Source organism: Prinia subflava, chromosome 1 (assembly GCF_021018805.1).
Source record: "Prinia subflava isolate CZ2003 ecotype Zambia chromosome 1, Cam_Psub_1.2, whole genome shotgun sequence".
NCBI classification, from domain to species: domain Eukaryota; kingdom Metazoa; phylum Chordata; class Aves; order Passeriformes; family Cisticolidae; genus Prinia; species Prinia subflava.
Genome location: NC_086247.1, coordinates 4,942,810 through 5,014,898, shown reverse-complemented (window position 1 = coordinate 5,014,898; position 72,089 = coordinate 4,942,810).

Here is a 72,089-nt window from a genome sequence, read left to right as displayed (position 1 = left end):
TGAGGACAACCTCAGGAGTCACACTATGTGGCTGAGAGTATTGTGCAAATCCTCCCTGAACTCTGCCAGGTTTGGTGCTGTGACCAAGGGCCCTGGGGAGCCTGTTCCAGTGTTCAAACACCCTCTGGGGGAAGAACATTTTCTTAATATCCAACAGCTTCAGGCCATTCCCTCGGGTCCTGTCCCTGTCACCACAGAGCAGAGATCAGTGCCTGCCCCTCCTCTTCCCCTCAGGAGGAAGCTGTAACTGCAATGAGGTCTCCCCTCAGTCCCCTCCAGGCAGAACAGACCAAGTGTCCTCAGTCACTCCTCATGTGGCTTCACCTCCAGACCCTTCACCATCTTTATTACCCTCCTTTGGACACTCTCTAATAAGTTTAATATCTTTTTTCATCATGGTGCCCAAAAACACACACACTATTCAAGGTGAGGCTGCCCCAGCTCAGAGTAGAACAGAACAATCCCCTCCCTTGCCCAGCTGGTGATGCTGTTCCTGATGCCCCCAGGACAGAGATGTCCCTCCTGGCTTCCAGGGCACTGCTGACTCACGTTCAACCTGCCATCAACCAGGACCTCCAGGTCCTGTCCCACAGTTGATTTCCAGCCTCTCATTCCCCAGTCTGTCTGTACATCCAGGGCTGCCCATCCCAGCTGCAGATTCTGGCACTTGCCCTTGTTGAACTTAATTGGTTGGTGATTGCCCATCTCTTTGATTTTTCAAGTTTTCTCTGTTAAATGGGAAAGAAATGCCCAGAAATTCTGGTTTTCATTTCTCTCAGAGGTCACCTGCCTCATCCTTTTTTCTTCCCCTCAATAGATTGAAAACTCTGCTGCTGCCCAAGAAGGGGATCTGATATTAAATGGTGGTGAGCAACATGAATGCTTGAAGCAGCTTCATTCTTTCTACCTGCCTGAAAATATCTGCTGCCAGACCCAGACACAATCCCAGCTGAGAGTTCAAGGCCTCCTCAAAAGGAAAAATAACACAGGGAAATATCACCCCTGTTTGCAACTATCTGAAAAGGGCTGCTGCTTTCCAGAGGGAAAAAGGGGTAGGAACAGTTTAAAAGAGGAAGATTGCTCCATCAATGCTTCTTGCCCTGAGATTTGATTCGATCAGACCCCAACCCCAGCTTTCAATGACCTCTGCTTGCTTTCCTACATAACAATTCCTATTATTCCCCCACCCCTTCTGTTCTGAACATGAATTCCTTCAAAATTGGTGTGGAGAGCTGTACACAGTGTTTTTAGACAGTATTTCACCAGCTTTAAGTCATAGGGTTTGCATCTATGATGAATTAATCCCCTCTTCTGACTAATATGTCTTATCATGTGTTTGCCTTTCTATGGCCACACCAAATTGTTGATTTGTAGCCCAGCTTTACTAGTCAGAGCATTTTTCCCTTCAACAGGCACTCTTACTGTCTAATTCCTTGCTTTCTTGCTCCTACCTCTCACTTTTTCTCCTTAAAATCCATACTCTATCTATAAACGCAGCTCCAAAGGTGAACCTGAAGCAAACCAGCCATGCTCAAAGCAAGTGCATTTCTATATTTAGCAGCAAACATTTCGGTTGTGCTGCTGCAGAGTCTTTTTGAAGAGCTGCACCTTCAAAGAGGTCTTCACAGAGCCACTGAGCCAGAAAGCATTGAAGGGGTGTTGTCTACAACTCTGCGTTGCCAAGCTTTTAATTCTTAAGCTTATAGCTGGAGGCAGAGCACAGGGACATTTGCATGGTTATATCTGTTTCTTTGCTTCCTAGAAATTGAAAATAAGGAACACAGGGTGAAAAATTAATGCCAGAACTAAAAAAAAACCCTGTGCATGCCTGTAATAGCACTCTCTCTTTCCCATATATATATATTTTAAATATGCACCAAGACACATTTCATGTCCATTGCCAGGACTCCTAGCTTTTAACACCCATTTGAGTCTTCTTTTCCCCAAATAGATGTGAATATCTATATTCATCCTACATATAGCAATATAACCGTGTTCAATTGAATTCTGCTTACTTAAAACTGCTCCTGACTCTTCTGCTGGTGAGACATTATATTCACTCCTGACTATCTCACTGAAAGTGCCAAACCTCAGGAGAAGATGTAGATGTTGCAAGATGTCTCCTTGACATATGTAGTGTACAAACAGGGTTATAAACTCCGCCTTTTGCAGTTTATTAATTTCAGTATGGTTTATTTTTTTTTATAATCATCTGTGGGGTGTACTTTGTGAAGATACCTTGTCTGTTGTGAGTCCATGAAATTTTGGGTTCACTATTCTGCAGACATAAACAGGGCAGTTCTAAACCAACATTAAAAACATGTGATGACCTCAGTACACCTCACATTTGTTGCTCTGGTTTTTCTGAGTTTTTTTAAAGCCTTTTACTTGTTCATAAGATGGAGTCAGTTCTTTAGTTTCTGTACAATATTAAGGGTCAGTTTTTCACTTTCTCACACTTTGGAACATAAACAACCTTTCTTGTTTTTGTTCACTGTCCTTTGTTTACATATTTCTAGCCTGAAAATAATGTTGGTTGACAGCTGGTCTGGCCAGTGGGGTGAAGGGGTAGTAACCCCAGAAGCCAATCCATAACCAGACCCACAAATGTATAAAAAATGAAAGAAATAAACAGGTTTGTCCTCTTTTTGGGGAGCAGCTTTTCACTGCAGACCTCTTGCCTCCGTGTGTTTGTGTGATGCTTTCACACACATTGAATAAGATGGAGGAGGAAAGTGGGAATTAAGAACATTGTTAATTCTGGAGAAATTCATAGTGCAGAAGGTTTTAATTCTCAAGTGGTTTTAATGTAGATAAACATTTGTATGTTGCCAATTATTTGCATAGCAGTTGTGTGTGTCAGACACAAAGAGCATAAACTGACTGTCTTAATCCTCTGAAACTTAAATAATTTTATATTTACTAGTTAACAGCTAGTTAAAGAGAACAACAAATTTTATATTTTCGAGTAAACAGTGTCTGAGGTTTCTCGTAAAGATAGGCATTTCCTTTTTAAGTATCACATACATTTTCTTTTTTCTAACTTTATTCCCCTATTTAACATTTGCACCATTCTTTACTTCCCTTTCAACTGTCGCCCCAAATATGGCAGGATTTGAGCAGAATAAAGATATTTTTCCTTCTCCCATATCCCAGTGAAGCACCATCTTTGACTAAGTGACCATTGATGTCAATGAGACCTTTGTCTGGGTAAGAATTTCACTGACATCCCAGGATTTGTTTCACAGCTGGCAAAGCACTCCACAGGCTTTGCAGGCAAGTAGCAGTGCCACCACAAAGCCAGGATTATTGGCTCAAACGCCTTTCTCAAGGAAAAGAGTGTTTCCCTGGGTGTAAGAGCTTTGAGGAGATTTCAGGGTTTTCTGACCCATTTTTAGCTTTTGCCAGAGTTAAGGTGAGGAATGTACCACTCATGATTGATGAGAGATCTTCCTGCAGGAGAATGGAATATTTGGGGGTCACATGCCAGCAAACCAGCCCAGGTATGTCAATATTCTGACCCATTTCCAGCTGCTGGTCCCAGGTGATGGATCATTCCAGTGCAATGGAGAACGGGCCTTGCCAGCAGAGTGACTTGCACAGTGCCTGCCTCAGACAAGTCCTGTTAGTACCCAGCTGGTTTTCATTTTCCTGTCCTGTTTTCATATGTAAGTCAATGGGTAGAGAAAGCAGGAGGAAATTTCCCTGTTGTCATATGGAGGATTTGTGACTCTTTCACCTTAAAATCTACACTTGACCCCTAAACAAAGAGAATGTTAAGCTTGAGGAGCCAACACTCTAAGCTGACCTGTGTTGTTCTGCAAAGATAGGAATTTGCTGGTATTTTCAAATGCAGAAACATCTGCAGAAGTGGGTGGAAGGGAAGTGCTTTGGATGCACAGATAATTATTGGGATTGTTACATGATAGATGAGGTTATTTTGTCAGTCCTGTGTACGAGTTCATAATGAGTCTAATCCCCTGAAGTGATGTGACATCCAGTTGCTGCCAGTAAAAGGAAAGACGAGTGCTGCCTGCCTGTCAGACAGAAGATTCAATGGCCTTTTCACTTCAGAGAGGAAAACAAGAATTTGTTATTCAGTATTAATTTCTTTTTCCCTGCCCTGTAAAAGATAAGGATCAACACCAGCAAATTTCTGTTTACAAGATAAAGTAGGTGCTGGATGGGATTTAGGTGCCACCACCACACCCTTGTGATTCCAGAGTGTTGCTCTTCAAATCATTTCATAACCACTTCAGTTACAAAGAGGGTTTCTTTTTCTTTGAGACTTTTTTTTTTTTTTGATGATGAATATATTTTAAAAAGTAATTTGAAAAGAATATAAAATGTTTTAATTGATTTGGTACTCAACAGAAGGACACACACATACAGTGTACTTCAAATCCATTAAAAGTGAGGGGGGAAAAGGGAGAATTTTCTCCCTATCATAGATCAATATTTTGAGTTCATTGTCCTTGACTTTGTTAAAATGCTTTTTATCTCCTGTTACCGTACTTTTGTGCTTGGAATGAGGCATTATTTCTGAAATTCAAGTAGATAAAGTTACTGAGTGTACCCAGTGTAAGTGGAGAGCATAATAGCAAACTATAAAAGTAGAAAATCTGTTTATATGAGTTATGTCACAGCTCCCCTCCCTATCCTCCACCCCTTCTGGAGGACAGCACCAGCTCCAGATAATATCACACTGCTGAATGTACTTGAGCCCACTCATGGTTGTAGGGTGCTTGTTCTCCTCCATCTTGTGTTACTGACGTGTTGCGCTGGCATTTTTCTGGCATATTCTATGTCCTATGATTCCTTGGAATTTTAGAAGAGGATTGAGTCCTGGCACATTAATAAAAACATCCACCAGTTTCACAGAAAATTCAGTTAAATAGACATTTGTTGCACCAAGTTTCATGATCAACTCCAGCTCCTCTACAGTAGCTCTGGGTCAATAGTTCTGTTAGAAATTGCTTTAGAACACCAAAAAAACCCTGTTGCAGCAGAACTCCTACATGTTCTTGACTTAGAACCCGTGCCCTCTCTTGCCACTTTCCCATTTAAGTTACATAACTTTGCTGAGGAACCAGTTTCATGTCATAATGTTCTGGTTTAACCCCAGCTGGCAACTCAGCCCCTCACAGCAGCTCCCTCACTCCTCCACAGTGAGATGGAGGAGAGGATCGGGAGGGTAAAAGTGAGAAAACTCGTGGGTTGAGGTAAATACAGTTTAATAGGTAAAGTAAAAGCCTCATGTACAAGCAAAGCAAAATAAGTAACTAATTCACCACTTCCCATGGGCAGGCAGGTGTTCAGCCTTTCCCAGGAGAGCCAGGCTCCATCACACCTAACAGGGACTGGGAAAGACAAACGTGATCATTCTGAGCATCCCTCCTTCCATTACCTTTATCCTATTGAGGGCAGAATGTGGGGTCGTTGCTCCTGATGTCTGATGTGGGACCTGGAAATATTATCCGTGCATTTTTTCACAGATAGTACTGCAACTCTTCATGGGACTATTTGTCAAGGTTGTCCACAGTTACACCAATCTGCAGCCTCTGGGAAGTATTTCCAGCATGCCTTGTAAATCAAAAGCATTTTCAGTTATTTCTGGAGAGAAATTTTTCAGATTTGAAAACCCCTTGTAAGTTTCTTCCCATAAAAAAAGACACACAACATCAATGTTTTATCCAGTAGAAGGGATCAGGGATCCTGGTGAAATTTTGGCTTAGCCAGGGTGTAATTGTCACTGAATCTTGGCTGTTTCACCTCTTTGAACAAAGCAGAGAAACTCCAAGAGACAACTCATCTATGACTGTGGTTCAGATTTGCCTTCACATGAAGTAACAGATAGAAAGAGCAGCTTTATGTCACTTTCAGCATTCTCTCTTATCTCTTTAAGATCCAGAAGAGCAAGAGCTTCATGCTTTCTCCCATTGCTTATAAATAACTCCCTGAAATTTAGCAGATCAGAGATATATTTGAAGGGTAAAGTCACTATACATTCAGGTAGGATGTCCTTGAATGTACAGTCCCCAGATTATTTTGCATTAATTCTCCTCCAGGATACCCATAAGTTTAAAATTGCTTCCATGCTTTGGAAATGATGCGCTCAGATTTAACTAAAGGCTACATATAAGGATTTAAGCTAGGTACACTGCTAAAATTTAAATTCCTGTCCTGCTTATATTCAGATATGAATAAATCATATATTTCTTAGAAAATAAATCCTACATGGAAGCACAATCTTCCCCCTTAAATCTATGAGCATCCTCTTAGATCAGAGGAAAATCTGCTACAGAAAAGTTTGCTTGAACCTGCATGGCTCAAAAGCTCTTACTTGATATTCACCTCATGCACAGAACTTCCTTCTGCTGAGAACTACACAGAGCATTGGCTGTATCTGGTTTTAAATTGTTTGATAGCTCTTGCATTGCTCAAAAAAGATTTTATGGCTGGTCCTTTTGCTCTGGTGATGATTTGTTGTTCTCTTGTGTTTCATTAAGCTATTATTTGTAAAGTGTTTTGTGATGCATTGCATGAAAGCTGCAATCTAAGCAATTTTATGGGCTGAAGTGACAATTCAGGTATCAACAGGCACGGATTAATGATGCTAATTATTCAAAACAATTGTGTCTTTCTTTAAGTACTTTGTTTAGAGGGAGGGGTAAATTGAAATAAGTGAGTGGATGTTGTGCATAAGAGGTTTAAGCATTTCTGTTGATGGAAGATAAAAGAGGAAATCGAAGAACATGAAAAATTGCTCCAAATAATATCTATTGGAATAAACCTCCTATATGTCATGTAAATTACTCAATAAAATAGGACTGTGCAAGCTACAGAGCAAAACTAATAACACATCCAATAATCCATTTGCAAAATATATAAAAAGGTGTAAAAATGCATCCTTTATCACCTTCACCACTGACTCTAAACTGCAGCAGGCTTGCTGAAGTGGACTGTGCTACCCTAAGATTTTCAGATGGAGGAACAAGTCTACTGAACCCAGCTCTGTTCAGAGCAATCTGTTGAAGAAGTATTAGCCCAGTGAAGAAAAGATAGTTACTGGTTGAAAAACATCCAAGAGGTTTCCTGTCTCTGGGACAGGCTCTCCAAGACCAATATTACATTGTAATCCATAATCCTGGATAATCATTGTGTTTCCTTCTTCACAGCATCATGGTACCTCCATGTTAAGTAAAATATATAACTGCAAGCATGAAGTGCCACTCAAATATAAGGTGAAATATGGTTTATTTTTGTGCTTCTGCTTTCCTTTGGGGTAAAGAATGCTCCAGCCACAATGTGCTGTTGTTTATCCTTGATAGTAGGATTCAATTTCTATCAAATCACTTTTTTTCTAGAGAATATATGATTTTTTAATGTTTGTTAATAATGGGTTCAGTAGATTTTTACCTAAAAGTGCAGATTCTGTTGTGTCCTACAAAAAGAGTGCACATCTAGCTACAGAAACCTGACAGAGCAAATGACTTCCAGTTATCACATGAGAAACTATTTACAAGATTAGGGCTAAAATAAGCAGACACTGAGCAGCAGAGAAATCTCTTTTTACTGATCCACATGCTTTTCTCCCTGTGATTTCTCTGAAGAATTTAGGTACTCACCAACTTTATGACAGAGGAGCTCCTGCACATTTCAGAACAGAAAGAAAATGCACAGGAGAGAAGCTTTTCGCTGTGAGGGCAGTCAGAAAAGAAACAGGAACAGGCTGTCTGAAGATGTTGTGCAGTCTTCATCCCTAGAGATACTCAGAACCAAATCAGACACGGCCCTGGGCACCCTGGGCACTGTGGGCACCCTGCTCCACTTCAGCAGAGGAGTTGGAGGAGATCTCGAGAGGTCCTTATTCATTTCAGCCCTTCTGTGATTCTATGAAATGTCACTTGGAGGACCTCAGTCTTTAGTGACCTGACTGGAGTGGTGGGCTGTGGGGTGTCCAGGATTCCACAGCTCAGAGATTTGTGTTATTGGATGATGTGATTCAACTTCAGTGGGCAGCTGAGCACCAGACACACACTCAGAGGGGGACAGAATTGAAAGGGTAAAAGTGCAAGGACTGGTGGGTTGAGGTAAATTCAAGCAAATACAACAAAATCCAGAAGAATAATCCATATTCTTTAAACTTTTAGATAATGCGTATTTTAGATTCCAATGTCTGGCACTTTAAAAATGCTCACCATTTTTACAGTAAGTAATAATACTTATCTTCCCCTCCCCGCTTCTTTCTTCCCTTCCTGTTCCATCCTGCAATGATTTCTACATGTATTGTTTCTTTACATAAGAAGACAAGGATAGATCCCACACTAAACTACAATCTACTTTGTTGTTCAAACTTCCCATTCCCCTGGAGTGGAGTTTTACCCGTGATGATCTTAAGGCAGATGAATCTACTCTATATCAGGCTATAGGACAATAACCTTTCAGAAACAAGTGCAGTTTCTGCTTGTATTTACCTCCCCTCACCAAGGTCCTCTGCAGAAGGGAAATGTTTGCACTGACTGCTGTATCATGTCCTGTACTGCCACTAGGATCAGCAGGTGGAGAAAACATGAAGCACTTTCTCTGTCAGACTGCAACTTTAGAAAGCCAAAAGCTGTGTAAGTGAAGTGCCTTCTCCTTGTGGCTTTATTTATCGCTCGTGTTAACCAGATTTGGGGAGACAGCTCGGGGAGGTAAGCACAAACTTTCTGTATTAGCCTACTTCACTCGTACTTTTTCTCTCTCCTGCTAGTTCCCCAGGCAGTGTCTGGTACATCAAGAGATTTTTCTTTACTGGTAACTGCAACTAAGAACATCAACCTGCCAGAAATGTCAATCTTCTTTACATAAAAAAATTCCTTCAGCAAAGATATGTATGTTTCCATACAGTGGGGCTTCCAGTTTCACCTGTTTACCCCCTGCTTCCCAAGCATGCATAAGAGTCCCTGTATTTCTGTGCTGCCATGAGAATGATTTGTTCACATTGTTCATTGGTGACTAAATCCTATGCATTATTGAACAACTTGTGGCGATGACAAATCCAGTGAGAACACAAAGTGAATCTCCTGTTTCCTTTCTGTAGGCTTCACATGGGAAAAGAAGATGCTGCTCCACAAAGTAATGAATCCAAAGCATGGCCTCTGTGTCTGTGATGTTCCACTTTTCTTGTCTCCTCCTAGGGCAGAAAGAAAATAAGAGTGGAGCTGAGGGACACACAAAGGTCTGACACTGGTGGTAATTGCCTGCCCTGCTTTCCCCAGCATCTGCAGGCTCAGCTTGGACATCTCTGAAGCACTGCTGCCTTTTGGAAACCAAGGTAAGTCACAGCTTGTGGGTGCAGGGCCATGGACCAAAGCATGACCTGGTTACTAATAAAATCAGGTAATTATCCCCTGATGGTTAGTGTGTATTCATTATAATGTGTCTCTAACGCAAATTATTCAAAAGATTTTAATTGTGTTCTCTCCTCCCTACGCACACTTAACTCCCATTGACAGGGAGATGAGAACAGACCCCCTCCTCTTTCACTCGTTAGCAAGTGTTACAAGGATTATTCTGGTCGGGGAAGGTTTCTGGTGCTCTGCAATGATGTGTCTGACTCATCCCCTATTGTAACAAGTAGGGAAGGTTATTTTTGCAGTGTTAATATGGAAAAGCATGTGGAAAATGTAATACTTCAAAGAGGTGCCTTCTGTGGGAAGTCATTGCTAATTAGGTGGTACGTGGGTGTCATCTGGGTCTCAGTAAACTATAGGTCATGCCAATATTTGAAGCCTCTGAAGATTTTAGCGTAATTAGGGGGGAATAATTAGCATTCCACCTTTCATTGGGAAATTGTGATTAACTGTTTACTAATCTTTTTAAGGATTTTCAGGTTTTCTGGAATTGCTAAGTTCCTTGCTGCTTTCAAAGTTGCTTGCCTAATGACAACCCAAGGGCATGTGGAAATCTTATTGACCATCACAAAAGGTCTCCATCACTCTGATCCAGACAATTACTGTCATCATCTCTTTATGCTGAAATGTCTTTATCTACCTGAAGTCTGAATCATATTGTGCTAAGTTCTGCATCTCAATACAGAAATCCAAGTGCCCTGTCTAACACAAGCAAAAATTGGAAAAGAAATCAGGAGTTTTAACTATTTTGCAGGGAGCCACTCACATGATAAAGAAGATTCAGGACTAGAGAACTGAAGGTATCAGACTGGCAGCACTGTTCCTCCCAGCCAGAAATGTAAAGAGTATCTTACTCTCTTCCCAGTGGGTTTTAGAGAGATTAACCCCAGGGTGCCACATGACTTCTTTTGATGAAGACACACAGTCCACACAGACATGGTGAGTACAGCAGGAGACAGATATGTGAGCAAACTTTAAACCAGATAACTTAGATACTAATTACACCGTGGTCATAGCTCAATCCCCCTGGGGCTCTGGAGCCATCTCATGCTGAACTCCTTGATGCTATTCAATCAAATGCTCTTTTAGGTGTGTGCCCAGAGCCACAGTCAAACTTTTGATTGATACAAGTTTTACCCATATTATGAAGCTTTTCAGTTCTTGCTATTGTTGGGTTGTGTGCAGTATGAACCAACCCCAGCAGAGCTGTCCTCTGAGGTTGCTGCTCCCTCACAGAGAATCTGTCCCTGTGGTTTTGTTATGGACATTGCTGTCTTGTGATCAGCCATGGAATGCAACTTCCAAGTCAAAATTCCCTGAATTTGGCAGATTTATGCTTCTTGTGAGAGGAGTACAGAATCAGATCATTTTCATGGAATAACAAAGTACACTTTTTGCCCTGCACCCAAATAGACAGAAGTTTAGCCTCCAAGGACATCTGCCAAGGCATGCAAGGGGTCCATCCACGATCCAGACAAGAGTCCAGGACCCACTGCTCTCTCTGATAGATCTTGAATATCAATTCCATTAGAGCCAGGGGACAAAGCCTCCCCACTTTTAAAATAAGTTTTTTTATAACATAGCTGAGAGCATCCTAACATATCCTGTGGTAAGCATCTGGAGCTCCTGAAGCTCCAAGACATGACTATTTTGCAGCATTCATGCCTTGTGACCCAATCTAATAGTCTTCTTGCGTCCTAAGGGGACAGAGGTTTTTTCCTGATTTGATGTGTAAAGCTGACAGACACTCCTCAGCAGGAACACTTGTCCCAAAGTAGGATCTGAATGTCATTCTGCAGGAAAATGGCACCACCCTGATCATGCTCTACCATGGCTTTCCTCTTCTCATCTGCAGGCACAGAAGTGTCACCTTGCCATTAGAAACACAACCTGACCCCAAAAGGCTTTGATGGTGTTAAGCAGGGCGGAGCAAAGCCTCAGTATTTTTGATTCCCTGATGACTTCACTGCCTTTTGGGCTGACTGTGGGATGCCCTCTTTGGGGTACCCCAAGGCACTTTGCTGTGTGCTGTTTCAGCTGGTGCCAGGCAGCAGGACCAGCCAAGGCTCAGGTGGCAGCAGGGACCTGCAGCCCTCTCCTGTTCAACGCCCTCCGCAAGCACCAAGGACCATATGTTGTTCCTGGCAGGTGCAATCAGCAAGACTGAACGAAGGAGCTGGCAGTGCCCTGCCCTCCCTGAAGCACCACAGAAACTGGAGGAGTTGCCAGCCATTGACAGGCAGGAGATTCGGCCCAGGGCCATCTGTCCACACTCACTTTCTGCTGCTGCTGGTGCTGATGCCCAGCAGGTTCCCACAGGCCTGCAGAATGAACTGCGCCTGACCTCGCAGAAAAAGCCGGCGCTGAGAGGGAAATGTGACAAGAAGCTTGGAACTTTCAGTTTTCAAAAAGAGGTATGGATGTAGGAGAAAATTAAGGAGAAGAGGAAGAACAGCCTGACCACCTACCTTGCTGGAACAGAAATTTGTGTCACCATATGTGCGTGCTGCAGGGCCTCGGGGGTACTGTGCTCGGAGGAGAGGCAATATCATCATCCAAAAAATTAATAATAGTGGTGCAGATAAAGATTGTGGTTTAATTACTCACACTAAAAGCTCAGTAGAGAAAGCAAGTGCTGAAAGTGACATGACAGGTCCTGCTGGCCTACCTGGTTTAGACATGATTTTGCCTTAGACACATCACTGGACTTCCCAGTAATGTGCATAAACACACGAGTACACTAGGGGCTGGATAATGCTGAGGGAAGTTTGCAGGATATGCTGGGGGCAGCAGGCAGTTCCCATACACTAAATCACCCTTTAAAATAAATGCATGGAGGCAAGGACGTGTCCCACAGCCTGAAACCCTGACTTTCAGATCAGCTTGGCAAAGCAACTCCAAATAGCCAGACTTGAGAGAGCAAGAGTTTCAAAGAGATGAGGAAAAGCAAGAAATTTAAATGTGCTCCATGATAACAAGACCAAGCAAATCACCCCCAAATGCCAGAGAAGCAGCCAGTGACTGGAACCATTCCCAGAGGTGGTTGCAGCCCAGGCCAGCTCCATGGAGCCATCTTCTTTCTCTCTACTCTGTGTTTCTGTGTGTTTGTGAGAAATCTCTGAGCCATGCGGGAGCAGGAGGGGGACACTGGGCTCAAACGGGCTGTAATTGTTGCCCAGGGACACTAGATGGAGAAAAGCCTTTAGGGATAGAGAGTAGGTGAGGGGCTGTGTCACCATTCTTACAGGAAAAAACACAGGGAGTAAAGTGCCCTCCACTCACCATTATTGATGCTGTTGGCTTTAAGTTTTGCTTAAAAGCTTTCTGTTTTCGGATCCCATTACAGCTCCATGCAGGCCATTAGTTAATTAAGTTATTCCACCAGAGTCTGTCAAAGCTTGGATCTGTTATTACTGTCAGCTCTCCCAGGTTTCCCCTCACCTCTCTCCCCTTCACCCCTCATCACTGGCAGATTGCAAAATACAACAAAAAGCAAGATCCTGAGTAGATTAAAAAAGTTATTTTATCCTTTATGAGGCTGAGGCAACACATTTTCCCTGTCCTAAGTACATCACATCACTATTTCCACACAACTGTGCAACACACAGCCTTCAAAAAAACTTACCAAAAACATCATCAGAAGTCTTTGCCTATTTTTCGTCCCTCACAAGCATGTTTCTGCCTCCCCATGACACAGCTCCTGGGAAGAGGATTTTACTTATAACAAGAGAAACTCTTGATATGGAGCAGCCAAGCCATCTGTGCATGGTAGCAACAAGGCACTGGCCTCCTCCAGGACATAGAGAGGAAGAAACAAATTGGAAAAGCAAAAAAATTACAGGTGTCTCCACCTCTGTTTGCCCTACTTTGTGTGCCAACATCAACAGCTTTGGCTGGGAAACAATCTCCTATGGAACCCATAAATTCTTGCTTGAGCTCTGGGGTGTCTCATGGTGTCTGAGCTGATGGAGCTCAGAGTAACTCCAAAAGTGGAAATGATGGACCTATTGAACAGAGCTTTATAGCAAAGTGTCCTACTGGTGTGGCCCCCAAGACCTTTGTTACTTTTGTGTTCTGCTCTGTGCTCTGTCATTGCACCAGTCTGGCTCCACACTTGATTTCTGCACATCACACTGCCCAGCCCCGTATCTGTTTGATGGCCTTAATGAGCTAACTGATGATGCTCTAGACTGACTGTCCCAGTGGCAGCCTGTTAATTAAAATCAAAGCATGCAAGAGAATTCTGTTTATGACTAGGTATCTATATGCAAAACCTGCAGATGGTACTGGTGGCCTCTGAAGACTCTCTGGATGCAGCCCTCAAAAGAATGGACACAAAGTGCTCTGATGCATACACTGATGTGTGGAAAAGTGTGATGGGCTGGAGTTTCAAGGCCTGAATAAAGAAATCAGGACTGTTTGTTATCATGTGATGCATTCAAAGAACTGTTTTTGTGGAGAGTCGTATGCAGAGGGCTCTAAATATCAAATCAGTCTTAGAACAAGACCAAGTTACTTTGATCAAGGAGCAGTTGTCACTACAGAGAAGAGTCAATGCAAATGTTAAATCTTGTACTTGACAGGCAAAATTTGGCTCTTATTGTCACAGGCTTGAGGGTCATCACAGCATCCTTCCAATTCTGAAATGATCCATGCAGTTATTTACCTTGCTCTTGTTAGCTGCAGATTTCACAGCTGATAAAACCTTGCTGCTGTGCTTTCCACATGCAGCAGGCAGTTTGTTCTTCAACAGAAAGGGCATGGTGCAGTCATCACCAGGGGATCCAGGTCTCATTTTACCCAGTGCAAAAGCAGAAGCCAAAGGCTGCTCAGCAAAGAGAAGAAGCAAACTGTTTTTGACAAGGGACAACATTCTGTATTTAGACTTCTTATCAGAACATGTAAGAGTTTGGGAATTTGCTTCTTACATTTTCTAAGAGTGTAATTTTAGCCTCACTAAATTAGCTATCCTTTTTCCTTTCTTAATGTCTTCATGGCAAGCCATAGCCAGCAATGATGCAAGATAATCCAGAACTTGCCCCTTATGGGATGCAGGTCGTGGTCTTCTTCATCAAACACCATCCAAGGTGTGGAGGTTTTATCAGTTAACTGGCCTTACAAAGTCAAGAAACTAGTAACTTGTGGCTGTAGAGCAGTTCCTCCCAAGGCAGAAAAAATAATCTGCGTGGGTGTGTTTGAGCAGGAGGAGAAAGCTGGGAGTGTCAAGAGAGTAAGCAACAATTTTCTTGCTTTTTCCAGAGCCAAAAAGTTTTTTGTTATCAAGTATTGAGACTATGTCAAGTAGACTGAATTACAGACAGGTCAATGACGAAGGTGTGAACTTAACTGAAAACATAGAGAAGGAAATAAGATGAAAGTTGAAAGCAGCAACAGGGACTCTAAATCCAGCTGCATTAAAACTCAGTTCAGGATCTCGTAAGACCCTAAAATTCCTCAAGAGCTGGCCATGAAGTTGAGAGTAGCCATTGCTGCAGTCGTGAATGGTTAACTGAGCTTGTGATACCTTGTGTTTAAGGAATCAGTGAAAAGCAAACCAGTTTGGAAGTAATCCTTAAATAAAGCTCTTGCAGTGCCTTAGGACAGATTCTTCTTACATGAAACTACTGAGACTTATCATCATCTTTCTTGTGGGAAAAGGGGGCAAAATGCAGAAGGTCATGTAGTCTTTCTCCCTGCCCTAAGACAGCATATGGTCTGCCTAAAATAACATCTGACAGACTTGCAGGAGGGAAAAGCCTAAAAAGCAAATACTAAAACTCTGAAACCTGTAGGCTCAAAATTAAGCACTGCATTCACTCCACAGACACCACATCTTAGAGCTGTCAGAGCTGAGGGATAGTCAGTGCCTGGACATAAGCAAAGGCACTGTAACTTGTGGTTCTTAGCACTTTCTGTGTGGCTGCCAGCTGAAATGACAATGGTAAAAGGCTAGGAACCAGCCAGGAGTGCCTCATCAAGACATTTGTCTTACAGCACTGTAAGAAAACATGTCTAGAAAGAGGCAGCTGGACGGAATTTTGTGCAAAGGACTGGACTTGTAGCTAGAGAAAGTAGAAGAAGCATCCAAGTTCCAACACCCCAAAGACGCAGCAGCTTGTTCCCAGCAGTTCCTTATTCAGGACCATGGAGTATCCAAGCGGAGTGTTTCCTTTTTCTGTTAACTTGGCCCCATTTGCACTGCTTTGAGTGCAACCAGCCTTGTGGCACTGGGACAGCAATGAAGCTGCAGATGTGATGAGACCCCCCCAACATGGCCACGCCAGTGGTCACAGAAGATTGGGCACATTCTGAGGAATGGTTCACTCTGGTTCTACATGAGAGTGGGCACAGATCCTATGGATCATTTCTTCTGCCCCTCCACAGAAAGGCCAAGTGTATCTCTGGTCCTAAAAGGTGGTGGTATGATCCATTGATCAGTGGATCAAAATGACAGACTTGACTAAGTAGGAAAAGACACCAGTTCTGTTTCTCACTCTACCAGGGAAACAATTCAGCCTCTTTGCCTCTATTTGTGTTTCCCATTTTTTATCATCTTCAGAAGTTGCTCTTCTGGAGCAGGAGCTGTTTTTCAAGACAGTGCCACTGATGCAGCACTGCTCACCAGCTCCCAGCTTGTCCCCTTTCCTCTCTGGAGGCAACCACACTTCTCTCCCAGTACTTCTCCATTTATGTCCTGATGCTACCCTTCAACTGTGCTGGTACAGCAAAGGAGGAATGATGAAGCTGTGCCAAAGCATCTCCTCCCCTTCCTCTTTTTGTTGCTTGGTGTTTGGCTCATTTTTACTGTGAAACCCAGAAACAGCTGTGGGGATGGGGCACTGGTGGCCCAAATGGTCAGGTCCAGGAGGGGCAGGAGGAAGAGAGGTGGTTGAGGGGTTCTGCTGCATGGGTGTAAACTGTGCTCCCACTGTGTCTGCAGGGCCTGGTGCCAGGGCCAGCCTGCAATCTAATCTGGTTCTACTGGTTATTAACGTGGAGTGATGGGCTATGACAGACATTAAGCCCACGAGCACACTGATGCTCAGCATGCAAAGCCTCTCTCTCTGAGATGGGTTCTCTGAGGCCACTGTGAAAAGCCTCACTGATCTGAGAGTGCTCTGATGTCACCCCAGCCAACCTGACCCCAAATGCTCGCAGAACAAGCACCAAGCGCTCTATTTTGCATTGCCTGTAACATCCCAAAACAGTGTCTGACTTCTCAATTAGTCCAAAAGAGGACTGCAAACTTGAAATCCAAACTGATGGACTGTGAAATCCATATCACATTGTCACCCACAGCACACTTTCCCTGCTCTGCACTGAGCTATAAATAGACTTTCATTATTAGCAAGCAGACAAAGGCAGCCTGGAAGATGTTCCACGCCGACACTACTCCTGCCTTATGGATATTTTGTTTTCACCTTGGTATAGGAGTGAAGATGGGGACAAGCAGGGAGGGGCTGAGCAACAGCAACAGTGCTGAAATCACTTCTTCCTGTAACCAGGTTATTTCTGGGCTTTGTCTTGGGTTTTGTTTGTGGTGTTTTTTTTTTTTTTTTTTTTAAACATTCTGTCCCCTGGAGCCAAGAGGCTCAGAATACATTACCCAGTACTACAGAATGCATTACACCGACCTCCTCTCTTAGGTCATTTATTTAACTTAACTATTGGAATAGTTAAGGTTTTGGAATTTGACTATCAACTCCTAAACAGTGCAGTCATTAAGCCCATAATATTTTCTTTCTCCAAGTTTTATTTGTTAAAAAAAAACCCTAAACAATAAGGAATCTGTTTTTTGTTTTAACCATTTCAATGCCTTACAGGAGCTATTAACTTGGAAAAAATGGAAGGGACTTGACTTTTCCAAGGGGAGGCAAACCCTGACATGTCTGTCTCTATCACAGATTCCATCTTTGTGAATAAAGAACTTGGATGTGCCTTTCTGAATAAAACCAAATCCACTGCAAAAGTGTCTGATCACAAACACTGCCGAGACACAGAAGCTGTGACCTGGAGGCATAAACCTGAAGATTTGTATTCTTTAACCACCATACATAGACACCCTTAGTGCACCTTTTATTCCATGGTCCTTCCTTCTTTCACAAAAAAGGAAATCACATTAGTAGCTGAAATGAGGAAGATGGTTTGATTTTCCTGCTCATTCATATTTGGAGTCTCTGCCCTTCCTATGCCCTGGTCCCCTGACATGCAGCAGCTCAATTTCTGCTTGGTTCCTTGGCATTTACAACAAGGTCAATTAAACAAGGCATTGGCTGTCCATTATTTGTACAGCAGGAGTTTATTCCTGGACTAACAGAATGAAACGGCTTGGCAGAAAACCCAGGAGGGTTTAGTTTTGGATCACAGCAGACTGAAGTTCTGAGATAACTGGTTGTGTTCATTTGCTCTGCAAGCTGCCCCTTTGTATCTCAGCTTTCTTTGAAAATGAAGCAACCCCCCAAATGTCCACAACCCTTGCATGCTGTGCCTGTGAAGAAAATCTCACTCACAGGGCTGTGTGTGAGGGCGTTGTTCCATTAATTTTTATTTCCCAGAGCAGAGGAGTTAGCATCTTCCCAGTCCCCTTTTGAGCCCTGCTGGCCTTTTCTTCCCCATGGCAGCTTCTGCTGAGCTGCTAAAATGGTTTGCAAGGCTCTGCTGGAAATTGGTTCTTTGGGCAATGGGAACAGAGGAGTACGTTGAAACCAAATCACTGCACTTGGCCTACCTGTGTAAAATAATCAAGGTTTTAAAAGTTTTGGGTTCAGCGATTCAGTTTAATGTATGTCCCATAAGGGGTAGCATTATAAAGAGACAGGACATCGCAGCTTGGGAGCATGGACATGTAATTTTGACACTGAAGGAGCTGGAAAGAAAACGTTAGGTATTACTAGAGCTACATCCCTGAACAGGCTTGGAACAACAGCTTTGAGAGAAGTAACCAGTCCAGTCATTTTCAGGAAGTCCTGCCTGAGTGGTTAATAACCATATAATCAAGATAATTCTGATTCTTCCTGACAGAGTGATGTGGGGGTCACACATCAGTGGATGATGCCTTCTGTGGGATGCCTTGGTGAACAGTGCAGGGAAATGCAGCTAAGAATCTATTATACTCTTATTCAAATGTTTCCCCACAAAATCTAAATTCAAAGACCATAACAAAACTCAGAAGTATAGCATAGAAACCTGCACTTCATTTTTGCTTTTTTTTTGTGGTTTATTATTTGTGGTTTTTCTATGCCACTGTTCCTGAATTTCTACAGGTGATGAAAACAAGTTTCCTAGTTTCTGAAGGTGTACAAAGCTATGACCAACCCTAATAACTTTCATTTGCATAACCCTTTTTAAGAAAAACTGAAGTCTAATTAAAGTTCATGTGACACAAAGATGCTTGGGAACTCTAGAGTGCACACTTGCTGTGTAATGAAACTAATATCAGGACAATAAGGAATATTAGCAGAAAAACAGATGCTCCTGAGTCATAATAACAGCTGTAAAAAAGGGAAGATAACTGGATGTTTTAAATCTATGAAGTGCTTTTGCTTTGTGTATTGACACAGGTAATGAGTTCTACAGAAAGAAAGCTACACTTGAAAGCCTTTAACACTAAAAGCTTAATTTAGTGTACAATGAATAATACAGGGAGCCCATTCACGGGTCGATCCGAATGGGATGAGAGAGCACCAAAGGAGCAGACAGATCATGTTAATAGGAAGCTTGAAACTTATTTAAAAATCTATACTGTAGTTAAAATTAGAACACAAATTGGAACTTGGCATTCTGTTGCTCAGGAAATTGGTAATGGGATACTAAAGCCTTGCACTTCTCTCTGTCTGGGCCTGGATGGAGGAGGACAAAGGCGATGACAGCCACAATGTCGTTTACTGCAGGGAGTCATTAAAGAAAGTACTAACACAAAGAAATCAGCCTTTTCCAGCTATTCACAGTGTGGTGCGTGCTGTATTCCTCTATTAGTCCAAGTGTAGGAAAATATGGATCAAAATATAGAAGCAGATGTTATTATCTTCTTCATGACTATTTCAGGGATTGATGATAATTTTGACTTTTTTTTTTTTTTTTTTTTTTTTTAGGAGTGAATTCACAAATACCATTCAGCCTTCTGTGGCCAGTGGTTTCATCTGCATCAGATACACCACTGAGACTTCTGGCTGTCTTGGTTTGGCAAGACAGGTATCTGTCAGGGAAAGTTGGAGCTCACCTTGGAATGGAGAGTGTAAACCCCCTCCCTCCAAATTATTATAATTTTGAAATTAGGGGCTTTCGAGTTAAAAGATGGGAATAGGAATAACAGTTCTTTACTAGCAATATTAAAAATACAAATGCAGTAGTGCAAAAAAACAAACAAGAAAACCAACAAAAGTCCTAGAAAACCCAAACAGAGTCAGAGATATGACCTGACACCCTGCTGTCAGGGTGTTGGAAGCAGTCCAAATAAATCCTCCTGGAGTAACAGGTGTTGTTCTGCGGAGTAGAGATGATCCTGTAGAAAAAGGGTCAAGTGATGTCAAGATGGGTCTGGTCTTCCTCCGAGAATCCAGTGGTAAAGAGGCTGCTCGGTGTTCCTACATCTCAGTTTTTATCTTGGTAGAAACAGTTGGCTCCTCCCCACTGGGTGGAACATCTCACAATGGGATGATGTAATGTGTCATGGCACTGGTGAGCCTTAATGGCCCATTAACAGAAGATATCACCCAGAGGGTGGACAGTGGTGAGCGAGATAAGAAACACTGCCCCACCTGGTTTTAACAGCTGGTCTATTATCAGAAGGCATCCGCCCTCCCCTCCTCTGGAGTTACAGGAGATAAAGAACAAACATCTCCCCAGCTGGTTTCAACAGATGAAATAGAATACACTTTTTTTTTTTTTTATTACATAACCCAAAGCCCCTGGCTTAAAGAGCTTTTGGCCAAGCCTGATGGTGCCCAGTGTCCCCACCAATCAGAGACAAAGGTCAATGAGCAGGGTTTGTCTCTTTTCCAGAGGGAAACTATTCTTATCCCAAAGTCCATCCTTACAGACAGGCAATGTTTATCAGGACAGATCCTCAAAGCTAACGTGAGAGAAGGAGAAGAAAACAATCTTTTGGCAGGATGATGCCTTTGAGTTAGGGCAGAGCCACCACCCAGGGGCAAATATTTCACTTCACTGTTCCATTTTTCATAATCTTGTACTGAGACTCTGTGGCTCTTTCCAAGCCACTGAATTCACTATATCTGAACCACAAGCAGGGGAAGCAGAAAGCAGGAAAAAGACCTTGTAAAACCCAATATTTAGGAAAAAAATAAAGCAGACAGCAGTCTATATCTCATCACAAAGGGACCAGAGCAGCTGGGTGACTTCCCCCTATAATCTAACACCCAGGAACATGGTCCCACAGCGAGACCTCAGGAGATGCAGACCATCAGGTGGATTCACATCCTGGAGGAAAAGGTGCCCAGAGATTCTAGGAAACACTCCTGCTGTTAATTTTGGAAATAAACCACAGTAAAGAAATTACCAGTAATTCTTAGGATAATTGTTTCCCAGAGTCATAGGAACAATGGAGAGTGGTTAAATAACTTCTTGTTATTTTAAAACATATAAAAAGTATTTTAAAAAAATTAAAAATCTGTGTTCTGAGCAATGCCTTACGCAAACATAATGATTTTTAAAACAATTATAGGCTTCACTGGAGGAATAGTCACAATTTTTTTGCCACTGCCTGATTGCATTTTTTTTTCCTTAATAAAGCCTGACTTCCCTGGCTGACAATTTAATTATTAGGGTAATGTGATGGATAAAGGGACTTGCTCTGCAGTGCCTCCCACTTGCTAAACATTTGCTTGCACTCACAGCTGCAAAAAATGCCAGTTCCTCAAAGCAAAGATCATACTTTCCTTGTTTTCAGTGTCCTTAACACTTACTACATGAACTTTTCAAAAAAACCCTTCCACCACTAAGTCCATCTTATGAAAGCCAGGGCTATATAAGGCTGCAGATTACTGGAAGTACCAGCCTTGAGCTGCTCTTGAGTGGCCACGCAAAAAACCAATCTCTTCTGCTTCATGGGGATTATTTGAGAGGCTCCAGAAAAGCACTTCAAGAATTTTGATCACAGGTCTACAGTGTCTACAAGCAGCATCTGTTCCAAATCAATTTTTTAGACTATTTGATTAAAAAAAATTAAAATAATAAAGTCAGAAGATGTGAGGCTCCAGAATAACCACATAATCAATAGAGACAAAACTGCACAATCAATAGAGACAGTGGCTGACTAGAGATGAAAAATCTTGAGCAATAGGACAACAAACTTTACTGCAGATGTGTTATTACATGCTGTCATAAAAATTGCAAAATATTGCAGAATGATCTTCTGATGCTGGGAGAGAAACCCAAAATTAAATTTCTGTGTCAATAAATACCAAAAAAAATAGCATGGTGGGTCTAGAAAAAACACCCCAAACAAACACCTTTGCTACTTGTATTGCCAGTGCAGCACGCGTGTTTCTGGTTATCCCATCTAAGAAAGGTACAGAAGAATCTGATTACTAAAGAAAAAGTCAAGAGAGGGGAACAAAGCTAGATAACAGCTCTGACCCATGACAGAGTCTTTAGCCTTGAAAAGCAGGAGATGTGGAGATGCTGTAACAGAATTTGACTCAGCATGGAGTCATTACACAAGGACTAGTGAGTACCAGATGAGATGATCAGCCAGAAGATTTACACAAAGAAGTGCTTGCTCACACAGTGCATAATTAAATCATGGAATTCATCACAATAAGATGCTCTGGAAGTTATAAATAGGTTCAAGAAGCAATTAGGCACTGTGTGGATGAAAGGACTATCAGGGCCTGTTAAACTCAGAGCAGCATGAGAAAACCCCAAGTTGGAATCTGCCTGAAGAGGGAGGAAAATGCTACAGAAATAGAGCAATATCAGCCTATTTCTGCTTTATTTTGGTATTCTTTCATTAGGTATCTTCCATGACCATGGGTAGATGCAGATTATTGGGCTGAAAAGATCACCATCTGAGGCAGAAGGTTCTTTGACACCTTAACTCCAGTCTTGGAACCTCAAATACATCTGCACATGAGGTGTTACCCCAAGAAAGTCCCATTCCAAGCCTCCTTCAGTGGGATGAGCAAGAAAACTGGAATATAGTTACAGTAAGGACAGCATGTTCTGGAAAGACAGGAAGGAAAGAGGATTTTGTGCCAAAATGTGTGCTTTTCCCATGAAGTTCAGAAATGATGTGGGTTTGCTGCTGTCTCCAGGTGAGTATGAGGGGGAGTAATAGAAGGAGATGCATCTTCTGTGGACTGTGAATACCTGAATGAGAGCTTGTAGTGTCAATAAGAAGAATCAAGTGCCCAAATATTTGCTGGGAGAGCATGGTGGGTTCAAACTATCTGTAACATCCTTGAAATGAATCAGGAACATATTGAACAGTAAAGGAAATTATAAAGGGACAAAATGTTTTGGATTTGGCTCTAATAGAGAGGAACTGGAAAAGAATCTGAAAAGGGGAGGTGAAGGGTGAAAGGGCTGTAAGTCACTATTCTTAGAAAAAAAATTAAAGAGGCAGAGAAAGAAGAGTAAGGATAATGGACTTCCAAAATAATAATTAAAAAAAAAATTTAAAATAGCAAATTTCAGCAAGCCCAGGGAACTAATCTAAAGGGTGTCTTGGGAAGGTAATTTAAGGGATAAAGGAGGGCAGAAGAGCTGGTAGTTACAGTAAGAGACTGTATTAAAGGCACAATAGCAGCCTATCTTGATACAGAGGAAGGACAGAGAGCACTGTGAGAAGCCATTACAACTGCATCAGGAGTACTTGAAGGGCCCAAAAATAAACTAAGAAAAAGAAATAATGACACAAAAGGGAAAAAAAAGTCCATCATTAAGGACAAGGGATGAAAACCTCAGTGAGGGTTTGGGATTAAATGGGTTGTGGGTTGAAAGGATCATAAAGAGTAACACAAAAAGGTCTTAAAAATACATTGAAAGTAGGAAAAACCATAGGAAATTACTGGCCCATTACTTTACAGGGAATGATAATAAATAGTACATGATCCAAAGAAGACTGACAAATTCATTGCTTTGCTGCAGACTATGTTAAAAAATTATGAACAGCTACTTAAGCCAATTAATTTTAAAAAGATGATAAGAGGACAAAGCTCCAACAAAAAATGAGTAGGTTAAAGACTGTGTAGATAAGATAGAGTTATTGAAATTCATAAGGTGTCATGTAATTCAAAGGATTTTGAAGGAGTTCACCAAAATTATCTGTGAACCATTTGCAATTACCTCTGAAGACTTGAGGAGGACACAAGAGAGGCCAGAGTACTGAAGAAGATAAAGGAGAGACCATAAAGGAGAACCCAAACCCATGAGGCCAGTCAGCCTCACCTTTATCCTCAGGCTGCCTCTGGAAGGAGTCACTGAACAGTCCACAGGCACTTTGGTAAGAAACAGTCAATGGGAAACAGCCATCAGGGATTTGAAAATAATATCTCATGTCAGATCAACCAAATTTCCTCTTTGACAAGGCAGCCCAAGGGTTGGATGAGAAGGCAGTGGTAGATATGTTCTCAGCTGACTTCACTGAGGCTTTCTTACAGCCTCGTGTAACATCCTACAAGCAGCTCAGAGGAAGACAAGACACAGAGTATTTCCAAAATGTTTTTCATCATTGTGAACATATTTACCCACACTCCAGATGCTATTTTTTTCTGCCCTGAGAATGTCAAACATTCAAAGTTTGTGTAGTCAGTCTATCTTAGCTGCTTTGAGGACAGACAGAAGGACACGAAGCTGCCATGCATTAGCTGCTGCACAAAACCTGGCCCTTTCCCACTGATAAATGTGAGGCAGCTGAAGGTGCCACATAACTTCTTTCTTTCCAATGACAGATCAGAAGATGCAAAAAAAAAAAAAAAAACACCAAATCCAACCCCCCTTGTCTGTCCCTCTGCATACAGGAACTGGTCATTGCCCTGGTGAAGTTAATGAGTTGTGCCCAGTCATTAAACCTTTCCCTTTAATGAACCCTGTGCACAAGGGTGAAGCTGAGATTTCATGTGTCTTGGATTCAGGTAACCACAGCATTTCAACTGTAAATTGCAGCCTGCTATCAAACTCAGAGAGCATTACAAGGGCTCCTCTGGGGGTCTTTCATGCATGTGGCTCATTCAATACTACCTGTAATACTTTGGATGATACTATAGAAAAGATACATAAAATTTGCTGATAAAGCCGAGAGGTCTTGCAGAGACCCCAGAGGGTAGGATGACAAACAAAAATGGTCTTGGCATATTGAGGAATTGCTCTGATATAAAATAAAAAAATCAATAAATAAGTGTTCTGCTTAGGAAGAATTCCAGTGTAAAATAAGAAATAACTGGCAAGGCAGCAATGCTGCAGAAAAGAAGTCAGGGTGAGAGCTGAGCACTAAACAGGACTCAACAATGTGCTGCTGTAGCAAAAAAGGCACAGCTCATTCCTGACTGAATTGACATATGGAAGACACAGGAGGTAATTAGGATTATTCTCCTTTATCTTGGTGGTGAGACCTCAGCTGGAGTGTTGTGTCTAGGATTGGGCATCCCACTAGGATGTAGAAGGATTGGAGAGAGTCCAGAGGAAAATAGCAAGGATAGCAAGTTTAAAAACAGCCTATGGGAAAACTGGCTTTCTTTTGTTTAGGAAATCATGATATGATTTATCAGTGATAAAGAGAGATGTATCAATGGTCTCCCAGCCCATAGAAGGGTATGGAAGAGGCCTATCAAGGAAGAAAAGTTTGCAGAGTAAATTTTTCACATTAGATTGATAGATTGTGCTAATAAAGGGCAGCAGAAATCCCTCAGAGAATGTGGAGAGTTCCTCCTACAGAGTTTTTAAAGAACAGGTTAGACAGATACAGATCACTGGTGAGTTAAAGATGTGATTAATGCTGATCTGTGTAAGGATAAATATCCTTCCAGCCCACATCCCTGAGTGAGGAAAGGTCCTTTTTCTTCTTTCTCCCTCATATTGAAAAACTCTATTTCTGCACTTGGGAGGGAACAATGTAAATCAAAATGGAGGAACCAGAATGACATCACCTGGCTGAACACAATGAAAGCCAGGAAGGAGCTGTAACAGCTTCAAGGGATGGCTGAAGGCTGGACTCAGAGGGAACAGAGGTGCTTCTCTGCAGCTCTGAATCAAAAAATCATAGTCAAGATTTTAAAATTCCTTTTGTCAGCATCTTCTTGCTCTGGACAGCTGCATGCTGAGCACAGGGAAGACAGACCCCTCCTCACTCAGCATGCTCTGGACACTCCTCTAATCTTTTGGATACTGTGTTGTGTGTGGCCTTGAGGAATGGGTAATTTCTGCACCACACTCATCCTTTATTCCTTGAGTTCAAGCCTTGTCACCTTTTTCCTACCCTGTGGCTCAAAGAATTATTGCAAATGGGAGCCGGCAAAGAAGTTTTCACACACACAGTTGTCAGAAAATAACACAAAACAAAAATCAGCATTCAAGGGATATTATCTGAAAATGTCATCTTTACTCTATAAGTAAAGAATTTCTTATTTTTGAATGCTTACTAAACGTATTTTTTATGAAGTTTGTCACCATCTAAACTGCTGCTCCTGTCAGATTCCCTCATTTCGTGTCCCGTCTCCTCCCCAAATTATCTACTTAAGGAGCAAGTAAAAAACATTTCCTGTAGATTTCATTTTGTCAGCAGAACGGGCTGATTTAAATCATGTGCATGAATGACTATTGCAGTGCTTTAAAGTTGTCCCAGCTACTTCCTCCCAAGAACAAACCAGAGGTTATGTTACCATAATATCTGCTTTCTAAAAAAAGAGAGGGGCTTCTGACTTGCCGTGCCCATTCTTGTATCTTACCCCAGGCAAAGAATGACATATGTCAGGGTAAAATCTAGTTTTAAATGCTTTCCTTCCCTGAAAAGCCCATCTTTCATTCTGGAGCATACTTAGAAAACTAAATGTCACCAAAGAAAACATTCCTTGAAAAGACAGTTCCAAACAAGCAAGCTTTGCTGAAATCAGCTTCCCTCAGATTTCTCAGATTTTGGGATATGTTGGTTCACTCCTTAATAGAGTCAAACTTTAGTAAAAGATAAAACCAATCATAGCATCTAATGTAGCTCCTCTCCTCGCTGCACACATTGTGGTTTTTTAACCATGCATGGAAGAGGGGGGGGGGGGGGGGTCTGGTTTGAGCACTAATGCAGGACTCCAGCCTAACACAAGTGCTTTGCATTGCCCTTACTGAATTAACATTTGCTTTTACAGCTTCATGCCCTTTGCCACCACCATGGTTGTTCAGCTGGACCACAAGATTGATTCCTGGTTCCTCAGGACTCCTGCAGCTGAGGCTGGAGTTGTGCAGCCATGGGGGAGTACTACAGATCAGAAGATGGAAGATCAAGTCTGGATTGGTTGGACTCAATGATCTTAAACATCTTTTCCAACCTTCCTGATCTATGATTCTATGATTGTTGCATGGGAACACCCATGAAAGTGCCCAGGGGTGCTCAAAAGGGATCATGTCTGCACGGACAATGAGGATTGGTGTATTAGCCACTGTTCTAGGACCATCCAGGTTTAGCCCTGGGATGACCAGAGCTTTCATGGTCAACTCTTCTATAGTTCTGAAGAAAATTGAAATTATTGAATAACAAGCTAACAAAAAACCAAAACAAACAATTAACCCTGTTGGACCCTTCTGATTCAAGATATTCTATGAAATAACTGAGATTAACATAGCAGACTTGCAAGCCACACTTGAGTGAAGCAAAAGGCTTGGCCAGGGTAATGAGCTCTTCAGAAAACAAAACACAGTTCAAAACAGCGGCTGGCAAGAGTTGCAATCAATGTGAAAGAAATAGCTGCATTTCCCAGTCAACAAATCCCTTCAGTAAACACTGGCAAGAACATAGTTTACTCAGAGCAACCAGATTCCAAAGAAACACTTGCTCAGGAGGAGTTGGGAATGTCAAATAAATCAGAGAGGAGCTGATTCACTTCTTATACATCACACCAGTGCAAAAACACTGCAGAGACTTGGAAAGTGCTTGTAAACCAGGAGACAAGAATATGAGGTGCATGAGAAAACTGAAATCAGGGGTTTTGAATGACAAAGAATCAAGTCTTAAATAATTAGCTCAGGACTTCATTTTCCTTCAAAGCAGGTTTTATATTAGCAAGTTAGGTTTAGTTGGATTTCAATTCTATTAACTCATTGCCATGACGGTGATTTGCAGTAGTATCCTTATTCTGCAAGGTTAATACACAAGTAAAAAACCAAATAAGGCTAGAGCTTAACCTTCCTGAAGCAGCTGGACATCCCAGGAGAGCTCAGACCTGCAAACATCCACAGCACAGAGCCAGCACAGCCCTGCTGGCTGCAGATCTGAGCCAGCTCGGGCAGGTCTGGCCTCAGTGGTTTGCAGCCACAGCAGAGTTAATCTGTGTCCTGGGTAATCCCCTACAGGTAATTAAGAATTGACCATTTCCTGGAACCACCTGAGAAAGGCCCACAACACCCTGCTTGTAGCAAGCCTAATTCTGAAAATCCAGCCACAGACATGTGTCCTCACTGCAAGGTGTTTCACTGGGGACCAGAACATGCAAGGAGAAAAGAGGACCAGCCACTCTCCAAAGCCAGAAAATTCTCTTTTGGGTGGGGTTAAACTGGGTAGCAGATAGGTGTACAGGGTACTTTTAATTTGCTTTTATTCAGGTGTTCTGCATGAGAAATAAAAAGTGTGCCAACGATGCTGCGTGCTCTCTGCATGGCGTTATGTAAAAGATAAATACATATATACCTCTCACACAGCTGGGAAACTTCAATAGGACATGATGAAGAAACTTCAATTAATATTTAATATGGAATAAACCAGGTCAATAACTGTGAATTTTTGCTGGTGCATTTACTGCTCAATGGATTAATTTCATACAGAAGAAATATTACAGTACTTACCCAATACCAGATTAATTATACAGAGTCTTATATTCCTTGATCCTATAATTTGAACATCAATGTCTTTACTGAGCAAAGAATCATGGAAGATTCTGAGTTGGAAGGGCCCAGAATGATCACAGAGTTTGACTCTTAAGTGAATGGCCTGGACAGGGACTGAACCAGCAACTTTGTTGTTATGAGCACCATATTCAAAGGCAAAGACCAAAGAGCTGCAGAAATGAATGATGTTTTCTGGCATGTCAACTTTCTGGACACTCAATCTGAGTTGTTTTAAAAAGGTCTTGAGTTTCCCCAATGTATTGAGTCTGCTCACACCTGAGAACAAATCAGAAGTTCCCACTCCAGGCACAGTGTCAACCAATACAATGAAGCACCAAAATTATTAGAATTTTAGAAATAATCAGGACATAAAAAATAGGCTTTAAAATCAAAAAAGAGGAAAACAAAAAGCCTGGCAAACAAAGCTGAACTCAAGTATGGCCTTTTTTCCAAGTGTATGTCTGCGTGAAAGTTTCTTTTTGGAGATGGAAGGCTTTTTTCTTGCTCTGATCTGATTCTCAGCACTTAGGAAAGCTGCCAACAGCTGAGGAGCAGCCACGTTTCCCATGCTTACCTTGAACCTCATTTGATAGGACCCAAACCACTGCGGGTCAGGAGGAGTGCACTGCGGCATCACGTCATTACCGGGATCCAACTCACTCTGGGAAAATGCCTTCTAACGGCCCCATCAATCCGGGCCCGGGTTTTGTAGCTCAGGCAGCAGAGATGCTGAGGGAAGCTCCAAGAGAGCAGCCTCTGTGCAGGATGTGTCCCCTGAGTGCACAGAGCCCAGGTACTGACCCGCCTGCGTGACTTCTGCAGCCACTTGACTTTGCACAAGGTGACTGTGCCCAGCACGGGAGCGCGGAGCTGAGCTGGGAATAACGCAGCCAAGCAATGTGCTGAGAGGATGGAGGAGGGAGAGGAGGCTGCTGGACTGTGAAGCTATTTTTCAAACATGTGAGAGAAGTCTTCTCTCTTTTTTTATACATTTTTTCCCCTTGGATTCTCAAACAACCTCCATTTATCAACGTATGAAGGAGATTGATTATAAAAGAAATATCCAGTCCACGAGAAGATGAGGCTGAAGCCACTGCAGGCACTCAAAACATGCAAGGACACCTTGGTTTTCCACACCCTACAGATCTGATCTCACAATCAAGGACACCAGAAAGAGGTTCTAATCCCTGCCCATTCCATGTAACCATAGCAGCTTAGGAGTTCCACTTGAGAGAACCCCTGGGTTATGGTGGAAAGACAATCACAGAATGGTTTGGGTTGCAAGAGACCTTAAAGGTCTTCTCATTCCAACTCCCTGCCATGGGCAAGGACACCTTCCACTAGACAAGGTTGCTTAAAGCCCCACCCAGCCTGGCCACGAACACTTCCAGGAATGGAGTATCCACAGCTTCTCTGGGTAACCTGTGCCAGGGCCTCACCACCCTCACAGAGAGTTAAAGAATCACTGAAAAAAGCTACTGTCCTTTTCCCGTGGGTGTGCCTGAATTCCCTCTCTGAATGTGAGCAAGGGGGGCACCTTAGCATTGATGGTAAATTAAATCTTTTTCTATCAAGGATTTTGGTTGTGGCAGAAGGGATTTTGGGCTAGACCTGTAGGTGGGTTTGGTTTGGTATTCTTTGTGCTTTTCAGTTTGATGTGTTTGGGTGAGACAGTCAGATCAGCTTTGTTTCTAAATGGTTTTACACAGTCTCATGGTTTGGTTTTAATAGAGAAACAAATTTTAACATGTTTTGTTGATAACAAATGTTATGAAATAGGTTCATAATAGTGCAGGCAGACTTTGAAATTATTTTGTGAAACCCTCAGTTTATGTAATTTTTGTACTATCTATCTATGTAATGAAAATATTTTACTTTTTAAACACTTTTTAAAAGTTTTGGCAGCAAATTTATCTTTTGGACTGAGCTCACCACATGACCCCTTGAATGGGATTGAGGAGTGAGCTGGGCATTTGTCTGTGTCAAAGACTTTGGTTGTGGCTGAAGGATTCTTGGGACAGACCTCTGGTTGGGATTGGTTTGGGTTCCTTTTTTAAGAGAACTTTCTTTTTTTCCTCCTGTGATCTAATTCTTTGCACTTGCTTTGCTGTCACGAGATTTTTGTTTATTTAGGACACTTCCCAGGTTTCACAGGGAAGCGTGGCTCCGTGGAGCTGGTTGCAGTGAGGGAGCACAGACAGGGCAAAGGATTGTTTCCATTTCTCACTTTCTGAGTCATGCAGGGCCATGGGAAGGCCAGAGCTGCTCCTTTCTCTGATCAAGAGACCAAGACTTCAGCTGTGTCACCCCCAGAATCTCCATAGGATGCACAAATCCAAAGAGCTCCAATGCAAATTTTCATAGGACTCCCAGTCCCAGGCAGCTCAGAACTCATTCAGCCAACTTTGATCTGAAATTGGCTACAAACCAGAGCCTTTGCAGCTGTTTTTATAGTCAGACAAAGAAGAATCATAGAGGAATTATCCCAAACCCTTGTAATACTCATTTGGAAAATACACGTAGTCAAATATTCCTTGAAGATTACCCATAAAGGGTTAATTTATAACTTATCTTTTAATAAGCATTCTGAAATTAGATTTTAGAAAGCTCAACGGCCCAATATGTTGCCCATTCCACAGTTTTTCATAATTAAAAAGTGCTTCTTATCCAGGTGCTAGTGTCTGTAAGATGCTTATAGAAGCAATTAATTATTTACTAAACCTTTAGCTGTTTATAATGAAAAATTCATAGAAAGTGTGACCATAAACAGACCAAGCTAGCAAATGCTTTGGTAGATGAAGAAAAAAAGATAACTAAAAGCCTTTCACTTCAGGCAGTCTATGTGCCTTTTCACCCACCAGATCATGATGCAGGATGGAAAAGTTCCTTTGTCCTACACCAGTGTGTAGGATGCTGCTTGACATGGAAGAGGGACACATGCCACCTCTTTGACAGCACATTCTTGAGTGCATTAGATAAACTGGCATGCAGCAGTCAACTCTGTACAATGTTTGAAACTATTTCAAAAGCTTGTCACACAGTCAGCAATATTCTGATACTGTGGCATGCAAGAACTTTCTCTTGCAAAGCGACTTCCCATAGTGACAGAGCACTCCCAGGTATCCTTATATTTGCAGGGGGTAAAGCTGTTTCACTCTTCCCTCATGACACCACCTAAACAACTGATTTTTGTGACCCTCAGCATTACCACTTAGTGGGCTCAGGGCGATTGTTTTGCTGTGTCTCGTATTCAAAGTCAACAAAAGGTATCAAATGCATAAAATCACTGTTTTTTCTCTGAGAAAAATATTCCTTTTATCCTAAAATGTGGGTGTGCTATCAGCTCTTCTGTACCACAGCCTAGAAGTAACAAGCTACTGCTAAAGCTTTGCTTGGCTGCCTTCATAATCAAATCTGATTTTTTGTCACTGGCATTGCCTGAAAAAAGCATCTACACCACATGGGGCAGCCCTAAATGAACACATCAGTGGAAGGCTGATGAAAGCTTTGTAAGGCTGTTACAAGAAACAGAAAACAAAAGTGTAGGAGGTATGTGCAACAGCAAATGCATTTAAAAAATAAAGGTAACCTTCTGAAAAATACTATTTTTCTACCCAGATCATCAGCCAAGAGGGATAAAAATTCCAGTATGAGCTTGGTTGATGGCTTTTATAAGAAAAGTGCAGGTTTCTTTGTCTCATGTTCTTCAAAGGCTGCCAAATCAAAGCTGACCTGACAACAACCATCCAGCATCTCTCAGTTGCACCCAGGATAAAAAAGGGAAAGAAAGGCACAGGAATCTGACAGATGTTGAAGTACTAGTGGTATGTACAAACAATGTCATCAATCTTGACCATCATGGAATCATAGAATCATTAAGGTTGGAAAAGATCATCGAGTCCGACCTTTCAGTAAACACCACCACGTCAACTAAACAGTTATATTCAATGTCACATCCAGCCATTTCTTGAACACTTCCAGAGATGGTGACTCCACCACCTCCCAACGTTTAACAACCCTTTCAGTGAAAAAAAATATCCCTGATATCTCACCTGAACCTCCCCCAAGGCACAGCTTGGGGGCTTTTCCTCTCGTGCTGCCTGTCACTGGTTGCCTGGGAAAGAGATCGATCCCGACCTTGCCACAAACACTCTGAGGGAGCTGTACAAAGCACCAAGGTCTCCCCTGAGCCTCCTTTTCTCCAGGCTAAAACACCCCCAGCTTCCTCAGCTCCTCCCCATGGGACTGACTCTCCAGACCCTTCCCCAGCTCCATTGCTCTTCTCTGGACTCACTCCAGCACCTCAAGATCTTTCTTGCAGTGAGGGGCCCAGAACTGCACACAGCACTCGAGCTGTGGCCTCCCCAGGGCCCAGCACAGAGGGACAATCACTGCCCTGCTCCTGCTGGCCACACTATTGCTGTCACAGAAGGCCAGAAGGCCACCAGCCTGCTTGCCCACCTGGGTACATCCCAGCTCACCTTTGGCCACTGTTTGCCAGCAGCCCCAGGCCTTTTCCTCAGCTGTGCCACGTGATAGATGCACCCTGTACCCATCTCTCACTGACTCATGCTCCCAAAGAGTTTGCTTTCACAGCAATCGTGATTTTACTTCTGATTCCCCTCAAAATGTTAATCAAGGGCAGCATGTTGATGTTTTTACACGACCTTACTTAGTTGACCAGCCAAAACGTGCAAACTGCCTTATTTGTGCTGCCCTTTAGTTTATCTTCTGCAAAGGTATTCACAGTTCTCCAGGCAATGTACCAAGGCACTGGGAGGTACAACTGGCACATGAAACACTGATATATAAAGAAGTATCACACTGACTAAGTTGTATTCTGCTATTAAGTTTCTTTTTTAAGCCCATATTCTTCATTTGTGAAAAAGAGTCGGCAAACAGAAGTTGTTGATATTTCTGCAGGTGGTTGGAAAGTCTCCATGAATTATACTCTCTCTCTCTTTTTCTTAGAAATTCTTTCAGGATGAAAGACACGTTGTGTGACAGAAGGCAGCCCTTCCCACAGATATTTTTATTTTTATGGATGAGTAAATTTGTAATTTAACCAATTTGTGCCCCAGGTATAAATGAAGAAACTTGGCTCAAGAAAACTTTGTACTCATGTGGCTACATCTTCTTAAGTGTTAAAGCTCTGCTTCAAATGAAAGTAGGCTTTTCACTTTCTCTGGGATGCCCTCCTCGGTGCTTTGTGGGGTTATTTGGGACAAAGTAATTTCATTTACTTCTGTTGACACTGCTCTGTTTTGCATAGCTGAATTAAGAACTAATGAGCAAGAGAAAATGGGAATTTCTCCATAATACAGCAGTTTGGGCGTTCACCTGGGATGCTGGACACTTTCTCCTAATTCCTGCTCCAATGAATAATTAATTATTTATGTTAAAATGGAACAGCTTCAATATGAGTAAATGAGAGAGTCACGTCTTCATTACTGGAGAGGCTGAAGTAGCTGCTGGTGAAGGTTGTAAAGAAAACACAAGAGAGGCACATTCACAGCAGTGTGCCAGGAATCTGCAATAATCTGCCAGCTGTAGTTTGGCTGGATCTTCCTTTTATGCTTTTGTTTTGGACTTCAGTCCAAGAACTGCAACAACTACAGCAGGAGGATGACAGCCCAACTCTGTGCAAATCTCTAATGGCACCAGATCTTTTTTTTCTTCTTCTTTTAATGAATATTCACTCCATATTTTATTCTTTCTCATTTTCTTTGCTTTTAATGCTATTGTTTTACTGCGTATTTTGGAACATTATTATACAAGGACAGATTAAGATTCTTTTTTTTTTCCATTTCTGCCTATATGATTGTAAACTTCCTTTGATATAAACAGCCACCCCTAATTTATTTTTACTATTCTCCCTTTCAAGAGCTTTTCAGACACCTCTCCTGATTCAAGGTCTACCATCCTTATCCTCACCCCATGCCTTCTCTTCCACAGCCCCTGATTAGTGTGCCATAAAGTTTTATTCTCCTTTTTCCTTTGTGAAAATTGTGTGTAATCTTGACTCACATTTCACACTGTCCTAGCTCCTGGCCACATCCTTGCTAGCAGTTTTAAATCAGTCTGGTCATTAATGATGACTAGTTCAACATAATAGATCACAACTCTCCTTAGATCTCTCTTTGGACACCCAGCCTCCTTTGAAGTTGGAAAATATTATTCCTTCCATTTTTGTTCCTGCATAAAATGCTGTAATATTGGGAACAGGTAGCACTGCTTTCCCAGGCAGCCAGCTTAGGCTCCACAGCTTCACCAGAGCAAGCTGCACATCCGTCCTCTCCCTGCATTTCTCTCTTCTATGATTCTGTGAAACCTTCTGTCAACTGATGAGATACACTTTGCTCTATTTCTTTCCAGACTCCCTTCTCATCTGATTCCAAAGCCCTCAGGACTGTCCAAGTACTTTCTAAAAGCTCTCTGTACCATCTTCATTCCCCCTCCTGTCATTTTTGCTCCCCCTATTCACTGGGAATGACAATAAAAACAAATGGAAACTCACAGCTCTGTTGGTTTTTGAGAGTCAAATGTTTGCAGAAGACCAGATGAGGCTCTTTCTGCAATCTGGTTCCCCATTCAAATTCAGGATTGTCTCTCTTTCCATGGCACTGAGCCGGTCTGCAGATGCTGCTGTTTATTCCTGATCTCCTTTGTGACTTTGGCACTCAGATCCCATGTTCTAGCAGTTTTGTGCCCCTTATTCATGCAACATTCTCAACTATATAAGCTACAAATCCTATTTCTTCCATGTACCTGAAAAATACTTGGCTTCCCCTGGACCCAATTAAAAAAAACAAAAACAAACAAACAAAAAACACTGATGCTAAAAGTCTCTCTTGAAATTTTGAAATTATTTTGAAATTGTCACGACTTTTGTTCATGTTTTATAACTTTGTATAGAATTCTTGTTTTGGTTTTTTGGTTGTTTGTTTGTTTGTTGGATTTTTGTTTTGGTTTGGTTTTTTTTACTTCTGGACATGCTTATCATTCCTTTTAATGCTTTTCCCATCTCTGAAGATGAAAAATATTCAGCCATTTTTTTCAAAGTTCACTAGAAAAATACAGAAAAAAACCAGAAGATACAAACCCTCATTTGCCTTCTCTTCCCTTACATTTTTATGCTATTTGACTACTTCAAGAAATCATTTGTTACTTTTTTTTTTTTTTCTCTATATCCCAAAGAGTAAAATACGTAGACTGGACTGCAGCCCCACAGTCCATGCTCTGCACACCAATCTCCCACTTTGGTCAGGTAAAGATTGGTAGGAATGACAGATGAGAGCAGCAATCTCTGTATGGAGACAGTTTCCATTGAAACAGGACCTAGCCATGCATTCATTTTCTCCCCAGATGAAGACAATTTGGTCAACATTGATCCACTCTAGATTGGAACAGATTCTTCTAGAAGAGAAAAGATGATGAAGCTCACAGGGCATCTTCTCATCCGACTATCTTTGAAAAATTATTTGACTAGCTATTTCACTTTTTGAGGCAGACATTTGCTCAATTTCTGGTGGATCTGGATGAGGAAGGTGGATATAAGGACAGGCTAGAGCAACCCAAACACCCTGCACACAAATATAGGGGGCTGTGCTTGGCTTCTAGCCTCAGCCCTTATCTCACGGCATCTGTCAAAAAGAAAACCTTTCCTCAAATATCCTGGCATGGTGAATGGACCAACATGGCTTTGTTTTTAGAGTGATTCCTTGATCTTCTCACACACAGAGCATAGGACTGAGTCAACACCAGGAACTTTGGCATTTCCTGCTGGTGTGGATACCTTACTCCATGCATACATGTTGATTTTCCAGTGTTATCAATAGACAGTGTAAACTCGGAGGATTTTGCATGGTTGTGCTGTAGGTCAGAAATCAGACATTGGAAAAGACCCTTTTGTTTTCTTTCTAAATCAGAGTTTTCCCCACTCTCTGTCCTAAGAGGAAAACAGTAGCGTTCACAGGGCTGGCAGTCAAGCCTGATGTGCAAATTATATGTCAGATGTTATACTGCTCTCACTTTTTTTTTTTTTTATAATATAGGTGTTCATGTCCACATTTCCCATCCCTATACATGCATAAGTACCCATGAGAGTAAAACAGCAGAACACTCAGAGTGCTACAAAATCAAGCACTGAAAAATGAGCAACCATCAGAAGTGAAGGTTTCTATGCAACCACAATTTCATACAAAATCACACAGATTAGTTGAAGTTGGAAGGTGAGAGGAACCTCTGAAGATCATCTGGTCCAGTCAATCTGCTCAGAGTGGGGACAGGTCACTCAAGGACGTGTCCAGCTGGGGGCTGAATATCTCCATGGATAGAGACTCAATCACATCTTTGTGCAAACTGTTTCTGTATTCAACCACCTTCACAGGACAGAGTTTCATTCTTCTTTCCAGCTTCAGTGGTTTTCCTCCCATCCCCATCTAGTTGTTTCTAAATCCTTGAATTATGGTGGTTTTAGCAATTTTTTTCTATACCAAGCTACCTGGTTATTAGTGGTTTTGCCAACCTTCCCAGTCACACAGTTATTACATCAATATCATTAATGACACCATCAACATTGCCTGTCATATATGCAGACTGTGGAGCAGATTAATAAAGCTATTTTTGTGGGGAAAAAAAAAAAAAGTTACCTTAATTCATTCAAAATTAATTAAAAATTCGGGTGCTCATTGCCCAAAGCAAGTTAGCATGAAATTCAATTTATGCTCATCTGCTTCAGACTGGCAGAAAGACAGTGCCTGAAAATTCTAATAAAGTCTGCTGGTGCCTCCCATTGTTTGCACTGAGGTTATTCTTTGTGTCCCAGCAGTGTCTGAAGGATTCAGTGACACTCCTCATTAAGATGCATGTTGAGCATTTACTACAGCATTAAAATATCTGAGTGTTGGTTTTCTTGTTGGATCTGAGCTGAATTATTGAAAACTTTTGCATCTGCTCTGGCAATTCCTCCAGGACACACCTTTCTTCAGAGTCCACACAACTAGCAGATGTCCAGGTGCATGTGTTCCTTATCTCAGAAAAGTTTTCTCTTTGTCTACCAAAACCTCACCTGCACAGCTGTGTTCAAGCTGCTAATGTTAAAGTTTTCCTCCTGCTCTGTGAGCCAATATGTCACCTCCTTCCCTCCATCCTCAGTAAGACAGGTTTTGGAAAGTTCTCTTCAGTTTCCAGATCCACAAACCTCCTGCAGTAGGACACACATGTCATCTAATCCGCTCTGGAATCTGTTATGGAATCTGTTCTGGAAATGGATCAACCTCCCTTCTGGAACTAATTACTTCTCCTTTTCATACAACCCACATTCATCCCAATATATCCAATTCCTTGAACATTTCACAATGCATATGTCAGTTCCCAGTCTTTCTTTCTTCATTAGAAGACTTTGACACTATCAATTCAATTATTACTGAAATCCAGAAGAATAAAATAGACTTTCTTTTATCGAGAAGGAAACCATCAGGGTTTGGCATGCCTTAGGTGCAGATAAAGCCACTTGGCATTCATATTTTACACTGGCATCCTTGTCTAATTATTCTTTCCTTTGAATTTTGGAGTGTGATTAATCAGGTAAAGAGTTATTCTTCCATTAGCATTTGATATTCCATTCATCAAAGTGCCAAAATACAAGCCCATGTAACATGTTGAAAAATTCCAGAAATAAAAGAAAGGAAAGATTTCAAGATCAAGAGACTGATGCTTAGCTGATACTGACAGCATAAAGGAATGAATGAAAAGCTGAATAAATATATGAGTAAATGACTACAGTAAAATGTTTAGGTAGAGTGGTGAGAGAAATGACTTAACATTAAACTCATTAATTCTCTGCCTAACCAGCTCCTGCTGTACAGGGCGACCAGTAACAGTTATTTTTTAGTTCTTAATAGATGATTAATTACATTTTAGTCTGGCTATGAAGCTATTATACCGTTATAGACTCCCCTGGTATAACACAGTCATGCTATTTAACTGGCAAATGCAGCCTAAGGCTACAATTTCTAGTTGTGTTAGGTCTGATAGACCTAAAATGTTATTGAAAAATAAGGTCATAGAGTAAATAAAACACTGAACTGTGGAAGACAACACAACACTTTTCATTCTGATAGTCTATTCCAGAAATACCATGGCATGACAAATTATTTGAATAGATGTGTCATATAAAGACTTACATGTCACCCTTATAACTTTTGTTATTTGAAATTACTCTTTTTATGAAACTTCCAGACCTGGAGGAGCAAAGAGCCCCATCACGCATTGCTGGGGCCAGATGGGAGGTACTGCAGTTAGTCATTCACAAAATATATTAAGAACAAAAACACGACAGCTCTAATTATTATAAATGGATCATTAAATCCCTTTCAGTTGCAGTGTGAAATACAATCTCTGAATAGCAAGCATCTCCTGGAAAAAAAAAAAAAGTCATTTCTCTGAAGTTGAAAAGAAAAGATCCATTCTGATCTGAATGTGAGAATGTAATAGAAGGTGAAGTGCATTTTCCTAGTGAATGCCAGTGATATTAAGACATTAATAGCTGGTAATGGGAGGAGGTCTGGGATGAAAGAAGTAATATTTCTAGAAAAGGTAATCTCCAAAAAGGAAAGACAGCCATGGATTGTCGTATTTCAGAGGTAGATTTTACAGCATTAAAACTCTTGTGCGCAAGGATGAACAAGGTGACCTCAGGGAAATTTCCAGTCACGTTCTGAAAGTCACTGCTTGGAGAGGAGGGCTCCTCTTCCACACTCTCAAGGGAGCTGGTGGAAGTTCCTTCCCCAAGCACACTTGAGAAGACGTGACTGTGTACGTAAACATCAGCCCTTCAAATAACAAAGGAAAAACAGCATAAAAGCAGAAGAGCCCAAAGGGAGGAACTGAAGATGCAGAAAGCAGCAATAATTCCCAAAATGCTATAATAAACCTTTTATTTCAGCTATTCTGTTTCAAACTTCGAGCACTAGACTGAGACGTATTACACAAGGGAAAGGCAGAGAATGTCTAGTGGAAGTGACAGCAAATGCCAGAGCTCCTGCTTTAGTGCAACTTATACAACATTCCCACACTTAATGTGGACTGAGGAAGCAGTTATACAATGGTTCACATGAACTAATACCACACAACAGCATTAAATAGATTTTTCTGTAATAGGGAATATTTTAGGCCAAAATCTAGACCTGATCTCTAACAGCAAGGTGAAAGAAATGGTCAAATTAAAGCATAGACATCAATGAGAGGTAAAAATTAGTGTTGCCACAAACCATTTTGAATGCAAGCAGTGGTGGGAACAAGCCATTTTCATATAAAATTTAAATCCACATTATTCAACTTTCTTGTATTATTCTCACATAAATGAGAATGGCTGTTCTTTCTCTCTGCATGTCTTCTGGATTGTTTAACTCCTTTAATTGGGATGGAAGATAAAAAGAAGAGCTATAGATAATTAATTCAGTATGACAGACATGGTGAAATGTTCCCTAGACCTCTAAGTGGAGGTATGTTCCAGGAATAACTACCAATTCCTAGTTCTGTTTATATATATACAGTTACTGAATGCCTCTTGTGAGGGGTGGTCAAAGCAAGCAGGAGCTTTGCAGAATGCACATTTGACACTGATATGAAATAACTTGTGACACACACAGCCCTTGTGCCCAGTTCTGCCTCCCTGAAAAAAGCTGAAGTCCTCACCACTGGCTTTGTGCTGATCAGAAGCAGCAGGAATGGGACCTGTCACCAAAAATAGTGGTTGAATCATGCCTTGATTATCTTCTCTCCCATCTGAGAAAATATCAAGCATGCTTAGTCTCAGAATGTGTCTTTGAGGAGCTGTAGAAATGGGGAACAAAGCAACACGGACCTCCACCTGCATCTGAAGAAGATCTCTATTGCAGAAATCGACCCTTCTTTATATCTTTAATCTCCACCACAACTGAAACCAACCTGAAGCCTAACAGAGCTCAACAGAAGAAGGGCACCCATGGGCTGGCCCAGCTGCAGTGCACACCTTCTGTCACCCAAACAGCTTCCTGTCCATGTGCTGCCCATGTGTTCCTCCAATCACAATCTCATTTTAACAAATTAAACAAAAAATTAACATTTATCAAATTTGTTACACTTTAACAAATGTAGCCCCATATTCCACAATGAACTCTTTTATAACACCAACCATTGTCATTGCAACTGGCTAGTTCTCTGCAAGCTCTTTAAATACTACAGCCATCTCCATTTCTACAATTATTGTGCTAATTTACATTTAAAAACTTTGGGAAATACACTACACTGTTAATGCCCAGTTTTCCCTTTAGAAAACTACTAGGTAACTTGACACAATGCTAAATTCAAATCCAGATTTCAGTCTTCATTTCTCACCCTTTATTCACCCCTTCCTTTGAAATCTATTTAGAACTTGAGGTTACACCTTGCTCCTCTTATTCTTTTCTTCTTTATTGCTACTCTTCAGACACTTAATTCAAGAAGAAGCATGTTGCAAAAAATACAGGGCAAATGTGAGTGCAAGAAATGAGATCTGTACTTCTCACTGTAAGAGAGCTTACAAAGAAAGTAGGAAATTCAGCCACTCAAATTTCTACCAGGTATGCATAGGACAGGAATAAAATTGCAAGGACTGGAAGAAATAGTGGGGAGATTTTGACATGTTCTGTTCTTTTCTCAAGAAAACAAGGCTAAAGCCAATGTACTGCATAAGTTAATACAAGCACAAATTTGTATCTCAATTGTCTGACTGTCTAGAAAGCCTTTGAATGAGACCCTACCTACTGCTAATTGTAACCTGGCCTCACTCTTACTAAAAATTAAGGAATACACTTCACCTTAGTAATCCACTGGAAACTAGTCTTTATTGTTCATCTGCTCATGAAAAAACTAATTTGAGAAGTAATGAAGTTCCAGTGTCATCACATTGAGGTGAGTGAGGTCATGCTGGAAGAAACACCCCATTTAAGTGGAGAATGCTGTACTTCAGCTAAGTTTAAATTTGCTCCTGATTATCTTTGAGTTATGAATTCATACCTCAGTGCCATGAAGGACATCAGAAAAAGTCAGGCTGACAATTACTTCCAAGTGAATAATTTATTCAACAAATTTAGATACTTCCCTTTCATGAAGTGTTCCCTGTGAATACAGAAGAACTCCATTTTAATTCTTTATGTTAAAAATTCTCCTGCATAATTTCTGCAAATACTTTCTGACGTGAAAAATGGGGACATTGTTTCAACAGTCCAGTAATCACAGTGACCACGATTATCTCATGATCACCAGGTAACATTCCTCCTGTCTTTGTCGTATCCTTTGCTTGTTTTATTCCAAGACTGCTAAAAGCATCAATCTTCTCTTGTTTTAACTTCATGCATGATTTAATACAATAGAGCTGAGCACTCTACATCTCACTGTAATATGAATAATAATTCAGAGTATGATCTCTTTTGTCAACACACATCAATCTCAGCTATTATACAGCTCCTCTAAGACAGGAAGCAAAGCACCTCACGGTATCCTAATAACATCCATTAGACACAGGAATTTTAAAATACCCACTTATTGCTGTGGAAGAAAGGGCCATGTATAAAATCATTACTTCAGGCATCCATTGTAATGCCTAAAAAGAGCAGAAGGTTTTCAACCATCTAAGTTAGGCAGCAATCAAGTCAGTGCAGGTCAATAGAAAGGATTAAACACCTTGCAAGGGGAGCTCAGTCAGCTACAGCACTCATGTCTCTCCAGTGATGCTTTTGGGACATTGCATGGCTGTTGGTGTATCATTCCCAACTGGGTTGAGTTTTCAGTACTGTTTATTACTCATGGAAAATACTCCTTTCCCTTCCTGTCTGCCCCAATCCACAGAGATAAGAGGGATGAGGTGGGGGGAACAAACAAACTGAAAAACCATCACAGGAAACTTCATAGTGAACCAGAATAAACGTGCCAATCCAATGGGAAGCTTCATTTTCCTTCACTCATTCCTGTATATTTCACTATGTCAGCAGGCAGGCTGAGTCAGGGATGATGTTTGTAGATGGGCTAGATGATCATTGTAGGTTCCTCATTTATGAGTGAAACAGTCTAAATTATGGGAGGGGAGAAAATGTGGTTTTGAAAGCAAACTCTAAGTAGCTGGTAAGAATTATAGAGCAGGACTCCACAGGAACATCCTCTGAACCAGTCCCAGTGTCAGCCACACACATGACCAGAAGCAAAGTCCCAATGCCAAGCTGAAAGAAGCTGTGGGAAGAAGGATGGGGATTTATTAGGATCAGTAGGAAATTCTGGACAGAATGGAGCAAGCCCAACACCAAAACAGAATGAACCTGCAGGTACCATAGAGTAGTGCTCATCAAGAGATGGGACAAAGCAACAGGCACAAAAAAGATGCAACTGGAGATCATGAACCTTCACTTTGAAATGCAATTGAAGACACAAAACCTCCCTTTCCTCAACAAGACATATCACAGAAATTGCATAGTAATCAACAAACAAACCCAGATCCATCTTAAGACCAGGCAGAAAAACTGACATTCAGGCCCAAGTTAAATATGTTTGTGGTTCTTTGCAAATGCTAAAGTGCCTCTTAAGTGTCAGTATTGAGTTAAAAGAAACTTAGGAGAGAAATGTCTTTCTGCAACAAGGTGGTGATGTGTTTATTCCCTGAAAGGTCTGCCAAAGCAAACACAAAAGGGGATGATCACAGCAGAAGGGAATTCAGCACTTTCTTTCCCCAGTAAATATACTGAATTCAGGTCCCACAGGTAGTTAATAACATTAATACTGGTAAAACTCCAGTACTGCATCTGGAAAGATGTAAAAAACTACTCCTAAAGCACACTCCTTGGGCTTCCCATTGCATATATATGGGGACCCATAATATATGTCCAAGGCCTGGCAGTTTCCTCAAGATATTCCCAAACTGGGTCCTATCTCCAGCTCTCATAAAAAGTAGACTGGTAAAATAAAATTATTTCTTGCCAGACAGAACACGTATAATTCTGTTTTCACCAGAACATACCAGATGAAGGCTCCAAAAAAGAGCAATTTAGGGTTCGTAATTTGCTTTTTAACATGGAACAAACCCCCCTTTCCTCATTTCGTGCAGAAAGAGTCATTTTGCTAGTTGGTCCTGGCAGCTCCAGTCAGAACCACCTACATTGCTCTGCTCTATCCCACATAATTTCATGAGCCATCAACAAAGTGCTGCTCCTCACTTTGTATTGGCAGCAAAGTGCTAATTACAGTCAGGCAGCCCAAACCTTCTGCTGCCACGGTGGGGAGAAGAGCACAGAGGTGTAAGGGTTGCCTCAGAGAAGGGGGGCAAATATACTCCTGTCTTCCCTAGAGGAGGGTTATTATTGCAGTCAGCTCCAGGCCTTAAGGATGTCTTTCCTGCACTTCCTGCAAGCCTGTGGTCCTGCCAAAAGCTGCACACAGAGGTAATGGCAGATCAGAGAGCCTAAAGGCATGGCTGTCCCTGTGCAGGAGCACACTGTGGCTATCCCGTCCCTGCTTGATGAAAAGCAAATCTGGGAATGATCTCAGCCATCCTCAGCCCTCCCTCTTCCAAGCTTCCCATCCATTCTCCCCTCGAGCTCTGCACACAGCTTGGAGGCCACCCAAGGACAGGCAGATTGCATGAGTATAAAACCCAGCTCAAACTGATCTAAAGAGTTTGTTTCCCCAGGTGAACAAGAGCTCTACCACCAGCTAATGCTCTATCAGAGGCATTCACTACATGAAATGTTGTTATCACTTTGCATATAATAAATATTCAAGCCACACGTCTCTAAGGCACTAGGTTAAGGTGCTTAATATTTGAGTACACATCACTGAAAAAGCAGGCTGGTACTTTGGTACTAACTCATCTCTATTTTTAGTCTTAACACAGCTATAACATCCCCAGAAGCCTGACCACCCTGCTGTGATTAAATATCATACTTGTACAGTGAACTGCTGCCTAGATTTTAGAGCAGGTACATTTATTTTAAACCTCTGATCAGCATAGTACACCCTTATTTTCATTCTAGGCTATTAAAACAGCAGTGCCATTCTGCTCCTTTTTCATATGTAACCAGGCAAAGAAGTACCCAATGGTGATTTACATTTTTATTGGAATTAGTGGAAAGACTTACACAGAATTAATTGGGAGTCTTCATGCATCTCACATCATTGAAGTTGCTAGGACAATGAGGAAAAGTAAGCTTGAAGTGCTAAAATACAGTGAGAGGACAAAGGTAAGTCTTCTACAGATTTAAGATCTGAAATAGCCAGACACATCAGGGTTTCATTTGAGAGTTTACATTTTGAAACATGATGTACATCACATTAAACATCATATCAGGGCATCCCCAGACACTCATGCCCCACCATGTTCTGGCTGCTCTCTAACCACCACTAGGCAATCAAAAGTCTCCTCTCAACCCTAATGTCTTACATGCTGTGGGGTTCTTCAGGGAAGCTAAGGAGTTTTGCTGTGACTCAGTTACTTTGATAATAAAATTCATTTGACCAAACACAACCTCCTGAGTCACTTTGGGTGCTGTGGATCACCCTGTTGCAGCTCCAGAACAGAGCAGCTCCTCTGTCAGATTTGGACCAACACATTTCCTGCCTGCAGCTCCAGTCTGTTCATGTTCTTAACCCTCAATGATTTAACCAAACCTGAATTCTAGCAAAGAATAAATGCAATGGATTAAGAGGATGCACACAGTCAGCCACCAGAGTTCCAAGGACTTGCAATAATCCATTATGCAGTGCTAAGTCTGACCACTTCCATCTCCCTGAAAACATTGAAGTGATCCAGCCCAGATGACTCCATCTCCTCTGCTTCTGCTCCAAGTCTAGCCTCAACCACTCTCCAAAGTGGCACAAATCCTACAAAAAGGCAGGCTGTGAGAAAAAAGAACCTGTATGAGGCTGTGAAATTCATGGCTATCACATCAGAGATTGTCTATGCAGTAAACTGGAGCTGGTGTTGCTTTCTGCTACCAACAGACTGAAAACTGAGCACACAGCTGGGGTGTATTACTCAGCTTGTGACAGCCAAAAGCTTTTCTTCTCCCTTCCGCCTAGTCCTCCTGTTTGTGTCAGCCAACTTTTATGTCTCATCCATCAAGAGAGAAGTCAGAACCACTTACATGGCTCTGAGTGGGTACAACAATTTACTCTGTGCAACTGGCATGACTGCAGGTGAGATGTCTGAACACAGACTCCCTTTATAGATCAGTTGTTACTGGTGGTTGCCCCAGGCACTGTCCAACCACAAGTATCTCCAACCAGCAGTGTTCCCAGGTGGCCAAGAAGGGCAATGCCATCCTGGTTTGTATCAGCAACAGCAGGACCAGCAGGACCAGTGATCACCCCCCTGGACTTGGAACTGGTGAGGCCACAACTTAAATCCTGACTTCACTTCTGAGCCCCTCAGTTCAAGAAAGACTGAGGTGCTGGAGCATGTCCAAAGAAGGGCAATAGAGCTGGGGAAGGATCCAGAGAGAATCTGAGAGTGCTGAGAGTGTTTAGCTTGGAGAAAAGGATGCTCATGGAGGATGCTATTGCTCTCTACAACCCCCTCAAAAGAGGCTGTAGGCAGGTGGGCGTTGGCCTCTTCTCCCAAGTAACACGCGATAAATCAAGAGGAGTTGAGATCAAGCTGTGACAGGGGAGCTAATGATTGGACATTGGGAAAGGTTTCATCCCTGAAAGTGTTGTCAAGCATTGGAAGAGGCTGCCCAGGGAAGTGGTTGAGTGACCATCGCTGGAACTCTTTAGAAGGTATGTAAATGTGACACTTATGGACATGGTTTAGTGGCTGGTTTGGCAGTGCTGGGTTAGCAGCTGGACTTGATGTTCCTAAAGGTCTTTTCCAACCTAAGCTATTCTATGATTTTAACTAGGTATTAGTGAACACTGGACAAAGCTTTGGGAATATTTTAAATAAACACCAGCTGTATTTTTTTTTATGGTAACTCTACCTAATCTGTCTTCCTTTGTTCTAAACATTTAAATACAATGCAGCTCCAGTGCTGGACAGAGGGTGGCTTGTGTGATGTTAGTCCTCTGATTTTCTCATTCTGTTGCAGATGTTCAGGTCAAATATATAAGCCAGAATTCTAAGGGCAGTTGGGAGGCCAAAAACAATTTAAAAAATAATAAAACCTTCTGATTTTTCAGTTGTAAGATACCAGTCACAGTAAAATACTGGCCCAGTCATACTGGCTTGGCAGGAGCTCTTCCCCTTGTGTGTCTGCATTACAAGCAAATGGTTGGTAATGATTTGTGTGCATGCAACACTCCTAAGTAATTAAAACAAACTTCTGTCGGCTGCAGAATGCAAATGTGCCAACAAACTAACCCAACCAAGCCAACTTTGCCCAGGCTCAGTAAATTCAATGCAGTGAATATTCCTTTGTAATGGCCAATTGCTAGAAAGCCAGCTGGACATCCACTTCTTTAAGGACAAGTAACTCTGGCTGAGATAGCCCTGTGTGCTACCAGCTGTAGTGTAAGTACTTGAAACATGGGGCATAAGAATGAGTTTTATATTGATTCTACCCATCAGTTATTGCTTACAAGGGAAATGGAAATAGTAACATGAGTGGATGTAGCAACAGTACCTTGCACAACTCTATTCAATTCCTTCATTTCTAAAATGAAAAAAATCCCAAATTTTCTTCACTGGAAGGAGTGATATAGGTGAGATGTCCCTTGTGATGATCAGAACATGAAGTTTGTGATTTTTTAACTTTGGTGAGAAGAGCCTTCTTGACACTGAGGGATTGTACCACTTCAGCTGGGACTACACAGAGCCTGTGACAATGTGAGGGCAGCTGTAGAAGGCAATGGTCAAGTTTTATTTGCTGGCTTCTGACACCTGACACAAGAGACAAACACTGCTATGAGCATCTGCCTTGGGAGAGGGTAACAGCTGATATCAGTACATCAGCCTGGAGATATCAGTAGTTCTTCCATTGCAATAGTTTGCATAAGGTGAGTGTGGGAGGTAGGGATATGCAGATGAATTGTGTCACCCCTAGAAGAAGCAAAAAGACAAAGGGCGTGCATGTGTGCACTTGTGTGACAGGTATTTTCAAAGTAATTTTGAACTGGCTTTTGGTCACAGCTAAGAAAAGAATACTCCCAGACAAACAACTCCCTGCAGAAATCAAATAGAATCCTTTCATCTGCATGGCATGGCAGGAACAATATGTTTAATGATCTTTGCTAAGAATCACTGTTCCTTTACATAAGAAAGAAACATTTTCCATTTCTTTGGTATATGCTATTGATCTTGCCCCTTGTCTTTTTGCCCAATTTGGCATGCATTTGAAATTGTTCATTCATGTGTCTCACAAGCTTTGATGTCTGTGTGGTTTGGAGGAAATTGCAAATCACTGTTGTAAGTGCACTTTCTGTATTGTAGCAATTGCCTCTGACAGGGTTGGGGACAGGGGCCTCAATCCATCCCACCAGCTGGATGCCAGGGCCAGCAGGAGATTCCCAGAGACTGCAGAGGTCAAAAGAAGGGCCCCTGAAGAGCAGCACAAAGGAATTCCAGGCACTCCAGCCAGGGAGCTGGCACAGGGAATAAACAAGAGAGGTTAGAGCTGTGCACAAGCCTCTAGGCTGTGCCTTTACTGGGACATGCTGGGATGGCTCCAGTGACAAGGGAGTGTTAGGATGGAAGGACACAGGATCTTTAGGAGGAGCAGGGGAGATGAGGAGGCAGTGCTGCCCTCTATGCCAATCACCTGATGGGGTGGATGGAGCTCTATGGGGGTGGATGAGGAGTTACAGAGAGCCTATAGGACAGGATTAAAGGGAAGGTAGGGACAGGTGACATTATAGTGGGGTCTGCTACAGGCCACCCAAACAGGATGATCAAGTAGATGTAGGAGAAGCCTCATGTTCACAAGTCCTGGTCCTCACAGGGGACTTCAAACACTTTTATATCTGTTGGAGGGACAACACAGCAGGGCAAAAGCAGTGCAGGAGGTTCCTGGAGTGCACTGGAGGAGCTGGTGAGGAAGGTGAAGCTCAAGGGCAGCCTTGGCTGCAATGACCATGAAATTGTGGAGTTCAAGACCCTTAGGGCAGCATGGAGGGTGCACAAGCTCACAGCCCTGAACCTCTGGGGAGCAGACTTTGGCCTCTTCAGGAATCTGCTTAGTAGAGTACCATGGAATAAAACCCTGGGGGGAAGGGGAGCCCAAGAAAGCTTGTGAGCATTTAAGGATCACATTGTCCAAACTTGGGAGCAACACATCCTGATGAAGAAGTTGGGCAAAAATTCCAGGACACCTGCATGGATCAATGAGGTACTCCTGGACAAACTTAAACACAAACAGGGAGCCTGCAGAGGGTTGAAGTGGATATGGGTAATCTGGAAAAATACTTAGAAAAGCAGCCAGGGGTTAGGTTAGAAAGAGTAATGCTCTTATAGAAATAATTCTGGCCAGAGATGTTAAGGCCTATAAGAATCATAGAATCATGGTAGAATGGTTTGGATTGGAAAGGACCCTAAAAGCCATCCAGTTCCAACCTTCCTGCCATAGGTAGGGACACCTTCCACTAGACCAGGTTGCTCAAAGCCCCATCCAGCCTGGCCTTGAACACTTCCAGGGAAAAGGCATCCTCAGCTTATCTGGGCAACATTTTGTCCTAATGTCCAATCTAAGCCTATTCTCTTCCAGTTTAATTCCATCACCTCTTGTTATACCCCTATATGCCCATGTCAGAAGTACCTTTCCATGCTTGTGGACCCCTTCAAGTATCCCAGAGAAGTTGGAACTTGATGATCCTCAAGGTCTCTTCCAATACAACCCATAGTTCTATGAATACACCAGAAGACAAATTTAAGAATTTTGAAGAATTCAGCACCCAGATTAACATAATAAACAAGTGTGGATTTATAGTAAATGTGGTAGAGCAGATAGTAAGTTAAAAACTTAATTTCTTAATATATATATTTAAGTTCCCATTTCTCCTCAGACCAAAGTTATTGAAAATAAGGTAGAAACACCTTTGTAACTTTAAGAAACATTGACAGGAAATTGGAAAAGAATGATTTTCATAAACTTAGATGAAGTGTTCACCTTTCAACTCTTCCAACACACATCTTTAACAGGACTTCTCTGGGGCACACACTGTCATTATCAATTCACTTCTATTGCCAAGGAAATCACTTACAAATGTAATTTATATGTTGAATAAATATCAAGGTTATTACAAAACTGCAGAAATTAGGTTAAATCATTGCCCTCGTTTTCCTCTCTGTAGAAGAATTTCTCACATCTCCCTCTATATCTCCCCATTTATTCACACATTTTCCTTTAAATATGGCAAGATTCTTTTCAACTAACTACAGCCACTGAAAATCTAGGCTTGTAAGATTGCCTTTTATGTTCTTGCTATTTTCAACAAAGAAGGACTTAGAAGAAGATAATTCTCTTCACAAGATAACTCACAGAATCATAGAATGACTGGGGTTGAAAAAGACCACAAAGATCACCTAGACAAACCCACTTGTTAAGCAGGTTCACCAAGAGCAGGTTACACTGGATAAATGCCCTGTTTTTATATGCTGCTGTTTTGGTGGAAGAATTGCCCTTTGAAAGTGCTGATTCCTCTGTGTTGTCTACAAGGTGAACATAAAAGACTCTTTTAAACCATATATTTACCTCCTAAATGGGCAGATTAATTCCAGTCTCTGCCTTTCACTCCATCCAAGTCCCAATTCTATGTACTGCTTGGCTTTTTCCCTCCTCCCTCCACCAATTATATATCCACTTAGGAACTGATCTCTTGGGTAATCAGTTCCAGCCCTCAATCATCACAGGAAGTCATGCCATATCACACTAGTAATGCATTTATCAAACTCCCTCTTAAAATTAGTTCTGTGACCTGTACCTACTACTCCAAGAGAACAGCTGATCTGCATTAATCTCCTTCCTCCAAGGCTGCTTCTAATTCCCTGTCTAACCATATTTATGATCAATTTATACTCCATTTGTCCTTTGGCTTCTATCTCTTCCTGAAATTTACCTGCTTGTAGATATTTATAAGCAATAGTTACATCCCCTTCTGGCTCTCATTTTGCTAGTCAGAAGAAGGGATGCTTACAAATGTAGTATATTGAATAGTATCTCTATTCTTCCATTCTAGTAGCTGTTTTCTAAATTTAATAGCCCTCTTGAATAATTCTTGTGAGAGATATAAATTGTATTCCAGGTCAGTTGCAATGGCACTGAAATTTCCCTCTGGACATGCAGAAATCCCACCTAAAAAACCCCAGTATGTTTTCTCCTGGCAGTCTGGCTCTGGTGGGTCACAACCATTGTGAGCCAATTAAAGGTGTGCATCTTCCCTCTCTTGTTTTCTGCTGAGGATACTTGGTTTTACAACAGACCTTTAAAAGTTCTAAACCTTTCTCCAAATTTCATCCTGTGGCAGTTTGTCATCCTGTGGCAAGTTTTTCTTCATGAGAAGCAAACCCTTTTGTATTTTAATCTAATACTTTTCTACCTTGGTAATGAACCCTAGTTGTTTTGTCACCACTTATTTCTGCTGATGTGATTTTTTTTTTTAATCTTTGGTGAAAACAACAGATGCAATGAGCTGTAAGAATTAGCTTTGAATAGCTACATAAATAATCTTCTTAATGTAATGATCCTCTTTTAATTATAAATTATAAGCTACAACTTTTAATTATAAATTATAAAGGTCTCAAATTCCATTGCAATAATTTCCTAGACTATTATTTCCTTTAAAAATCTTTACCTCCCCTTCATAGTTTTGTATCCAGACTTCTCAAATATCTCCCTGAGGTTCTCTTCTGGAAAGAATCTGGCATTTGAGACTACCAGATCATATTTACTTAACAGATAAATCCATAGAAAAGTTTATGCAATATTCTACATTAATTATGCACTGAATTTTTAGGAGACAAACTTTAATGTGGAGCCTATAGCCACTTAGAAAAGGTACCTGGATTTTTTACATGCTATACTAGAGAAAAAAGTTCATCTATATGACACAGGAACTCTGACCTTCCCAGTGTGTGACACAGCCCAATTCATTTAGTTGAGCAGATGTTTTTTGTTGAAAGGATTTTCTGTTCTGGTGATTGGAATGAAGAGAGAATGAATAAATTTGTCACTAGTCATCCCAAACAAGATTGGATATATATCTTTCACAGCCAAAGAGTAAGTCTGCTAATTTAGATCCAAAATCTTGCCCTCACACTTCACTCAGTTTCACCAAAAGTCTTTCTGACCAAAAAGAACTACTTCCCTATTAATAATCTTATTATTGCTTCCTTTTATCATCAATCGTCTCTGAAATCCACTCATTTTTAATATCTCCTGAACAATTTAAACCTCATCATTTTCTTATTAGTTTCAAAGTATAAGAATTGAGACAATCCATTCATGTCTTTTCTACAGAAGAGTTGATTTGCTTTCCTTTGCATTTGGGGCAAAGGCTGCTGAGTTCTCCCCCTCCAAACTAAATCACACAGTTAATCTACTTTTGGCAACAACTTTTTACTAGCATTGTCCCAGCTGGCCTACAGGAAATAAAGTATCACAGAATCACAGGATAATTTGATTTGGAGGGACCTCTGGAGATCCCTAATCCAACCTCCTACTCAAAGATGGTTAAGCTAGGCCAGATTTTTCATGTCAAATCAAGTTTTGAATGACTTCAATCAAGCATCTTTTACCTATCATGGCCACAGGATCTGTGAGATGCCCTATTCAGTGAATCTCAAATAAAAGCATAGTCATTAGCCAAATAAACAAAGAAACAAAAGAAAAAAACAAAATCCAAGGAAAAAACCACATTTGTAGAAATTCAGAGGATGCTGGGACAGAGGAGGCTCAGTCTAGCTGTCCTCTTGAATAAGACAGCTACACATGCCCACACCACACACACATGTGTATATGTATATAAAAATTACAAGAGGGAGATAATTGAGTGGTAACATGAGGGAGAAAAAAAAAATAGAATCACAGCTACTCTGCACCTAAAATGGATTTTGCAAAGCTGATTGAGGTAAAGCAAATATTCCACAGAAAACCCTTCCTAAATGTGCATGCACCAGAATCATGAATCTGTCTCCCTTGTGCTGCATTAAGTATGGGATTTTTTATGATCTATCATTTTTTGAGCCTTCGTTTTACCTTTCATTAAACATTACAAAATGTGCCTCATCAGAAAGCATTGCTTTTTATGGCAGCATTTCAAGCTCAGTAGCTGAGGAGACTTTATTCTGCATCTGAACATGATTTCCATTTTTCTTTTAATGAACTATTTTTATAGTGCAAGTGCATAAACAAATAAGAAAGTGAGTGGGCAAAGATGCTTAAGGTGCTTTCATAGGAACAAACTTAATTATTATCCACCTTTCAAGAGAAGCTATTTGAAGCCTGTGTAAATGTTTTATTTGCAGACATTAAGAAGAAACTATAGGGCAATTAGCAAGACCTTGGTTCTGGAAAGATAGTTTGGAGTTTATTGCATCAGTCTGAAATCAAGCCTTCCATCGAATATTTCTTCCATACAGCTGTTGAGAGAAAGTTTTTCAATAACAGCAACAATGAAGAAAAAAAGAAAATTAAAACAAAAACAAACAAACAAAACAACCAAAACAAAACAAAAAAACCCCACTGAAAACCAGCTACAAAATCTGTCTGTTTAAAGCTGATGATCCCACATGGCCCTGCTCAGGATGTAGCAAGGCAGTCTTTCAAGCAAGTGTCTTGTCTTCCTCATGTGAGCAGACAGAAGAAAGGAGGAGGGGATCTACAGTTCCTGCCATCATTATAACCTTGACCGAGGTTGGGTTGAGTCCTCCTGTGGCCCACAAAGTCTGCGGTGGCTTTCTCTGCATATCCCAACACGAGTACTTGTTAACAGCCCTGCAGATCACATTTGTCACCTTTAGCATCCAAAGAAGGGCTACAAATATGGTGAAGGGCACTGAGGCTGGTCTGTTCAGCCTGGAGAAAAAGAGACTGAGGGGAGACCTTGCAGCAGTTGAGCTCTCTAACAAAGAAAAGAGGAGGAGCAGCATCGATCTGCCCTCTCTGGTGACCACGGAGAGGAATCCAAGAAGTCCAACCCTGGCAATGAAGGTTTAGGTTGGATATTAGTGAAAGGCTCTTACCCAGAGGGTGGCTGGGCACTGGAACAGACTCCCCAGGGCAGTGGTCACAACCTGACAGAGCTCAAGAACTGTTTGGACAATGCACAGGGACATGGTGTGACTCTTGGGGACTGTCCTGTGCAGGGCCAGGAGTTGGACTTGGATGGTCCTTGTGGGTCCCTTCCAACTCAGAACATTCTATGATTCTCTGGTTCTTTAACTTCTATAATTTCTCAAGAAACTCTTTTGAAAAGGAGACATTTTTTCCTTATTAGCATCTGATTCAAATGTAATCAATTCCTCTCTCTTAATAGGAAGGGTTTCTTTGAATAACTTCGAGTCCCATTTCTTTCATTGTTCTGTTGTGAAGGAGCCTCATTTTACTCCAAAGAGCAGCTTTGACTGTCGTGATCCTTAGCTTTTCTCTCCAAGCTTTCTCATCATCCAGAACAGTCATTTCCCTAAATTATCAGTTTCTGCTATACATGAGGTACTTCTACTTGGCATCAGAATAACTTTTTTTTTCAGCAACTAAAAATTTAACGGATCAAATGAAAACACCAAGACAATTACTTTAAAAGAATAACCAAAGATGCCAATAAAACCTGGGCTATAGCAATCAAATCGTGATGCAAGTGACTCCCAAGATATGACCGCATTAGCTTATATAGGAAGAAAATATTTTCTATATTAATTACTGGTGCTTTTTAACAATCTTGGCAGAAAATCCAATTTTAACAATAACTAACTGCACAGTCATTAATTCTGGAACTTAAGCCAAATGTAGTCTTCCATACTGAAGACATCTGTGATTGTGTCCTTTGGAATTTGTTCCCTGTGCAGCTTATATAAGTGCATCAGAAATATTCCAACTCTCATCCCTTTGTTTTATTTACAGGACATGAGAAAGCAGGCTTGGAAACCTATCAACTGAAGCTGAGAGGGAACAGTGAAGGGGAAAAAATAAATTTTAAAAATAGTTCTGATTAACTTGTTTCACTGGGAAAAAAAAAGGACTAGAAAAAAAAGAATCATCTTTGTAGTCTTCATTTGTACGTGAATAGAAGAGAAGACGTGAACACACAGAATACATTCCGAGGAAAAAGCTGCTAACAAGAATTTGCTAATTGTTGGATACTGATGTTTATTGGAGCAGTGAGAGTCTCCAGATTCTCTGCTCCTTGCAGTTGAAAGAGCCACTTCCCAAAATAGTGCTTCTTCCCCAAAACTACACAAATCCTCTTCCACTTCCAAGAAACCACCCCCAGCTCACAGCTTCCTTGAACACAACCCAGATCCTTGGTTATGTATTTATGCTTGGTTATGTTATATGCTGATTTATTTGGATATTTTCGTTCTGAAAAAGAAGAGCAACCTCTGCTTTCATGCTGGCTTACCTTGCCCTCATCACGCCTGGCTTAATGGTGAAGCAAAGGAATATTTTTAGGTCCTGAGGAAATGAACAGTGAAAGAATATGCAGGATTTCCACACTATTCCTTCCTGAGTTAATGCCTAAGTGCTTCTCAGAAGCCTGCATAGATCAAGGTTTTCCACTTACACTTCTGCTTTTATATCTTCTATTTACTAGAGTGTATATATAGTTATTGCCACCAAAAAAAAAAAGTGCAAGGCATCCAACTCCAAACGGCCCCCTGAAATGGTGCTGACTGTGTACTTTACTTGCAGAAACCACAAAGTGGAACAAATAAAAAAAGCTGTTGTGAGACTTGCTAAAGAGGTTCAGGTACTTGCCATAATCATTTTCCAGATGGAGATAAGCCTGAAAGAACATTAAAGTTTCACAGCAGAGATGTGATGTGGAGTTGATCGTGTCAAAAGTTTAAAAACGTTTTGGGGTTTTTTGCTTAGATTTTTTGAGAGTAGGTTGTGAGATATGTATAAATCATTCATATTCTATTAAAATAGGGCCCTGATTCACTTCTTGAGGATTTCAACAGATTCCCATACCAAAGCATATTTTCTGTCCAGCTTCCACTCTTTAGCAATGTGTCTTCTGTATTCTGTATCATCCTTTTCAATACAATCTCCAGATCATTTTTGAAACCTCAGCACTTCACAACTCTCATTTTCTGGCACTATAATCTCTTCCTTCTTTTCAAGCAACTGTCAAAACATAATTCTTCCCTTCTGAAATCCTTTCCCTGTTTTTTGTTATAGAATTTCTACACAAAATGCTTTTGGTAAAAAAAATTGCAAAAGCACTGCGTAAGTGTGGTTGTTTTGCTAATTGAGTAAATTTAAATTTCTTCAAACAAACATATATTTGGTATTCTACATTACTGCTATGACAAAATTATTATGTCAAAAGCATTTGAGCAATTTATGAATGAAATTAAATGACTGAAAGGTAATGAGAATTAACAAAACTCAATTACATCATTATAAGTCTAAAGAAAATTATGACTTCAAATAATATACTCCCCCATATTTTAGATTGGTTTTGATTGAAGTTAATAACTTTGAGAAGGTACCATTTAAAACAAATTTGGAGCATAGTGCTGGGAATCGAGGAACCTGGTTCCAGTTCTGGTATTCTGTGAAAGAGTCATTGGGGAAAATTTGGATCTGGCCAGGCTAATCTTTACCTTATTTTAAACCTAATATAAGTGAGAAAGACACCCACATGTTTTGTTGTTGTTGTATTTTGGGCCTTCAAGCACATGCACTGGTAAAGATTATGCATCTCTGTAGTGTCAAGTATTGCAAAAATGAAAAATGCTGGTATTGTCCAAGGGCATAATATGAATGCAGAGAGAAATCCAACTACATAAAGTCTCTGCCATTATTCATACTGAAAACTGAAGTTATTTCTATCTTGAGTCAGGCCTACCTTTTTAAATATTTCACTGCGTACTTTTGACTAAGTAAAATATTCATGAATGTATTTCAGAATAATTGAATCTAATTTAGATTCTAACTTACAGCTCTTCTATTCAACAGGTCTCCTTCTTCTCCTGCTTAGTTGTGAATTGGGGAACTGTTTCCCAATCTGAAAACATTTCTGAATGTTAAACAGATTGCACTGAAGAAATACTGCTCATTATTTTCCTACGAATGTGTCTCAGGCATCCAAGCAGGTTGCAAAGATCCAGACCACGTGAGCTTACACATATGATGAATAGTGATGATTTGAAAGGAACAGTTTGCAAACAGTGCACAGATTGAAAAGTTTTCATCAACGGTATTTAGCAAAAGCTTATAAATAACACAGATATTCATGAAAGTCAGGAAACACATCTGAATTAAAATGGGATTTAAACACATGGAACTTTCAGCTGAAATATCATATGTAAATAGTTGTACCTTTATCTTTGTGAGATCTCTGTGCTCTTTGTGGTGATTAAATATTATCATTTCATGCCAAAGGGTTAAGGTCCTTTCATGTGTAATATAGGGGAAGTGAGAGTGATTTTACAGTGTGGGATATCCCAACATTCTGGTATTGAACACCTCCTTTTGTAATGGAAAGCACATGGACCTCCTAAATGCCAACAGAAGGAAACAAGCCAGAGCAAAAGGCAGAGTGCATTACAGGTTTGTGTAGCCTGGTTTTTATGGAATCTTAGAATCATAGAACCATTAGGGATGGAAAAGCTTCATCAAGCCCAAACCATGGCATTAAGTGACATGTCCAGTCATTTTTAGGGTGACTGACCACACCACTTCTCTGGGTGGTTCATTCCAATGCTTTATGACCTTCTCTGAAAAAGTTCTTCCTGATGTCCAACCTGCACCTCCCCTAGCACAGCCTGAGGACATTTCCTCTTGTCCTGCCACTGGTTGTCTGGGAGAAGAGGCCAATCCCCAGCAGGCTACAACCTCCTGTCAGGGAATTCTAGACAGTGGCCAGGGTACATGAATTTAAAGCAGTGTCAGGAGCCAGCCATGGTACTGCAACAGGCAGTGATTCTGGGCACACACAGGTTCCCTTTAATTTTAGGGACTGCTTCATTGCTTGAAACAGACTACTGAGGCTGAAAAACAGATGAGTGAAGGCAAACAGCAGCCTGAGACATAAGTGGTGGTATCTCTTTCATGTTGAATTTTGCTGTGCTCTCCCCCAGTCCTGGTGCTGAGGAGGCAGGATCAGGCCAAAGTGCCAACCCCAGCATCACAGACATCCAGGAAGCAATCAAGCACTGTGAAAAAGCTGCAACAAACAGCTGGTTTCAGCAATTTTCCAACTTGACTTTCATTTCAAGGTGAAAGCAAAGAGCTGGGCTCTGTCAGAACTGGGTTCAGTTTGATTTCACAACCATGTGGGGACTGGTGTGTCAAAAGCAATGCTAGCAGTAAAACTGGTAAACACTCAAGGGCTTCTAACATTGTCACAGTTTGCATCTAGAGCCCAAATTAATTCTTACTGAAAAGCTGATCAGAAAATACTCAAATTTTTTTTATTAGGCTTGGATAATATAAAAACCAACTGTAAATGTGTACTATCAGTTGAGCAGACCTCAAATGGATGCACTTGACCCCCTTAACCAAACAAGGTCGTTTGGTACATGCTCCAAAGGAGGCAAAGTCTGAGCCACAACCAGGCCAATAACTCTAAGAAACTCCCAAAAGAACAGAGAGACCCAGAGAGCATGAATATATATGAGATATGAGCTTGCAGCACTGATCCTGAGATTAAGATATGAGTATCAGTGCACTCCTCGTTCATCAAGGAACAAAGACAGTTGTGGGTACAAGGAGTCTCATGGACAGCTTTCCATTGTATGCAGTTTGAGTACAACCCAACCACTTAATTCCACAAGTGTGACAGCCTTCACAAAGGCAGCAAATCAACCCTAGGAAAGCTCAAAGTTTTAATCAATGGATGGAATTTGTCTAAGGCAATAGAGAGAGTAGGTGTCAAAGCTGGCATAAAAACATACCTGTGGAAAATAAACGTTTAGAACTTCTTTCAACAGAAATCTGCCATAGAAATTGCGAGAGAACTCAGCAGGAAACTTAGAATGGGTTACTTTCTCTACAGTCTGGTACATAAATGGTACTACAGCGTTGCCATAAGGTTGTCTTAATTAATTCCATAGACCTTGTTGGGGTCACTTCTCTCCGCACATGAGTACATTTATTTTCCTCCTGTTTTTTTATAACACAGCTGGCCTCATGTTCTTGAAGCTTTAAATCATTATTTATGTGACATTTTTCAATTTAAAATTAAAATTTACAGAGCAAATTATACACTGGATAAATACCTCCCGCTCCCAGAAAAACCTTCAAAAAATACATAGATACGTGCACATTTCCAGGTGGTAGGAATTAACCTGGCCTCTGCTAAACTGGTTAATTTAAAATGCCTAAAGCATTACAGAAGCTCAGGAGAGAGTAACCTAATGAATGTGGTGTTACATGCTCAGTTCCATTCTTCATCAACATTTATTTGCTTTCTCTACCCCACCTTCTCTGATTAAAAGATTTTTAAAAGGGTTTTTTTTTCATTTAAAAGATGAATGTGAACCAAACTCCCACCTCAAATGATAATCTCTTTCCTGCAACTACCTTCAAAGGTTTTCGTGTCACTGTCCTTCACTGCATAGAGGAACATCAGTGGAATGTCTGTTGGAGACCTAGTAAAATCAATTTAGCTCACACAGAGTAGGTATAATAAAATAAATACTTGTTTGTGGTGTCAAAGGATCCACAAGGAATTGTGTATTTAATTTTCTCACTATGTGCACCTCTGAACTTCTCCCTCTGAATTAGCACATCTCATACCACAATCATTTCTTGTGTACATGAAAGCTTCTGTTCTTCAACACCTGTGTCCTGCCTGGTCCTGTCCTCACCTGCTTGAGACCCAACAACTTCCACCTCTACATTTATATATTTCTCATCCTTCAAGCTGAGAAGTTGCATTGATACAACTGCAATCAGATTTTACAGCTGGAGACCTGTTTCATGTTTTGTCCATGCATTTATGATGCTATCCCTAGAACCTGCATGTCCAGGACTGTCTTGTTTTTTCACATCATTGCCTCAGATTTTGGTCCACAGTGAAGTTCTTTCTGTGATAGTTTTGTATCAAGCTAGAGGAGCAGTTCTTACATGCCTGTCCCACATGGGTGTTGGTATTTGGGGACTGAACCTCCAATTACTTTCTCCACCAATATTTGCACAAGGCCTGGTGTCCGCCAGCCTTGACTTTCATGCCCAAGCCCCACCTATGTGTTTGGGCTTTGTGCTTCCCAAGGGCTGAGTCCAGGCTTCAGATGCACCAAGCTGGTAAAAATCACTAAGAAAAGTTTAAGAGAGATCAAGACCACCTAAATCAGACCTGTGCCTTTACAGACATTTTGAGAGCAGGATGTCTCCTGTTTCTTAGCCAGTGGCTGGGGATGACCTTAACACCCAGTTTTCCCCTCTTCAGGGAGCACACCAGGAACTTCCTAAACTGAGAAACTTGGAGCATAAGTCATGCTTCAAACAGGACACACACTCAAAGAGACATGAGATATTCCAAGCAACAAATAAATAACCCTTTTAGTCCATAAGGAGACACTTCCCCTATACTCTGCTTACATTACACTCCTTTCTTTTCACTGCTTATAGTTTCAGGATTGCAAGAAAATCTCTCTTGTCCTGGAAAAAGCTTCCAAGGCAGAGTGAAATCTCAGGCAGAAAACATTTTTCAGACATCTCTCCATTCAATGTTTCCTAGTATTCAGATAAAAAAGTGGAACATTAACATTTTCCCCATTATCAGAGCATTTATAAACTAGCTTTTCTGGTAAGGTTACCTAATAGTAATGAAGCCACCTGGTAATGAAGGTGTCAGCCCTTCCACTATGGGGAGCAGCCATAAAGCCTTTTGAAGTCTCTTGCTGGATGAAGGACAGTTTGACAGTTTGACCTTCACTCCAGGTAAGTTCAGGTTTATAAAAGGAGAGGTCACACAGAGTCCTCCAAGGAATGAATTGAAATTAAAGCTCTGGGATGGTGTCACTCTGAATTAACCAAATTGTCTCGAGCAAAATCCCAACATGATGTGTATCACGAAGGGGAAAACAGAGACCGTTCAACATAGAAATAAACTGCATAAGTTTTCCTTGTTTCACAGGTTTTGTGTTCTCTTCTGTCTACTTTCAGAAGCTAAACAGAAAAAAGTTTCACAGAAAAGAGCATAATTCTCTCTCTAAAAGATAAGGGTTTTTTCGCTGTTAAAATATTAAATTGGTGACATAAAAAAACGCCGACTAAATTCTCACATAGTAACTGTTGTACAGCAATCCCTGGAAAAAGTTTGAAGTACATCAAAAAAAAAAAAAAAAAAAAAAAAAAAAAAAAAAAAAGGAAATTTAAAATACATTGAATGAAAAAAATCAAATTACTTTTCTCCTAGGAAAACTCTCCTTTACTCCTCTCACAGGCACAGCAATCATTCAGAGAGAAGTCTATTGTGTAATGAGTCACTTGACAGCACCAACAATCTCTCTCAAAGCAAGAAAAAAAAATCAATCCTCTCTGGGACTTTAGGTCAAGAAACTTCTATTTTTTTCTTTTTAATGATTACTAGGATTTCTTTGAAAACAGAGGAATTAAAAGGGACAAAAAGTAAAAGAGAAGCCAGGCAAACTCTTGTCTGATCCTCACTGGGACACTTGTGCCCAAGCTTAGCCTGATACCTCCCTGCCATGCCTTGGTGATGGTGCTGGCACCAGCCTGTTTGCTTCTGGGTGCCTTCCTGTGCTGGTTTGAAAGCAAAACCAGTGAGACACCAAGTCAGAAATACAATTTAATAGAGAGAGAACAAACAACAAGAAAAAATAAAAAATAAAATAAAAACAAAATAAGACAAATGCAGTAGTACAAAGGACCACTGACAGAGTCAGAATGCAAACCTGACACCCTGTTGGTCAGGGTGTTGGAAGCAGCCCGCAGTGAGTCCTCCCAGAGTGACAGCTGTGGCTCCGTTGGAGTAGAGATGATCCTCAAGAAAATGGTCCAGTCATCCTCTGGGAATCCAGTGGAAACTGGCTCCCTTGGTGTTTGGGATTGCTGGTTTTATCCTGGTGGAAAGGCTTTGGCTCCTCCCACTGGGTGGAGCATCTCCCAATGGAATGAGGTGATGTTATCAGTCATGTGAGAGGCCTTCAATGGCCCATTCACAGGTGATATCCCTCAGAGGAGGATGGGTGGAGGAAGAGATAAGAAGGCCCTGCCTTATCTGGTGTTATCAGGTGTCCCATTAACAGAAGGCATCTGCCCTCTTTCCACCCCTAGAATGACAAGAGATAAGGAACAACATCTCCCAACCAGCTTCAACAGATGAAAATAGAATACACATTTTTGGTTACATTTCTCAACCCAGGACACTTCCCAAGCACATTCTGCCAGTTTTGCCCTTGAATTGGATTGCTTCCAAAGCCAGACAAGATGGAGCCTGGAGTCTGTCAGGCACCTGTGAGCTGGAGCCCTTTTTTATGGGTTTTCTCTCCAGCTACTAAGGCTGGCTACATTCAGCTGCATTAACTCCTCTGTCTTGTTTGTTTCTTGACTATATTCAGAGCCCTTGATGTTTCACAATTTCAAGAAGGTAGGAAAAAGGAGAAATCTTCTTGTCTCCCATCTAGGGCTCACAAATCTTCAGGCAATATTTAAAAGCTCAAGAATGTAAATTTTGACTGAGTTTCTCATATGATTTTTGAAGGTCAGAGTAACACCTTTACCCATGGTGTCTCCAAGCACCCCAAAAAGAACAATCATCTCAGGTATTGACACTGGGAGGATTATATAGGAGAGAAAGCCCTCAGAGGGACTGAAACAACTGCTGATCCTTTCATTACAAATCTGCAGCTGCATGAGATATTTAAAAACATCCTTTCTGATCAGAGCTGCTCTTGGAAGTTGTTGTCATCCAAACTGGTGTTCCCAAACTAGGGCAGAGGTACCTCACCCAGACCCTGTCTGTGCACACCACCATCACTTTACAAGTGGAGAGGAAAGGCCAACAGGACTGAGTGAGGGACAGCTCCCCCATTTCCTCTCTTTGCTTCAGGTACATTAAACCTGCACTGCCTCACTACCCTCTATCACTGTGGAATCAGTTTCTATAACCTGCTCTATCATTTTTATCCCCTGGAAAATATCACTGATCATACCCCTCAACAGGAATTTTACTGGTGCTCAAACCTGTCCCACATGTTGTTGTGACACAGAAGTAGTGTGGTGGAGGAAGAAAAAACAAATCTGAGCCATTGATAAGGCAATTTTTGCTGCCAAGGATGAAACCTAGTGAGCAAACTGCAGTCACCAACAGGACATCCTTTCTTCCAGATTTCTTCTTTTCTTCCAGAAAAGAGATGACATACTGGAGTCTGCAGCTCCCTTCACAGTACTGTAAAACAAGCCATTTATTCTATAACATCCTCAAACTTTAATTCCTTTAATAATCAAATTGCCAACAAAATTAAGTATGACAGGTCTGTTTCCAAACCTTTAATGATCCTCCTGTTCTGCCATCCACAGTTGCCTGCCTTTATCACTTTCTCCCTTGAACCTTGGCTCTGACACCTACAAGCCTCAAAGGCTTTATTTATGTTAATTATCAAGGAAGTTTCATTCTGAGTGAACAGCTGGATTATCTGGCTCTTGATTTAATGGCAGAGTCAGCTTTATACACTGTGATTTACTGTTAAAAAATATGATCCAAGAGAAAATTGGTCTTCTGAAATGCATGAGCTGACAGCAGTGCCACTCTGAGCTGGTGGTTTTCACTGCTGGCTGAAGTCACACACTTGAAGCAGGTACTGCAGCTTTGCTGCCACCCATTAACTTTTTCCATTTACTTTTGGATTTCCTCTGCAGTCCCAGCTCTTTTTGTGGCATTGCTCTTTTTTTTTATCTCCAGGGAGTAACTTAAGGATGCAGCTTGCCCCAGAGACATGATGCAAAAGGCAGCTGATGTGGTTGTGTTTGGAACAAAGCAGAAAGAGAAAGAAACTTGACAAAGTCATTTACTCTGAACTTTATTGAAGGACATATTACAGATTTAGCCAGGCTTGCCCCTCTCATGGCCCAGAGTGTTTCCTGAGTGCCATTTGCATGTACTTCAGAATATGTACTAGAGGTAGAGGGAGGAACTGAATAGTCAAAAGGGAGGCTCAGAAGGAGGATGAAAGCTGAAGGCACATATTAAAGGTCTCTGCAAAGACTCAACATGCATAAATCCAGACACTGTAATTAAGCCAGCATGCAGTTACTCATCCATTAGTCACTCACTCGCTTCTCCAAATATATCATTGCTGAAAGTCCCTCCATTCCCCTTGTATAGGAAACTATGCACTACTGATGTATGTTCAAGGTTTTTCTGCTGCCTTCCTCAACTCAGCCATACCAAACAACCCAACCCTATTTCTTAGGCAGGCCAGTGAAGGTAGAGGTCCTTACTTGTTTGGACCCATTTTTAAGATGTGAGATCCATCTTGCTCTCAGTCATATGTACAATACTGACATTTCCTTTCATTCCTCCATGTTCCCCACAGTCAGCTGGCCCTGAACAACAGCCCACTGAATCATCTGTAGAACAGCATCAATTAACATCAACACCTGGAAGTAAAGCTTTAGCAAATTAGTTGAGAACATTGTGAAGGTCAGTGTATGTGACAACTTGTGTGCTCACCTCCCTCATCTTCCACCCCAGGACCAAAACCATGCTGATGAATTTTCAGTACAGCATCAGGACATGGCAGCCAGGTTCTCTGGTAATGAATACTGGTCAGATGTCCAGTACATTCATCCAAGTCTGCTTTTCATGGTGCTGGTAGAGACAGTGTCCTTGCTTCTGTTTCCCTTGCTCCACTTGCATTCCTCCATAAATATCTGGGAATTTCTACGAGGCAGACGGCATTGGTGTACAGGAACCACTGCAATGGAGGCCACAGTAAGTGCTGACCAGAAAAGGGAGGCAAGAATGCAGGAGGTCTCCAGGAAATTCCAGCTCATACCTGCAATGCTGCAATGTTGGGAGTGGGTGGAAAAGGTAAAATACCAGATATATGGTCACCCTGAACTTTTCTTGCTTAAACCAATAGATAACATTGTCTTCATTCATAACACTACCAACAGCAGAGATTCCAACTGCTCCTAGTGGTACATCTCAGCACAAGCTGTGCTTTTCTGAGCGTCTCACAGAGAGGTCATTGCCAGTGGACAGAAAATGGGCATTAATAATTCTAAACATTTTACCAGCCTCCCACAGAAGTGCTGCATAAGTCAAACAATGACCTGTTTAGCTGTGCTGTGCCCCTGCACGAGAAGAGCACCAACAAACTGGAACATCAGGGCTTGGAATAACAGAACAACTTTTTAATGATTTATGATTCTAGCTAAAAAACTTGCTAGTCAGATGGATCTGCAACTGAGCAAACCAAGGCTGACCTCAGGCTAGAGAACCTGTGTCAGCACACTGCAGAGGTTTTGCTGGAGATTCATTGTACTATTTCATTGCCACAAAATCATCTGGTTAATTCTTGAGATTTTTTTTTTTATTATTATTATTATCACTCAATCCAGACATACTCTGTTCACTTTCTTATCTGGTGCTGATATATCAGCTCTTGGAGTTCAAGACTTCTAATAACTTGCTGCAAGATATTAAGCTTTATTAGGTATTTTTTGTTTTTGAGGACAGCAGGCAACATTTGCAAAATTATGGGAGACAGGTAGCAGACTAAAAATACCAATCATAGGATCACAGAACCATAGAATGCTTTATGTTGGAAAAAAAGAACTTTAAGAACATTTAGTCCAACTAGCTCTGGACCAGCTCTGGGATGCCAGCCCTGCCAATCCCACCACTAAACCATGTCCCTGAGAGCCATACCTACACATCTTTTAAATACCTCCAGCAGTGGTGACTGACAGCTGCTTCCACTGGTTGACAACCCACTCAGGGAAGGAGTTTTTTCTAATATCTAAACATCTCCTGGCACAATTTGAGGCCATGTCCTCTTGTCCTGGAATGTGGGTAAAAGGGCTCATATCCTTCCTCACTAGCATGTTCCCTGATAAATATGATTCTTTTTTCGTATAGCATCCTTCAAATCAATGATTTTATTTCACCATTACTCTATGTACCATTACTCTGCTTATAAATTGTACCATTTTGTGTCTAAGTAATGAAAATTTCAGATGAAAAAGTGTCAAAAGGCAAATCCAAAACAATTGTCCGACTTTCTGGGCAAAGAGCTTACTTTATCACAAATCCTATTTAACTTTCCTGAATATGGTCATCTAAATGAAGACCCTTTTAATTAGTATTCACAAACATTGTGTATTATAAGACCATGTTTTTAGGTAAACTGAGACCCACTGGAAAACTTGCAATCATTTTTCTGGCAGATTCAGGGTGTGGAATCCCAGACACTCCTGTCTGGTGAACACTGGACCATGATGTGTGTTCACATCTTCTTTGCTAAACACAGGCTAAGCTGTTTGGTTTCTGGTGGATTGGGACACATCACCAATTTTCAAGAATTTCAGCACTTTCTCTTACTTCAGATACTCAATTTTCAACACGTAAACCTCTCCTACCATAAAGTCCTCACCAAGCAGAATTTCCTCCTACTTGCTTTCCCTTCCCTAATGTCCATCTAGGCTGCCCTTATCAAGGTCAACTTTAATTAGTAAACTGAAGATTGAGTACTTTCATTAATCATCTAGAAAAGGGAGCAAACCTCATATTAATGCAGCGGATTGTTGACACTAGGATGGACGAGGTCACACCCAAGGGAAAAGGGGAATTAAATGCTAAGGAGAACAAAGAAATCATTTGTCTTCATGAAAAATATCCCTTTTTAACTCTTCTCCAACCTTTTCTATCTACTTCATTTCTTAGCTTTATTTTCTAAATCAAAAATGTCCTGTTAGGCATAGGTCATACTTTACTTTTTATCCTGAAATACAATATTTATAATCCTGATCTCTGATCTGGATCCATTATGAGTTTTTTGGAGAACAGTGAAGCCACTGTCATGGTGTTTCCTGTAACCAAGTAACCTCCCCTGGAGGGAGGTTAAAATGCAAACTGGTCTCATTTTACCCCATCTTTTATGCAGGTGCAAGGACAGATCAGGCCGTGGAAAAATGGGCTCAAACCAGAATGGCAAGATGAGTTGAAAGCAAAGCTTTTGGAGCTCATCTTTGTTTCCCTTATAGTGAACTCATTTTCAACTAGATGTAACATTTTTTCACACCTGTTTGTAGCTTTTCACACAGACCTTACAGAGAAGAAGATACAAACTGGAGAACAAAGAAGAATTGAGTCTAACATATTTCACATATCACATGGAAATACAACCAGTCTTCCCTTGGAATGAAAAACTGCATGAAAAATATTGCTATTACATTTATTCCCGCCTGTATTGCAATTTCAGCACCCAATTTCTACACAGACTATCATAACTAATTACATTCCATCAAGCCAAAGAGAAACAAATAAATCACCTTTTTAGTCTTCAAAAGAGGGCATCTTTGGAGACCTTCTAGACAACAAAGCACAGAGGAGGATGAAAGGAGTGTTTTACACTTGTAAATGAATGTGCAAGAACAGGTCAGGATTTTTTTAATGGTCTGCTTTGTACAGTTACTCTTCAATAATGTTTTCCAGGTCTCAGTTGTGAGTCAATGGGTAAACACAAAGGTATCATATCAGGGTACAAGTGAGACAAAGGGGAAACATTACCAGATAACTAATTGCTTGGTGGGTAGGAAATTCACTGTAAATGTGTATGAAGCTGCAATTTATAGCTGTAGCCAAGCTGATATTCTAAGATTCATCTCTTTCATACATTCCTTTGAGAGAAATTTATAAAAGACTGGTTTTCAAAAGACTACAGAAAGAAAGCCATGAGATCCTTGACACAGTGTGATGCATGGATTTTATTTTGCAGCCAGGCCTTCATTTTCCTTCTACCCTTCCCACATCACAGCACATGTGTTTCAAAGGTGTCTCAGGGACAAGAGAGGAACAGATATGATAACAGCTGCTAAATTTCAGTTTATATTAAAAAGATTGGAGACAAGCAGGCTTGCCATTCATCCATTCAAAAGGCTCCCTTTCATGTCAAAAATAGATTTTCTGTGTATTACACTGCTAAGTATCTCACAGATTCATCAAACAACCACAACAACCTTATGACTGATGCTGTCCCACTTCTCCTCCATGTCCATCCCTGCTTGGTGTAGTTAGAATTGCTTTCTAGTAGCAACATCCCTAATATTTCAGAGGACACATGGTATTTCCATGGCATCTCCAGAGAACTTCCCTTTTGTGCTCAGCTTAGACTTCCCAGCACCTCCTCCTGGAAATATATCCATGGATCTTACTTCAGTAGCAGCTGTTGTGTGACTTGATAGTTTGAAAGATCTTTTCATTGATCCCAGCACTCCTTGTTTATCCGATTTCCTGCTCAATACAATGACTGGTGTGTGCTCTATCAGACTCACTCTAGTGAGGTGCCTAAAGATTTGTTGACCCCTGCAGCATTCCCAGCCGGAGGTAAGCTTGGTTTGGAATGAAAGGCAATTAGTGAAGAGAATTCCACCCAGCTTTACCACGGGTGGTTGGATAAAGAAAACAAAAATGCCATTGCAAAAGTATTGCTTGTTTGTGTTTTACTTGTTCATCACAATAAACTAATGGAAAGAATGTAGATCCTCATCCTATCTACACAAAAATCAGTTGGTGTAACACCACAGTCCCCTGCAGAATGCCTTGTGAGCTGTCTCAGAGAGGAACTGGGCAGACAGAATCTGTTCCACCACAAACTACTTGGACAGCAGTACAGCTGAAATCCCTGACATGCAGCAACCCTGAGTATTTTTCATGGAAATACCAAAAAAATCTCTATAGAGGACTTTCCTCCAATGCATAATTCCTAAATAAACACCCTCCTTTCCACATCATTCTTCTCAACTGTGAGAAATTTGGAATAGGCATTTCCTGTTTGATTTGATTTGGTTTTATTTTTCCTGTTTGTGTTGGGTTTGTTTCATTCCCATATGTCTTTGAAATGTTTTGGAACCTATGTTTATTCAATATATACTTTTGGCTGAGGCCAGAAATGACATATCAGAGCATTCTTGAGAAAGTCCATAACCACCTGGTATCCTAATAGCAACCTGAAAGTGTGAAGGCCAAGACTCATATGTGGCTCCAGAGGCAGAAAGGAACTCTGTAATGCTCCTCCTGCCTTTTATAATATTTTTTAATAAGGTATAATACATTTAGCATTTGTAGCAAAAGGGGGCCCAGACATGATGTTTCAGTAGTATTTTAAGCCAGATCCACAGAACCAGCCTGCACACAGTGGATCAGCTTTTGCTGGAGTGAAAAACATAAAGGAATGTGTATCACAAGCCCACAAGGGAGAAGATGAACATCTAAGATCAAGCTTGAAACATTCATCTCAGGCTTCACATGATTTATGGGCAATTTCAATGGATACTTTTATGGCCTCGTAGAATCTTTGAAATCCTCTGTGCTTGAAGATGATAGTTTTCTAAGTTACTTGTTTTCGAGCATTATCAAATATAATCTGTTATAAAACTCAGCCTTAAAGCAAGAGCGAGTACTGTCTGAGCCTTTAATTTGATACTGATGTTATTGCAGTTTAAAATTATGAACTCAATGTAAATTAAAATAACATCCTCTATTTGCTAACTGGCACAGGATAAAAGCCAAACACTTTCCAGCATGAGTCTTCAGAGATTCTTTTTTTTTTTTCCTGGATGCTAAAAATCTTTATTCCTCTTTTTTTTTTTTTTTTTCTTATTTTCACTGGCAAGATAAAATACAAATTTTTACGGGCCGTACAGAGACCAAACACTTTTTGCTTTCCTAACATAAAATAAGTTTATGGCTCATTTCATGTTTACTCTGTTTAGAAAGCACAACCTGGCAACTGAGGCACAGCTTTAGATGGCTGGTGGCAACCAGATTTCCAGAACAGGCAGCTGCACTTACTTACCATAGTACTAATGGCAATAAATGGGTATCAGTATTTCATATTTTATCATCCTCACCCGTTTCAAACCCTAATGAAGGGCTGATTTACACAAAAGTAGGAGAATATTACACCCTGCTTTTTATTACAAGCTTTTTGTTGTCTTGTATCTCTTGTTCTTTGGAAATCCTTAGATGGTCTATTAACAGAAGAAAACTTCTTAGAATCAAGGCATGCCAAAATGAAAGAGAAGCAGAGTTCAGATACACAAATTATCTTCTTACTTTTAATTAGACCATGAGTTGTTGTAAATCTTAAACAGAATTCCTAAGAGGAATCATAGAATCACAGAATGGTTTGGGTTGAAATGGACCTTAAAGGTCATTTCATTCCAAACTCCTGCCATGGGCAGGGTCAACTTCCACTATCCCAGGTTGCTCCAAGCCTCATCCAACCTGGTCTTGAACACTTCCAGGGATGGGACAGCCACAGCTTCTCTGGGCACCCTGTGCCAGGGCCTCAACACCCTTACAGGGAAGAATTTTGTCTTAATATCAATCTAAACCTACTCTCAGTTTAAACCCATTCCCCTTTGTCCTATCACACTTTGTCCTTGTCAGGAGTCCCTCTCCACCCTTCAGGTGGGGCCTCAGCAGAGCAGAGCAGAGCAGAGGGGCAGGATCCCCTCCCTCACCTGCTGCCCACGGTGCTTTGGATGCAGCCCAGGACATGCCTGGATTTCTGGGCTGCAGTACCATGGTTTACCTTGCTGACAATGACCTCAGTCTTGAAACTGATACAGTTGGAGCATTTGAAAGAACTTTCTGGGTTTTTTACCCTCTCACATAACCATATTTAGACTCTTAAGCTACAGGACATAGGACTTCTTGCTTTATTTTCCCAATTTCCAGCATCCAAATGGCTCTCTTCTACACTTCCGTCTATCGAGAGGGGATCTATTCAACAGAAAATTTCTTGTATGTACAAATTACTTAATTGCAGTTCCCAGTACTTAGGGAAACAGGCAAATAACAAAAGCATAACTGTCCTTTCTAGACTTAAAAATTGATAACAAAGAATTTTGTGAACACCTGGTAAAATTCCTAGTTGTGGCTGCTTTGGGGACTTTAATTGCAATATTGTGCCTAATATTTCAAATATTCCTCTTCTCCAGCTGAGTACTAATCTTTCTCTCCTGTAGTGATGGGTAGGAATTGAACATGTTTGTGGATAAAGAGATCTTTGATCATGCAGACAAATGTTATAGACTAAAGACTGTAGTTGGATGCCAACCAAGCTAGGCTGAGACCCACAATTTAAGTACAGAAAGACTGGAACAGCAATTGCAGAGGATTCTAAAGCACTTACAGCAAACTCACAGTGACCTGGCAACTATGTTATCTTCTTCTGACACAGATTAATTCAGGGAGCTCCGTAGGTGTGTACTACACCACAGGTCAGGCCACCCGAACATAATAATGGTTCCTTTGGATGTTTTTATCCTGGGATCTGTGAGCCTGCAGTTGATCCTATTCCTCATAATAAGGTATAAGTGCATAAGTTTAGTCCTTGTGCGCTACAGTGCATGATTAAATCAGAAATGTCAGTAACGCTGCATGCAGCTGTGGGACTGGAAGGGGAGAAAACTCAGCCTGTGAGATTCAAAGCATGGTAAAAGAAAGATGTTCTCTACTACAAGGAAAATCAATAATTGGAATTTACTTTGAATCTTTCATTGATTACTACATAACTCAGATCACTTTCTGTACTGGTTTGAAAGCAAAATCAGTGAGACACCAAGTCAGAAATACAATTTAATAGAGAGAGAACAAACAACAAGAAAGATAAAAATAAAATAACAAAATAAGATAAATGCAATAATACAAAGGACCACGAACAGAGTCAGAATGCAAACCTGACACCCTGTTGGTCAGGGTGTTGGAAGCAGCCCAAAACAAGTCCTCCCAGAGTGACACATGTGGCTCTGTTGAAGTAGAGATGATCCTGAAGAAAGGGTCCAGTTTTCCTCAGGGAATCCAGTGGGAACAGGCTTCCTTGGTGTTTTGGATTGCTGGTTTTATCCCGGTGGAAAGGCTTTGGCTCCTCCCACTGGGTGGAGCATCTCCCAATGGAATGAGGTGATGTTATCAGTCATGTGAGAGGCCTTCAATGGCCCATTCACAGGTGATATCCCTCAGAGGAGGATGGGTGGAGAGATAAGAAGGCCCTGACTTATCTGGTGTTATCAGGTGTCCCATTAACAGAAGGCATATACCCTCTTTCCACCCCTAGAATGACAAGAGATAAGGAACAATATCTCCCACCTGGCATCAACAGATGAAAATAGAATACACATTTTTTACACTTTCAACCCAAGACACTTTCTAAGAACACAAATGTGAATGGGGAAAAATTAAGTTAGGACTACTCTGGAAAGTGTCATGTTGTCCTGTTCCACTGCCTTGGTAAATGGATCTGATTCCGCTTTGCACTTGTATATTTGAAATCTC